At 46.0% G+C, this 67479-nt stretch overlaps 2 protein-coding genes across 2 annotated transcripts; one reads left to right on the top strand and one right to left on the bottom strand.

The window, feature by feature from the left end:
* Positions 1-20623: 20623 nt before the first annotated feature.
* LOC119397875 (uncharacterized) lies at positions 20624-22605 on the bottom strand. Its single transcript, XM_049416779.1, has 2 exons — positions 21792-22605; positions 20624-20736 (listed from the first exon to the last, which is right to left on the bottom strand). The coding sequence occupies exons 1-2, from the start codon at positions 22012-22014 to the stop codon at positions 20654-20656; spliced, it is 306 nt and encodes a 101-aa protein (XP_049272736.1). The 5' UTR covers positions 22015-22605; the 3' UTR covers positions 20624-20653.
* Positions 22606-34884: 12279 nt separating this feature from the next.
* On the top strand, positions 34885-37859 carry LOC119397291 (uncharacterized). Its single transcript, XM_037664720.2, has 2 exons — positions 34885-35866; positions 36861-37859. The coding sequence occupies exons 1-2, from the start codon at positions 35393-35395 to the stop codon at positions 37857-37859; spliced, it is 1473 nt and encodes a 490-aa protein (XP_037520648.2). The 5' UTR covers positions 34885-35392.
* Positions 37860-67479: the final 29620 nt, after the last annotated feature.

Raw genomic sequence — 67479 nt, forward strand, 5'->3', positions numbered from 1 at the left:
GCGTGATCCTGGAATAATTCCGACCCTCTAGGGTTCTATGACGTCCATGTAAACAGAAGCACATACTGGTTCTTTCCACTTTCACTCCCCTCAAAATGCGGCCGCTGCATTTGGATGGGAGCGAGAACCCGCGCCCTCGAGTTTAGCGACAGGACGCCATATGTCACCTCAGAAAGTGGGGGACATAAGTGCCGTCGAAAAGAGAGCTGATGAATACAAACGTACGGTAAGGTACACAACTTGGTGCTCCATGACAAAATGAAAATATGCATTGCATGAGAATGTGAAAAATTTAATATAAAATAGATAATGTACCAGAAGTTCAGAAAAAATGGCGAATGGCGCAGCTGTTGTCTTCAGATACGCAAACACATGTTGTGACAGACGCTCCAGCTTGCGTTGCGTGCCGCTAGCATTTAGCAAGTATGCGGTGCTTTGTGCAAATGTTCACAAGACGAAACTGCCCAAAAAGTATGTGGGGTTTCGCGCGTTCCATAGGCATAGCACGAGGGGGACAGGGGAGTGCCCCCCTTAATCACCAAAGGGGACCACCAAGTCTGCCCCACAACTTTACTTAGTCGGTGATGACCCGTCCATGCACACAACTTTTTGACGTTACTGGCGGCCGAGGACCACTAATACTGCTTTCAAAGAACTGCTTACTACTTCCCGCCTTCTGACACGGAAAGCCGGGTACCAAGACTAGGCCGTTTTCCAAGGCACGGCTTCGCTTGCTCTTTATTTTAACACGAAAGTGCTTTATGCCGGGGTCCACGAAGACTTCCCTGGCATCATTTCCGTCTCGGAAGTGACGTGGGTGAAGTGTACAAGGACAGATGACAGCGAAAAAGTAGAAGAAAAAAGTCGCAGTTTCGCCTCAAGGACGAAACAATGACTGCGATAGCAAGAAATTAGAATGTCACAGGAAGAAGATCAAGCAGCTAGAAACTCGATGCGCGCTATGCAAGCGCAAAGGACGCAGGAAACGAAAACAACAACTGTCACAGCTCGACACTTCCAGCGCACTGCTCAAACACAAAGAAGGAGACACGGAAAGAACGAACAGGTATACATAGGAGGAGCGCGAACTGTAACAGTTGTTACTTCAACTAACCCCTATCATGGCTCTTCGAACGGGTAGATCACTCCTTTCGCAAACGCGGCTGTTGCACCGAGCTAAGTGACCTTTGTGTAGTGTCTAGCTTCAACGCAGACTTTGCGCCGAAAGTACAATAATAATAATAATAATAATAATAATAATAATAATAATAATAATAATAATAATAATAATAATAATAATAATAATAATAATAATAATAATAATAATAATAATAGTTATTATTATTATTATTAGTAGTAGTAGTAGTAGTAGTAGTAGTATGGTATCATATCATGCCCTGTACTTCCCAATTGTGTTAATTTTCGAATTCCGCGTAAGTTAACCAGAGAGAACAGATCGTTTCATGTACCCGCCTGCTTCTTCCAACACTCTACGGTTCACAGAATACAAAGTCTGTATAATGTTTATTTTTTCGATGTTGACGTTTTTCATAGTCCACAGTGATTGTTTTTATTCGAGCTTTTCACTGTCTTGACATAGTATGGCACAATGTACAAAGTCTTCCCTTCTCCGTCTTTCCGCATAGTTGTATATATATGCAACATTATTTTTCATTCCCCTTCAATATTTCTCGTGTTGTCTTATTTTACTCCTCCCCTTTTGTGTTCATTTCTCTTTGTCTACGCGTTTTTCCTCTTGTTATTTCTGAAGACTGTCTGAATTGTATTGTTTATTTTCATTGTTTTATTTTTGCGTGCGCCTGCACAAGGACCTTACGGTTGTTCCTGGGCACGTTAAATAAATGATTGATTGATTGATTCTTCTCATAATTTATTAAAATTTGGCACAGTAACAATGTAACACAAAACTGGCCTGCCAAAGCCTCATTGGGCTTGAAAGGCCGCGCCGACAGACAGCAGACAACAGGAAATCATTTATCTAGGACCACTCAAATGCAGACACCTTTTTTTATCTTTTCGCGCATACATGCAAACAATATACGCGCGTGTACAGCAGTGCATGAAGAAATAAAACTGATGGTACTACATATATCGTCACCTAGCCTTACATGAGTTCACCATTCGTACATGCAATGGCAGAAATACAATATTAGAACACCATCAGTATTACAGTGAGGGTAAAAAAAAGAAAAAATGATACAAATTATTACAAAAATATTAATAAAGAACACATATGATAAAGCAATGTAACATCATTCTAACCTGTAGAGAGAAAAAAAAGTCACAGCATATCCACGTGGTGAATGATGATCAGTGGGGCCCCATCAATCATCATATAAAGAGTGATCAACACTGTGTGTATAATACAAACATCAAACTTTTATTTTTCTTATTTAGATGATGCTTGGCTTGCGTTGTCTCTTCATTATCACGGCTTTATGGTTCGTGAAATGAAGGGATAGCGGTTCCTGTACGGGTTGCAACTGGAAATTTGAAAATACCAGGTCTATACACATCCCTAGGATGGTCGTTGGTTTCATATGATCAAAGGACGCGCACTTGAGAGCATATTTGGCTTCCATATGTTGTATTAACCATTCATTGTTCTTTCAGTAATATCGACATTCATGTCATCAACTAACACAAATGGTCATTTCTTGTACTTGTCATAATTACACGATACCGTGTCAATATATGTCCTGATATTCCCACTTGACCAATTGTGTGCAAGGTACATGGTCATGATGATGCATCCATCAAAATCGATGGCAGCATATTCACCGTTGTGGCTCTGTGTCGTTGGTAGCAGTTTCAGGTCTTGTGCTTTTCTGTTTGTTTGACGTATACGGCCACACCACCTGCAGGGCGCTCTGCATCATCGATGCACACGGCTGGAACGTATCGTTTGATATACGGTCTTTTGGCGTTCCACGTCTCGGTTAGATAGAGAACGTCCACCGCAGTAAGTATGGGGTCCCGTTCCACATCGTCTACGTGGGCATGCAAAGTTCCCAGGAAAGCAGTTTGCTTTCAGCCATTTTATTTACATTCCTCCTGGCTTCTTCCACCTCTTCTTCTAGCCTCTTCTTTTCCGCCTTCTCCAACCAATTCCTTTGGTTCCTTTGGAATGGATGGATGGATGGATGCTATGAGCGTCCCCTTTATAACGGGGCGGTGACATGTCTGCCACCAGGCAGACATGTCACCGCCCCGTTATAGACACAGGCAGTGTGCCACCAGGCTCGACAAAAACAAAAAACCAATTTACTCTTGTTTTCTTAGTGTTGGCCTAATATCTTTACTTCAATTAAAACTACTTTACTCCAGAAAAAAAGTTTTCAGCTCCGTTCTCTGCCCTTTAAGGCAGAATTTTCATTTTTTTTTCAATATTTATTTTTGTCCTTTCTCTCTAATTTTCTGCCACGAATACTCTAACCGTCTCTTACATATTTCAATCGCGGGTGTGTTCAGCTTTCCATTGTCTCTAAAACCCAAGGCGTCATGTAGGCTCGTGCCCAAACATACACCTGGGTGGATATCTCTACATTCAATCAGAACATGCTCCGCCGTTTCCTTATCTTCCCCGCAGCTCGTGCATTGTTCTTCTTCTTTACTGAAACTCGCTTTATAACTACCCGTTCTAAGGCAACCCGATCTCGCTTCAAACAGTAAAGCGCTTCCCCTTGAATTATCGTAAAATGCCTCCCTCCTTATTTCATTTTTGCCCTTTCGGTAGTTACTCAAAGCCGGTTTTTTCTCTATAGCTGCCATCCAGTAAATCCTCTCCGCCTCTCTCACTTTTTGCTTAACGCTCTTTGTTGACATATTGCTTACACTACCAGCCGTATATTTACTAGTGAGCCTCCTGGTTCTTTTTCTCCACTGTGTGTCCACGCTCTTCCTACACAAGTAACGGAAAACCTTCTCTGCCCATCTACTCTCCTTCATATTCCTTAGCCTTTCTTCGAACCTTATTTTGCTCTGAGCCTCCCTCGCCTCAAAACCTGCCTATCCCATATCGCCCTTTATACCCTCATTTGTCGTCTTGCCGTCAGCACCCAACGCGAGGCGTCCCTCAGTCCTTTCATTTACATCAATTCCCGATTGCACCTCTGCCCTCATGCACAGCACTGAGTTCCCAAAAGTAAGCTCCGGAACCATTACACCTTTCCACAGACCTCGAAGCACCTCGTACCTATTGTATCCCCACAACACTATGTGCTTCATTATTGCAGCATTCCTCTTTCCTTTTGCTGCCGAGGCTTTTTCCTGTATCTCCATGTACCTGTCGCCCTCATTTATCCATACTCCGAGGTTCTTGTATTCGCTCACCCTCGGTATTTCTTGACCCTGTATTGACACCGCTAGATCACAAGGGTCATTGAGTACCATCCATCCACATTTTCTTACACTAAAGCCTTGTCCTACAGCTTCCCCTTCCCTTCCGCATATATCCGCCAGCTGCTGTATATCCTCTCGACTGTCAGCAAATAAGACAATATCGTCAGCATAAAATAATCCTGGAAGCTTCTGCTCAATCATCACGCCGCCCTGTTTGTGTGACAGATTAAAACAGATATGGAGCGAGCGCCACCAACGCCATCTAGTGAGCCCTTCACGAACTAGAGGTGGCTACTACAAACAAACAAACGGAGAATGGACACACCCACGGCATAAGGAGCTTCGCCCCTAAAAAACACAACACGTACAAAATGCCCTTTCAAGGGGTAACCGCGCGAGCACGGCCGACCACGCCCTGTGGTCATTCCAACTCCGGCAAAAACCTAGACAGTTTTAGAATTAGGAACCCAACAAATTTGCGAGCTTCCAGGACGCATGCACAAAACGCAAGCCACTCTCGCACACGCGCGCTCGCGTTGTCCCAAGACCCTTCAGCGTCTTCCTTTAGGCGGCAATCAAAGCCGCAGAGCGCGCGACCTCAAAGAAGAAAATAAAGAGGGCGCTTCACAGTGGCACGTGAAGCCACGCTCGCGTTCCCTGCGCGTGGCGATTCTGGTCACTAAAACTTCATTTGGCTCTAGTTGGTACATATTCCTGAGGCTAAAATTACAGCGCAAACGCACTTCTTTGTCCTGCTTACTTCTTGTTTACTTCTTTGTCCCTGCATCCATGTGAATATAATTTCATGTCTTCGCGTATCTAATACACTCTCATCCTTGTTGCACGTTCTGGTTTACAGCTATTGTGTGCGCATGTGCGGTAGTTTTCTTTGGGCTTATATATGCATTGGCGTATGAAAGAATAAAGCAGTTGTTAGTCAGCACTTGTGTCCTACGCTTTTTTTCTTCGTGGGTGTCTTGTACGTTCGCGCTGTAATTTTACCCTCAGGATTCTGGCCATGGTGTATCATTATACTTTGATTCTGGTTCAGCCGTCTCGTTTCTTCCCTCCTGTGGCATAAGTCTACAAGAGCCAAAGCGTTCCCACCAGCTCGCGCCACCACGAGCCACGGAACACTCTTCTTTTTCTCTGGCCGACTGGCCACAAGTGGCGTCGCGCTACAACCCCAAAATGGAAAACTAGCGTGGAGATCGCCAGCGATATGACGCAAACGCAGCGCGTGCAACGATGCAGCATGGCCCGCGTCTCGCATAATTTTAATTTCGCCGCGTGTGGCGTCCCGTGCGCTTTACTCAACGCCGCGTGCGCTTGTATTTATGAGAGTTGAAACGTGGGCTTTCGGTGTAGCCTTTCGCTTGGTGAGTTGTGTGTGAGCAAACCATCGATAACATTGTCAGCTAAGGAGTTGGGGTTCTTGCACAAGAGTTGATTTACAGCTTTATCCTGTTATGATTTGCTTAGGTGAAGTGGTTTTTTGCGCAATATCTGAGCACTCCCACGTGTTCAGCTGTCCGCTTTGTTTTGATGGTATATAAGCGGTCTGGTTCTTGAAAATAAACATGTCGTTGGTAGTAGCGCTGCGTGGTATTCCTATGTGCCTTCTCGTGACTGTGTGCCCTTTCGCGCTACACCAAAAGCCTTTCATATGTTTGTATTCTGCCGATTGTATCCTGGAGAACGAATGAGCCATGGCGTAAATGTCGAAGGCAGCGAGTTGCGGAGCGAGCGGCCGCAGGTTCGAAGCAGCGGTCGAGCGCTTCGAATTTTTTTTCTTCTGAACTATTTCTATTTGTGGCTTTTATTAGATGCGAAGTATCTTAAGGCGGAGCTCAATCCGGTGGTGGTGGTGTGCGGCGTGACCACCCTTACTGCGCATGCGCATACCCTCTCCACACACCTCCTCTCCACTTACCCTCTCCCCTCCCCCTCTCCACTTTCCCTCTCCCCTCCCCCTTCCCACTCTTCCTCGAAACGCGGGCTAGACATGCCGAAATTCTCTCCTGCGCAACACCGCGATGAGCTCGAGCGCATGCGCGTGTCCTCCGCTTCTCTCTCCTCTCCCACGCTGCCCCCCTCTCGCCCGCCTGTCGACCGCGTTCCCCGCTCGCCCTGTGAGAATTAACGGCCAGGCTAGATGGAAGATACGACGCGCGTAGCGTCCCTCTTCGCGTTCCACGACGCGAGGTCCGTAGCATGCCCAACGAACGCCAACGGAACGCGATCGTGCAAGTGCTCCGGCTTCGCATCGCCTCATGGTCCCCTTTAGCGGGAGATGGTGTAATTTTTTATATATACGTACATATACATTTCTGGGACATGACGGTGATGGCAGAATCCAACGAGAGTGTCCATATAATTGCTATCGCAATAAATTTTTCGTCGATTTGCATGACCTGAGAATATAACGCACGACCTCTCGGTCCGCAACGAAAGGTGCCCGGCGGCCTACCCACTGCGCCACCGACGCTCATACATGAGACTTTACAAGCGCGCCTTGTAAAATCTCATTTCTCATGCCTCCCTCTCACAGTGATTTCGTTGGCGGTGCGTCGGGGCCTAGATGCGGGGAAGTGAAGCACTACATCATGACACTAACCAGTGCTGAGTGAGAGCGCTGGAGTAGTTTCAGCGCAATGGCGGCTTTTAGTGCATTTTTCTAGGCAACTCTACGGTCGGTGCAATGCGTCGTACGCAATGATTCCGTTATGTGACGACACAGTACGTGCCTTGGCTTTCGCGTCGTGTTAGCCTGTGACGGCTAGTCGACAGAGTAGTGCAGCTTCCTCATGCACCAATAGCGTTTCTCCGCCGCCTATTAGTTCGAGTGCGATAGCACCGGCTAATAAAACTGCTACAATGAGCGGCACAGAAAGGCAATGACGTCCACGGAAAATGACGCGCAGTGAGTGACTTGGTGCAGCAAGAGAGACGCCAGCGGTGAACGCCTTCCAGCGTTCACGGCTCATGCTACCAGCTTTACCGCCGGCGTTCCTCAAGCGCCGTGGTATATAACACATGCATAGGTTACCCTGTTACGGGAACGCACGCCTTGACGTTTGTCTCGTAAGATGGCGACGCTTTGAATAAGTGCATATCGAGTACTAGCGCTCATTACGTGCTTGTTGATGTCATGTTTGCGCATAATTCACCCTGTGATGTATCCGGGTGTATGTTAACTACTGCAGCTACCCCAAGGTTCAAGTCAAGATCATGGACGTTACTAATCAGCATGAAGATGTGCCAGCAGGGGTCAACGTAAATGCATCCACGTCAATCGGTGCTAGAGCTGCCAAACACCAATAGACATTGTGCTCCTACTTCAATGTACAACAAAGAGTCATACCCCTGCGAAAACACGGTTCACTTTCGTGTTATACCGATTCTTATGATGAAGAGATGAACAATGTATTTTTTTCATTCCTAGCGAAGCTTATTTTCGTTCGGATTCGACCAACTGCAGGGGAAAAAATCTTGACCCCCACTCCCACCTAGTGGAGAACCCTCCGCACGCCTGTGGCGGGATGGAGTGAACTTGCAGCAATTTGTCCGGTGCAAGCACGGAATAAAACGCCACTCACGCGTATATATTCATTTTATGACGCACGCGAAGACTACATGTACCCCTAGTTACAAAAAAAATCACAGCATATCCACGGAGTGAATGATGATGAGTGGGCGAAGCTGCGGAGGTTCATCTGTAAACCGTGAATCTTCCGTGAATTCTGCCCAGTACAACATCACCGACGTGAGATCGGGCGCGTTTATACTAAAGGTTCGATGAGAGTTATGACGACTTGCAGCTCACTTTAATTTTACATGTACGCTGTGAATTTTCATTGTTTAGAAAACCATTGCTTTAGAAAACATCTGGCGTCTTTCGTTAAGCAGCTGGCGTCTTTTCGTTTTGCTTTTAGAAAACATCTGGCGTCTTTCGTTGGTTTATTTCATCAATGAACGGCGTTTTGAACAAAATTTTCATTGTTTAATCACGCACAGGAGAAATCTCACCAGGCACTACCTTGGAGGTAAACAATGGCTGCTAATGGGAATGAGAGACAGAAGAAGCCGGCTTTTAGCTAACACTTACACTTCTACTTCTACTAACGTTTCCTACTGGAACATGCCAATGGCTGCTAATGGGGAATGAGAGACAGAAGAATTCGGCTTTTAGTTAACGCGCACGCTGTGAATTTTTTGTTGTTCAACAACGCACAGGAGAAATCTCCCACCGGCACCACCTTGGAGGTCAAGATCTGGTACTAGCGTTAAGACTGGTTACGCACTACGAGGGACGAACGGGTGCCGCTTTAAGGAGCTTCGCCCCTAAAAATATGCAAAACATCTTACAAGTTACCACGTCTACAGCGCTTGCCTGCTCCATGGGCAAGCGACGTACGAGACTCCTAAAAAAAAGAGTCAAAGGAGGGTCAGCCACTCTGAGTCTCTTCGGTTATTCAAATGACCCCTTTTGGAAGGTAGAAGAGAAAATGAGAGTTAAGATTTCTGCTAGAGTCACTTGACCCTCGTGAAGCACGTTTCGATTGGCTTCCGGGCTGAAGACGCCACCGTATACGTCATATATATCACTTGGCTGGCGTTCTGCGCCGTTCGTGTACACAGTGTGTCCTTGCGCTGCGGGGCCGCGGCTCGCCGTCGGCGCGACGGTGGACGGTGGCTGGCGCCGATGGCGCCTCCTCCCTGTCTCATCTGTCTCTTCTAGTGCGTGGCGAGTCTTGCAGTTTTGTGTTCGAGAAAGCGTAGGCATCTTCGGTTGCGGTCTCACCATATTGTACGCGCTGGCTCCGTGCCCGCAGTGACGCTTGGACGACGCCATATTCATAGAGCTGAGGACTCGGACAGCGTGCGCCTGTCAACGGTGAGTCTACTGCTTTCGTAGGCACTAATTATACAGCTTCAGCTGGGCTCTTTGGAAGTAGGCCGCCAGCCATTTCCAACTGCAGCCTGCGTCCGCGGGGCTGCTGCAAATTCCCAACTAAAACTGTCGATTAACGAGTTGAGACTGTTGTGCGCGTCGTTGTACAAGCTCCCGTAATATGAGGTACGCAATCACTTATCAAGGGCAGATGCTTGCTGATTGTAGATCGTGTCTGCATTGATGAAGGGTACATGATGTCGTTTTGATGTGCCCTTTCGTGCAAGTCCTAATAACGTTTGCATCAATATTGAGTGGGCAGCGATCGTCCGTGCGTGGAAACGTGAAAAGAAAAAATGCGTGCAGAACGCTGAGACGGGCTAAACATAATGGCTTTTGTTTATTTAAGACCAAAGTTTGAGGTTCAGATATAGTACGATGCTTCAAGCACGTACACGGTATTGAGGTAAATTGGACTCGCCTCGTCAGGAAGGTGAACAGTTCTAGACTACACTATCGACGGCGCGCGTTGTTGGGGCCACCGCCATGCACTCTATTCCGCTCGTTTCTGTTTGCTGTTTTCGTGGTTTGCCTACACTGCGATGACGTTTGGCGTTATAACAGAATCGAGTGAGTGCACGTGACTGTGGGAGCTATGTGCGGTAATTCTAGCATACGACATGTCTGACCTCGACGTAAGCGGCGTCCGTGCGCGCTGGGTGTCGTTCGAGCGTTCGCACTCGCATGTGCTTATTTGAGTCTTTAGGGATGGGTTACGTTTGTAAAGCACGTGGTGAATAGCCGCTCACGGCGTGCCCCTGACTGCCGGAGGATGTGCTTCGGTGTCGGAACATGCCGGCGCAAAAGCCATGGCTTATTCCGGGAGCAAATATTGAAGACATTTCTCCGAAAGGAAGCGCTCTCATTCGTGCATTGCCTGTACCTATTGCAAAACGAGGTTCCCGCCTTAATTTACGTGAAAATTTGTTTTCCTTGAGACAATATATAAGGCGAAACACACCTGTCAGATGTGTGTACAGGGACGGTGTGTTGAACAAAGGGAGTTTCAAATACAAATAATCAGTGTGTGTGTGTGTGTGTGTGTGTGTGTGTGTGTGTGTGTGTGTGTGTGTGTGTGTGTGTTGGTTATTCCCAAAATCCAGGATCGCTTCTCCCTGCTCATCACTTCACTTTACAGCCACACTCGGGGAAACGAAAGTGTCGCTATGGTCTCGGGACTCACCACTCGTGGTCGGAAAATCAACAGCGGCGTTCACCCCGTCAACGAGGCAGTCGGCCCTGCATTTACTTTGGTTGGGCAAGAGCACGTAGAAAAAGAAAGATGAGCGGCACCCACGCAACCAGCCTAAACCAATTTCGTTTGTTGTTTAAAAGAGGCTCACATCATCTTGTGCTGCAAGTTTGTCGCCGTAGAAAAGCTACAATTTGCAACTTGTGTTTTACACGATAGCGGCAAAAAACTTATTTCCTTACCATATTGACGTGAACAGCGCGTGTAATACACAAGGACGAAGAAACGACGAGGACTAGCGCTGACTTCCAACTGAAATTTATTAACACAAACATAGAAAAACGAGAACAAGTAGGCACACGTGATCAACGCTCATTTGAATTGCGCATGACGGCAGGCATGGAGAGGGAACCAAGAGCCAAGAAGAATTATTAAGCAAAAACCACGAAACCGCGGAAAGACGTCAGGAGAAGCAACCAGAGTATGTCTAGGTTATCTGGCCGGATGAACTTAGGTAATCTATTTCTTTTTCAGTGAGGGCGATTGAAGGTTTGCTGATACAATATTCACGTCAATATGTTCACGTCAATATGGAATACCAACTAGCCCGGTCACACACCTTGCTTCCTTACCATGCCTGTTTGCAATCACTTATTGCGTGGGTTTTGCGAACTCTTGCTACAATTCCGTTTTCTCATCACAATATCACTTCAGATACCATTTTTCATGGCTGCTCACGCTGAACAGGAGCGACAGCAGAGCCAGTCCGATGTCTCCAGCCATCACTCCTTTTTGATTTATCTATACTCGTAAGATATAAATATCATAAGAGACGGTGCACTCAGCCTACGAAATAAAAAAAAACATAGGAAACAGTACAGTCAGGAAGCGCGAAGCTTGCTGCAGCACAAGTGGATAACGCAAAAACATTTCTTGTGCGTTGATGACAGCAGAGTAACTTAGAACACGCCGTTCAACAGAGATGTGAAGAGTCCCATTTTTCCGCTACGAGTGTGCATGCATATCTCTTTATTATTAGACGTTTTAGCAATAAAAACATCTAAAAGAAGGTCTTGATGCATGACAATTTTAAATCGTTTTTAAAGAAAAAACAATTTTACACCTCGTCGTGCAAATTATTCGAATAAAAAAATTTCAGTAATGATTGCTTCCTTCTTACCTAGTCGCGCTTCAATCGCAACTCGTGTTACTCCCCCTTGTTGACGCCACTCAAAATTTTCATTGCACCAAATTTGTCCCAAAGCTTCGTAGATATTCGCCTTGCACCCGCTACATGCCAAGATTTGAAAGCCACAATATCATCGTCAAGATCCTCCGGTTTTGGCTACATCGTTCCATCACTCGTTCCGCAACAGCAGCATTTCGTCGACGTCGTCGGTGTCTTTCTACACGTAAGCAAATACATTTCTTTAGTCTACTTATGGCTCATTCAGACTTGCGACTGGCATCGGTCGGGCGACAAAATTGGTCACAATGCGACCGGTCGCTAATGGCCGCGTTGGTCGAAAAGCCACTGCTTTAGCTCAGCCGCTCGCTGCTCTATTTTTCAGTCTCCCGATTGCAGTCGCAAGTTTCTTACCCAATCAGGTGCGCAGGAACACGATGACAGCTTATTTTACAAGGGAATGGTGTGGGAGCAGATGTGAATCTGCTGCCACACCACGCTCTGCCGAAGCGTCACGTCCCCGTGAAAACCCAGTGACGAAAGCATGAACGTTGTGATACGCATCTGCCAATTCTTGTGTCAAAATTCCGCAGTCTGTTTCGTAAGCAAGATCACTTGTGTCCTTATGTTTAATCATGTTCGGCAGACATAGTTCTCGGCACCGAAGCCTGGCTGTCACACGACATTTATGATCATGAATTGTCCCTGTCTCGTGAATTTTCGTCATTAAATGCGAAGCATTTCTTAGCGAACCTCAGGCACTTTGGGCGTTTCTATCTACGTATCTATCTATCTAGTCGCCTACGTCTGGGCGCTCTTCCGGTCGTCTTCATAGGTTGTAACATACCAAAATTTGCAAGGCATAGAATGAGCGTATGACGAACATGATTCACTGGTGATGACATCAATAACGCAAAATACCTGTCGACTACGTCATGAAACCGTTTCCCTCAGTCACGTGTGGCACGTACCCGCATAGCAGTGTTCATGTTTTGCGGGTATGTGCCACAGGTGATAACTGAGTCTCAATGAACGCAGTAACCCCGAACATACACACTGACTCGGAAGCAAAGTGATAGTAATAGTAATTGTTGGGGTTTTACGTCCCAAAACCACGATATCATTATGAGGGACGCCGTAGTGAAGGGCTCCGGAAATTCTGACCATCTGGTATTCTTTATCGTGCACTTACATTGCACAGTACACGAGCCCATGGCATTTCGTCTCCATCGAAATGCGACCGCCACAGCTGGGATCGAACCCGCGACCTTCGGGTCAACAGCCGAGCTCCGTAACCACTACACCACAGCGGCCGACGCAAAGAAACTTAGGGAGCTGACACCATGCTACCATTCCCTCCTCCACGTGGTCCGCAACGTCGACCACGTAGATTACGCAATCACCGCGGTGAATGCTTCTTACAATACCTTTTCCGAGAGGACCATGCCCCTCATGACTAGCGGTGACTTCAGCGTTGATTTATCAAAACCCAACAACGCCTGGTTCTTAGACGGCATGAAAGACGGCTTGGATGTGAACAGGGCATCACACGACAGGAGGCATCATAGATCATTTCTTCGTAAAAGCAATCCGCGGTTTCTACCAGCTATATTATACCTCGCACTTCACTACACTTAGACCGTTCGTAGCGGAGGTCACGAACGAATCCCATAACAAGTGCTGTACAGATGCTGGTGCTCACTGATCACTATGATGACCTTATTCAAGAACCGCCAAGAACCGTCATAACAGATAAGTATAAACATAACAACTGTAGCGCAACTCTGACAACTGCAACTCTAACTGTAACGCACGTGCAGTGCCCCGGCGCATGCCACTCGGCTGTGTACATATCTATGGGAACTTTTCTGAATAAAGCTTAGTTGCGAGTAACGCCTGTCCTGTGCATCTGTTTTCCTTCGTTGTCCTATTCGAATTCGCGCTTTCCAGTATGGAAGAATGTAAGCACTACATATCAGCTTACTGCGTCTGGTGTTGGTAACACCTATGTTGCTGTTGGTGTCGTTAGGCAATTGAAAAATTAACTCTAAACAACTGGTTATATAACACATGTGCGACTCTTCAAAATATGTGTGTGCGTATACCATTTGCACATTTCTCTTGCGTCATTCCGTAACGTTTCGCTCAATGTGAAAAATTACGACACACATCCCCTTGCTGTGCATGCTTCGCATAACATCGATGCCCAGGGAACGTAGGATCTGCCGAATTTTTCAGAAATATAGGGTTGAATCGAGAGGTGGCGGTGTGTAAGTTGCGATAAAAACTAGTTTGGAAACTTGCGTTATTGAAACTCCCTTATGCCTCGAAATCTTGTGGATCGCTCTTTCTCTGCCCATACGTACTACCTGTGTCATGGAAGTCTACTATCGCCCACCTGATCCATCTCACGAATTTCCTGATTACCTAAATGAGTCTAAGTTTTGTTCGAAAGAAGTACCCAACGTCGCGAATATTTCTTGCCCATGATTTCAACTATCCTAATATTGAATGGCAATCATGCAGACCCCTGGATGGCACAAGAAAACGTGAATGCCAACATTTTCTTGACGTGCTTTCGTCTTTTGATTTGCATCAAGTGGTCTCTGTTTCTACGCGGGGTGATTCGCTTTTAGACCTTATATTCCCTACGGAACGAAATAATGTTTCGGTAAATGTACTGGATGGCATCAGCGACCACAATATCTGGCATTGTGAGGTCGTATGCGCTCTGCAAAACCGTGAAAACAGAAAGAAGGTAATATTTGATTATACCCGGGCGAATGTAGACGGTCTTGTCTCTGACATTTCCGCCTTTTCTATTGATTTTTTACAATCATCGCATCAACGCGACGCCAATATAAACGGGGCACTCATTCGTGACAAGCTGATTACACTTAAAAAAGCATATCCCTAAAGCCAAAATAACCACATGCGCGCTATGCGTTTGGTTTGGGACGCATGTAAAACGCAAAAAAAAACGTTTATATTCCATAGCCAAACTAACAGCATCTGAGGAAGATTGGAGGCTTTATCGCAAGCACGTGCGCTTATGCAGAACCGAAATAACAACAGCCAAAAATAAATTTTTCAACCACGACCACTTCAAACATGCTTCGTAATGACACGAAAAAGTTTTCGCAAATTTTTAACCCTAACTACGCATCAAATTCGACGGTGTCGTTATCCAGGAATAGTAACATTCTTTCTCCGGCACGTGTCGCTGCAAACTTCAATGAGTTTCTTTCGTCTGTTTTCACGGATGAGACCCCTGTACCAAGCAACCTTTAGGTTCCTCTTTTATAGTCAAGTATGCTTGACAATAATACCACCCCGGAAAGAATACAGTCCTGCATCAATCGTATTCCGACTAATTCGGCTTCTGGTCCTGATGGTATCTGCCCTAAGCCACCTGAAACGTGAAAACCTGCAATACGTAACATTTTAACTGCACCTTTTGGTCGTTCTTGCGAAACGCAACTGTTCGAATACATTAATAACTTGCATAACTCTGCTCATTCTTTGCATGAAATTGATGCTATGTTTGTAGACTAAGCCTGTTGACAAGGCTCCTCACTTGCGGCTTATCCATAAACTGACATGTCCTAACATAAATACAAAAATTGATGGGTGGATTACCAACTTCTTAACGAACCGGTACCAATCCGTTTTTTTTATTGATCATTCATCTTCGTTAATTCACATCAAATCCGGAGTACCGCAGGCTTCCGTGCCGGGGCCTATCTTGTTTTTAGTTTATAATAACGATATTAGTAATGGTATGCATTCCACTTCCAGATTACTTGCGGACGACTGCGTAATCTACAGAAAAAGACACTAACCCTAAGGATACCTGCAACCTTCAGTCTGACCTAGAAAATCTCAGTAAATGGTGCAATGAGTGACAAATGCAAATTAACGTAAATAAAACAAAGGCTATCAGAAACGGGACTACAGTTAACTCCGTGGTATGCGATTACACATTGAACATGTCCATAGACTCTGCATCCACAGTAAAATACCTTGGTGTTTATTTGTCATGAGACCTGTCATGGAACGCTCATATAGACGCAATTGTTAGTAAAGCATCCAGATCGCTTGGCTTCATAAGGCGGAACTTGCATCCAGCTAACTCAGAGACAAAACTTCTTGCCTATAAGACTTTAGTACGCTCTAAAATTGAATACGCCTCCTTTATCTGGAATCCGCATCAGGCCTACCTCAAAAAGAAATTGGGATCGCTACAAAATAAGGCTGCTCGCTTCATCACAAAAAAATACTTATGAACATCAAGTGTAACTGAAAGCAAATCTTCACTTGCATTGGCTCCTCTAGAAAAGCGCAGGTCGCTGGTACTATTGTCCTTCATTCACAAGCTTCACTACAATCAGTCGTCCCACGATACCTTCAATATGACGCCAGCTCGCCATACATCTTCGCGACTCGATCACCAGCATAAAATTCAACCTATTTTCACCCGCACTAATCTATTATTTTACTTGCCACTTCTCCTCGCCATTCGTGAATGGAATATTCTCCTTGCTAACATCGCAGGCATCGTAAATCATGACTGATTTGTAAATAGTTTATATATAGTCATTTCTAAAACTCTGAGCTAATCTTTATCGGCAGCACGTCTTCCTCTTCCCTAACGAAAATAAGTGATAAACAAAATGGAAGCTAAAACATAAATTCTACACTAACATCACTGGTGTTCGCTTTTTACACTTGCATCTCTTGATGTACAGTCAAATCTGTAATTTTTTTATGCTTCGTAAAGTATGCTTATTATGTCTCTCTTGCCTTGTTCAAATGATTGCTGTTTTTTATCATTTCCATGTGATACTGCTGATGGTTATTGTTAACTGTTTCAAGCATATAATGAACTTCTACCTTGTGAGTGCTTTTTCTTGAGGCATTGTACTTGTATAATACCCTCATACGTGGCTCTTTTCGCACGATTTCTTGTTTACTTATTCTTGTTGTTCTAATTAATATTTCTTGTTTAGAATGTATGTTATCAATTTGCCCTATCCATTGTAATCAACCCCCCCCCCCCTATGTAATGCCTTCTGGGCCTTTAGGGTATCTGAATGAAACAAACATCGTACCGAAACAGCAGGACGGGCACTTAGGAGCTACGCTATAAAGCAATCGGCGCAGATAGAAAGAAGCCCACTCCAGAGAACACGAGACAGGTTGCCTGACTTGCTGTATTGACAAGTAGACTACCAGAAGTGGTTAAAAATAGCTGCTTGATGTCCGCTATTGTTTACATTATAGCTGTTACCCACTCGTATGGTTTAAATGAGGGTGAAGGTTCAGTGGTGTTTTCTGAATGGTGGCCATTGTTTGGTAGTGCTGCCGAAATCATAACAAAAGTCCCCTAATACTGTCTGCTATCGGTTGGTGCTCGCTAAATGTTGACTAATATCCGCTAATTATGTATGAATGATTGCTGGCGTTGGTTGGTATTGTTTGAAGTTTACTACATGATGGTTTCTAATGGCTGGTGTTGGCTAATATGTGCCAAAATGGTGCCTCAGATCACTTAAGGCTTCCGTATTTTGGCTAAATCGTTGAAATGAATGATGCTTAAGTGCTACATCATAATGCCCGGTACAAAGATTTTGTTTCTATTGTACAGCGAATCTGCCTGCGCCTCCTATAAACATCACTGATCGCGGTTGCGTAGGTGGGAACCGAGCAAGCACAGAATATATCATTCCTCTCGCGCAGGCTGCACCTGGTAACGGGCTGCGGCAGTGCTTCAGAGGAGCGCAATGGAAAACACTTTTACGGAAAGAGATCAAGCATCACTCGCTTCTTTCGCAGAGGAAAGCGGCGACCCCAGGGACATTGCTTATTGCGAAGGTGTGGAACATTGCCGACTAGTGTGTACGGCATGCGAAGATCAAGTATGCCAGATCATCCATTTTCTCCCCATGTGCAACAAACTGCTCTTTCACATCGGCATGCAACTCAGAGAAGAACGCAGTGCATCGTTGTCCTTGGTCAGTTTTCGTCCAATGGAAATCAACCTGATACCTCCTTCCAGCCCAGGTTCGTACCGGGCAAATACATTCCTCCGGTGGTTGCTGAGATCGCACATCTGCATCACCGGCCTCAAACTCAGGGACATGTTCCAAACGCCGCTCAACAAATTCGTCTTCAATGAACTGCCCGTTAACGCAAGAATCAAGAAGCTTAGATTGCATTTCACCATTGAACAGCCCTTGCAGACCCATATAATAAAACTTCTTCCCAGGCTTCTAAGTCTCGAAGAGCTTAGTTGCTGTACCGTGCTTGAGAGGCCAGATCCTCTTGTCGCCGCCATATCGGTACTTTTGAGAGCTACAACCTGTTTAACTTCCCTTGCCTTCGAAGGCTGTTTAGCGTACTACGAGCCGCCAAATGCATTTATCGACGCGCTGCTCGCGAACTCAACGTTGAAGTCGCTTGACCTGTCGGCGTCTTGGAAGTCTCTCACGGCGCACGGGCCCTTCGGCGAATATGTGAGAAGTAACCGAGTGCTCACAAGTCTGAAGGTTTTTGGCGACGATGTAGATCAGGAAGGGTTGTTTCTTGTAGATACGCTCGTTCGCAATGGCACGCTTACTGCGCTAGAGATTTCTAACGCGTGCGGCGGCGAATTAACCGTGCGTTCCTTGACGAGGATAATTGCAGAATCTACTGCCCTCAAGAAACTAACTATTTGCGAAGTGCGGTTCCAATACGCCAAAATATCCGAGGTCACTTCCAAGCGCTTCGCAGAGGCACTGGCAGAGAACGAAACGTTGAAAGAGCTCACGCTTCCATACGCCTTGTGGCACAGAAATAACTGGATTGCTTTCTTCTCTGTGTTGCCGAGAAACAGACATCTCAAGAAGCTAGAACTCTCGCATGCGGATACTGCAGATTATGCAACGTTGCCCGAAGTCCTCGAAGCACTGGCGCAGGAGAAATCGTCGGCACGTGTTTCTTTCACAAATTACATACAGACGTCTGGAATAAACCTCATGTCGTTCAGCGCTTTTTCAAGCATTGATATTTCAGGAGAACAAAGCGGGACAGTGGATGCTTTACAACGACTACCTGCGTTGGATCACTTCACTTGCGTATCGCTAGATATATGCGAGTCTGATGAGAGCGTCTTTTCTTGTCTCGCAAACTACATTCATTCAACGACAGCGCTTCGGGAGCTGCACCTGGGCGTGGCAAACCCGCTCTGCGTGAGAAGTGCCGCTGCTTCAGTGTGCTGGACGCATGTCTTCGGATCCGTCTCAGCAAACACCAGTATCGCGTATCTCGGCTTTACCAGCAGCGGCACTTTTCTGTACATGGACGTTCTCGCTCGCACAATCGGACTCAGCAGGACCATAACACGAGCGTGGTTCCAGCTGGGTAGAAGCTAAGCGGACGCCACTGGCTTCGTTGTGCCACTGTCGGAGACCGTCGGTGACAACTACAATCTCCTCCAAGTCTCCCCTTTTTTCCTCAATGTGGCCGCCGAAGCAACGTGGTGCTGGTTCACAATCACGGAAACGATGCGAAGGAACTCTGGCCTGGTGGAGCGCGCCGCTGCCTTCAAGGAGACTGCGCGTCTCGATTTGTACGGCTATATATCTTGGTTTCTTTGTCAACGAAAGTTAATAACGTGTATTTTTTAAATGGATGCTAGCAAGCCCAACCTAACCGATGCTTGAAACGAACCCACGCCAACCTAACTTGACTTTACGAGTTAGGTTGGCGGTATTAGACCGTCTTACGGTGTAGACAGTCCGATGTCACACTTGTGGCTGCAGTTCTTTTCTTCAAATATGTCAAAAATACACTTTAGCCATGTGACTTCAGGAGACACTTTATTACCCGTCATAGAGTTTCTTACTATAATACCAAGAGGGGCATCTGGCGCTATTTCTACGCGAATTCATTTAGCGGCGCTTGGGCCACCATGACAATGATGCCAAGTACAGGTTTCGGATCGCTTCGCATGGCTTTCGTTCTTCAGATTCGCGACTCTTGTTTGCCGAGTGTAAACCAAAGTTATATGAAGGTATTTCCAATGAAAACTTCCTTCATTCTTTTATCCGCAAAACTTATTGCAAAACGTTTGCGTGACCGTGAGATGGAAGTGAAACTTGGACAAACTCAACCACCAGGGTATGCATTGCTCTGAACTTGTGTGTCAGATCTGGCATCATGATATAATGAATTATTTTTTTACAACGCTTATAACAAACACGCGTGTCTTTCCCTCGAAAGTACGCGTTATCTATTTATGGAAGTATCAGTACTGTATAGAGTTAGAAACACTTAACATATCTTCTGCTGCGATGTCAGCCCTTACAAAAATTTTTGTTGAGTGTCTGCTGAATGCTTGTACACAATTCTCAACAGAACTACCAGAAATCCTGATTAAATTGTGATGAGTTCTTGTGATGAGTGCTTGATGAGTTTCTGCATGTATTTGGCCACCGCGTTTCTGATTACTTCTTGGTTACTGCATTTGTGGTGCGTTCTTGATTACTGTGCTTCTGGTGCATTCTTGATTACTGTGCTTCTGGTGCGTTCTTGGTAACTGCGCTTCTGGTGCATTCTTAATTACTGAGCCCCCCCTCTCGTGCATTCTTAATTACTCTATTTCTGATCAATTAATATTTGAAGTGTTTCATTAAGTCACAATTCTGCCAATATCATGTTGAATATGTGACAAATTCGTGTCAACTTGCTTCTTTGCAAAATTGTTCCTCAGATCAGAAATTTCACCCGAGATCATAACAGCTAGGACCGCAAGACGGTACAGTTAAAGTTGGCTGGTAGCCATGCCATCCACTGCCTCCGCTGTGTACCAACAAATGTATGTAGGACCAGCATTTGCATGGATCGCAGTAAGCAGGATGCAGTGTATTCAACAAATCGTCCTTTAATATTATAAATACTTCGTGTGCGCAGCACATCACCTGAGCTCTCGTGCCAACATCGACGACAAGCTATTCTTCAGCTGCAGTGTTGAAGTGGAAAACTTGCTGCATGTGTAGCCTGCAAAAAATGTGAAAAGGTTGACAGTTTTAAAAAAAAAACTTCACAGCAGTAAATATTTGACATTGATTATCTAACTGGCAAATACTGTGCAGAATGGACACTGGACCACTTTATGACTGTTCAAGCTGAACCAGTAGGCACTGCCCTACATGAATGGTGGCACATACATGCACCGTAAAACCTACAATAGTGTCAATCATGGTTAAAAGCAAAAATACAATTTGTTTTTAACCGTGATTTACAATATTGTAGGTCTTCATGGTTTTCATGGTTTAACCATGAAAAAAATTAATGTGCGTAAAAGCTATCTTTTCATAAAGAGACTTAAAATAATTTATACTTAATTACTGCCAGCATTGCAGGACACCGTTAATAAATGGAATACGTAGCCGCACATCTTAGCGATCATGAGCACGCACTGAACAAAGTGAAAAAAAAGGGAATGTTACAAGAGCCAATGCTTCGACAAATGGACTTGACTTGCCTTCCATCAGATCAACTTGTTGAAACACTACCTGTTCCCGATAGCATAATTTCAACACTTCGGACAATTCGTTAAGTGCAACAAATGATAACGTAACTAGTCATTTTTACTAACTAACTTATTTATTCACTACCATCTTGCAGCAGGTGACTTATCGAGGCTTGCCAGCCTGAAAGAGCCTTTTCCCCCAAACTCAAGAATAGCACCCTTTTTATTCCTAACAAGGGTGAGTTGGCGTTACTGATGATACAATGGCTGAAACAGCTGGTCAAATCTTGCATTTAGTAAGCACTTTCGTGACCCACAAAACTTTCAGCCTGGCATTTGCAATTTCGCCATCCTTTACTGGAGGTGTTATTATAACATGCCATCAGCAAAAATAATTCATACAGTGTATGTTATGCTAACAGAAGTCATGGCAATAGTGATTTGAACTAAGAAACAGATAAAAAATGGTAGAGCGACATTTTGCTTTCAGCCCCGCATACACACAACATCAAGACACAAATATGAAATCTGAAACAAGAATATGAGAAAAAAAATCTACATGGCATCATTAGTAACTCACCGATCACTGCGTTGACCCTGACTGGGTCCAGTGCCTCCTTAACTTCGGCATTCTTATTGGCATTGCTGCCCTTCCGGAAGAGCGATTTGCCACGCATCTCCTTCAGAGTAAAAACACTCCGGAGAAGATGCCTGGCGAACTTTGTAGGCCCACTGCAGTGAGAATGGAGGCGCTCCAGGAGCGTTTTCTCAACCAAAACGCCTCCGCCGATGTTAACCTGCATACCACAAAAGCATCCGTTGAGCAAAAGAGCAGTTCATTTCCACATAGCAAAGAACAACTATGATGTTTCAATTTTAACATCTGGGGTAAACAATTTTCGGCCACTGTTTCTTTTTTTTTCAGCTGCTGTTTGAAACCACCACCTCAATATCAAAACCGAAACTGTATTTTTTAAGGTGGCGGTATTAAAGATGCAGTGATGTATTTCTAGGCACCATGATACCCTTTCAGAGTTCTCGACAGAAGCGCTCTTATTTACAGCAATAATCCAATATATTTAAAATTCATGTCAGTACTCCTTTAACAGGCATATTACCAAATAGCTCAAGGAGTGATCGCGATCATTTTTTGAGACACAAAAACAGAAAGATGATCATCAATTTCTGTTTTTTGAACGAAAGGGGATAGTTCCAGACGTGTTTCGAGGCCTTTCATCATCATTTACAGCTTCAGTCGATTGCACAATGAAAAACACGGACAACAGAGAAGACATGACTATTTCCATGTTTTTCGTTGCGCTGTCACACTGAAGTTTTCAATTACCAACTTGGCCAAAATGCTGCTCGGATCATTTACAACCTTTCAGTTTATCCCTTTTGTTACTTTAACTCGAACTTGGTAGGCATCCCCATGATATTCAAATGAACTTCTTTCTACTGAATGTCTCCAATGATGACACTGCTCTGGCGCTGCGGCCGCACTGCAATGGAAGTCGCAAGACCTTTGCCAGTGTGACTGGTAACCGGTTCCCAAATGAAGAGTACTGAAGCTTCTGCACTGATATGACATTAAGTAAAAACAGCCACTGCAGCGCTATTACCGCAATGACAACAAGTCTGGATTGCAGCGTGCGCCACAGATCCGGTAGCCCGCACAATGAGTCCTTTAAATCAAGTAGCGCTCTTTCGTTTCTAAGAGCTGGAGCACACTCCTCTGCGCAGATTTACCTCATTTTGGAGCGATGTAGCAGAGTTCGTGTTTCAGCACAATCTGGCAAAAATTGCGCAGCGGTAAGCATCAATGCATTGAATGCAAAACTTTTTAATTGCATACCTCAAGTACGGTGCCAGTATATCACTCTTAATATCGCAGATTTAGCAGCATTTTATCACACTCTGGGTAGACAGAGCTCTCAAAAATGCATAGGCTGAGTCTTTCAAATAGTCGCAGCAACTATTTAGATCAACAATTAACAAAACAGAACCAACCCTACTCTATCAAAGTACATGTCGCACGAGCTCCATCTTTTATTTTCACTTTAAGTGCTCTAGTGGTCTAGCAGTTATGGAACCTGGCTGCTGACCTGCAGGTCGCAAGATGGAATTCCGGCTGCAATGGCAGCATTTCGATGGTGGCAAAATGCTAGAGGCCCGTGTGCTTAGATTTAGGTGCATATTAAAGAACCCCAGGTAAATGGAATTCGTGGAGCCCTCCACTACGGCGTCCCTCATAATCATATGGTGGTTCTGGGACCCAACATTTATTGTTATTGTTTTATTTTCACCTCCCATGCTTACCCCCCCTTTGCTTGATTAGGGCCAGCCTATTTCATTTTCTAGTTGCAGTTGGATGTGTAATTTACTATCATTCCATTTTCTGAACAAGTGCTCTTTAAAAACCTATACAGATATCCAGCTACTTCACAAAGGAAAGAAAAAAAATCATGGGAATTCCTTTTAAATTGCAGACACCATGATCGTGTATTGACAATAGCACACGCATGCACACAAACACCAAAAAAGGAAAGCTCTTTTCCGAATGTCTTATTTCGTCTAGCATCATTAAAGGGGTCATGAAACGTATTGCGAAAATTTTCAACTACATATGTATCCTGAATCCTGGCCATCCTTTCAATAATAAACATTGACTTGTTTCATCATACAAGTTCATTTAATGGTTATAAAACCACAATTTCGGTTTCCAAGCTCTCACATCATCCTAAGTCAGCCAATGAGAATTCTCCGTCGTCGACAAAACATGACGACGACTACGCCTGCTCAGCCATGGTTGACCGAGGTTTGCCGCATCATACCGCTTCCATTGCCGCGCCGCCGGCGCCCATGCGATCCTAACGTAGCAGTTAGTAGATCCACTCCGGGTGTTTGAAGCTTGTGAACGCGAACATCGTTTCTACTGCAATAACTTGTGCGACACTGTCTGACGATGCACACGGTTGGCACATCGAGGACTGAGCCAACCAACCAGTAAGAAAAAACTACACCGCTGCACCGAGAGAGCGAAGGCAACACGGAAAGCAAGATGGGCAAGATTAAACATGTAACGGAGCCGGGCAGGGCGGAGGCCCGGATGTGCTTGAAAGCGGAACCAAGGAGATCACTTGCTGTAGTTGCACAATATGCAACTCGGGGCGCAAACCAGTGGTGTTATTTCTTTCTTTTCTAAGTTTCCATAAATCTATCATTTTAGAGCAAAATAAAGCTAACGCTGTGTGTACAACTTGTATTAGGATGACGTCACACGTCAGTGCTTATGGCCCAAGACAACTGTGAGTTCAAACAGGCGTCATTAATTATAGACTGAATATTGCGCCGAAATATTTCGGAATCGGCAAAATGTTTCGGAATCGGCATGTCTAATCTGTATTGGAGCAGAAGAAATTACAACCGGGCAGCTTCATTTTCTTTTCACAACCCCTTTAACAATAGAAAACATGCACAAGTTGCACATGCACATATTGTGCAACTTCAACAGCAAGTGCTGCTGAAGTACCATGATCAGCAATGCTGCTATGTTCAGATGAAAAAAAAAGATACTGGGCAAAATAAATATCATTACAGGGTTTTATGTGGAAAAACCACGAAAACCGTGCACTGATCAAGATAGACTGGGGCAGCAACTCCTATTTCATTGGTAGCGCAACACACACAACATGTGAACAATCTAAGTTTAGGCCTCAGTAACAGCCCGTTGGGTACAGTTTCAATAGCCAGAGGTAACGTTTATGGCATCTTGAGATCAATTGTGCTGCACAAGATAGCTTGCCACAGAAGCAACAAAAAGAAAAAACAACAACAAATTTTCAAAATTAGGAATACTCGCCCTTTCGGCTTCAACAGCAGGAGATGGGTCTTTCTCCGTCTTCCTCAAGATTGTCCTCAACTTTTTTATCATGTCATAGGAGTCTAAGGGAGCACATGAATGCAATCACATTAATCAAAATGCGTGCACAAGTGGTAATTAAAGTAAGGTTTGATCTGCAGTAAATGAAATTGTGGAAGTAATCTTGAATGTTACCGAAGAATAGCAATGAAAATTCAGAATGCGTCACCTTTAGAGCACTTTGAACAGCACTTTGTTGCTCTGCTACAAGGATAACGATGTGGTTTGCAACAGTGACCTAAATAATGAACTTTTTGTGCTCCAGTTCTAATTCATCAAATTGACAAACACACTGAGATGGACAGTAACATGTCCTAGTGAGAATGTGCAAGAAAAAAAAGACGTTTGTGACATTTGTTAGGGTAATTACAGTAAGTGATGAACGATGAACTAAGGTGCTGCTGTCAGTATAAACAACAAGCCTATTGGTGCCATACCTTTGTGTCTTAGTTAGTGGAACGTCCCTTCATGCCTGCCTTACACAGCAGCTTTGAACAAAGGGTGTGGTGTTCTTGTGAACAAGAATGATATTAAGGTAACAAAATGATTAGAATGTAGAGGTGACATGCCTTATCAACAGCAGAGTCCAGCAACAAAACACAAGTCATGTTAAAGCATCTTTGTTCCTTTCATATGAACATTAGTTAGAATGTCATGAGTGCACACGCATGAGTAGGAGTTCTTTATCCAAATAGCAGCACATACCACAGTCCACAGTTGTTATCAAGGGAATATACCTACTAGTAATCACTGTACAACTTGATGCTCCTTAAATGGCGACCTTTTCACACCATAATGTAAAAACAGTGCGTACAAAATGTTGCTGTACAGAGCAAAGCGAAGTTTGATGTACCAATTGTAATGTCTAAGGTAAATAAATTTTAGTTTTGTTCTTTTTATTATGAGTTTCAGCATGACACAGCATGCCAGTTGCATTATAACTACCACTCAGTTTGCAAAGCCAAAGAAGTTCTTCATATGTCTGGTGTTTCTATACCTAGTCACCTCTATCCGACATGTAAGGTTGAGTCAGTTTATATATGTACCTTGTGGCGAAGCAGCTCCCAGAGTATTCATCCTACAGCAATATGCACAGCTCGCGTCGTCATTCAGGACGTTCTGTACGATGTCGAGTTCATTATAATTGCTGCATGCTCTCACGACGTCATCCTGGGATGGGATTTTCTCTCCCGCCACGACGCCGTAATTCATTGCGCACAAGCCGAAATCGAACTCTCCCCGTTCTCAGATCTGACGCCGGCAGACACTTCATCGGTATCGAGCAAGATCCTCGTCAAAGACGATACCAAAGTGCCTCCAAACTCGTCGACGGCTGTGTCAGTCGACTGTGCCGGTCTCTCCGACACCATTGCACTCATTTCGCCATCTGACCACGTTTGCACAAGGAGAGGCTTGCTGGTACCTTTCGCGACCGTCCAGGTCACTCAGGGCATTACCGCTATTTTTGTTCACAACCCATCTCCATACATTGTTACGCTGGTGCGAGAGGAATGTCTTGGCGGAGTGGAGCCCCTTGAAGACGCACAAATTATGGACGCACCCGATGACACGCACTGTCCCAGTTCCGGTACGCTCAGTGCTGTTTCCGCGTCCGATTCGTCACCTGCTGATGTATTTAGGTCCTCCATTGCTGACGACCTCACATCGGTCCAGCGTTCCCAACTTCTGTGCCTGCTGGAAGAATTTCGTTCTTCTTTCGATGTCGGGCAAACTTCTCTCGGCCGCACTTCCGCTGTTACGCATCGCATCGACACCGGCGCCCAACCACCACTGCGGCAACGTCCATATCGCGTGTCTCCCGCAGAACGGCGGGTCATTAATGAGCAAGTCGACGATATGCTTCGACGCGACGTTATTCGGCCCTCGGACAGCCCATGGGCGTCTCCCGTTGCTCTCGTTGCGAAGAAGGACGGTTCCGTGCGGTTCTGTGTGGACCACCGACGGCTCAACAAGATCACTCGCAAGGATGTTTATCCGCTGCCGCGAATCGACGACGCAATTGACAGCCTGCAAGGAGCCGAATTCTTTTCGTCTCTTGATTTGCGCTCGGGGTACTGGCAAGTACCCATTGCGGATGACGCTCGACCGAAGACAGCCTTTGTCACGCCCGACGGCTTGTACGAGTTCAACGTCATGCCGTTTGGTCTGTGTAATGCGCCCGCGACCTTCGAGCGCATGATGGACACCGTTCTGCGCAACTTGAAATGGCACACGTGCTTGTGTTACCTGGACGACGTCGTGGTTTTCGCTCCGGACTTCTCCACGCATCTCCAACGTCTGCGGCATGTTTTGACGCGTTTGCGCAACGCCGGCCTCCAACTGAATCTGAAGAAGTGCCGATTTGCAGCACGGCAGCTGACAATCCTCGGCTACGTCGTGTCCAACGACGGAATCCTTCCCGATCCGGCCAAGCTTCGGGCCGTGGCAGAATTTCCCAAACCTACGTCCGTAAAAGAACTGCGCAGTTTCGTAGGACTGTGTTCGTATTTTCGACGCTTCATACGAAACTTTGCCACCATCATATCGCCGCAGACGAAGCTCCTTAGAAGTAACGGACTCCTAAATTCGTGGTCGTCCGAGTGTGACGACGCGTTCGCAAAGCTCCGTCGTTTGTTGACGTCTCCTCCCATACTACGCCACTACGATCCTACAGCCCCAACGGAGGTACACACGGACGCCAGTGGTGTAGGCCTCGGCGCTGTCCTTGCGCAGCGCAAACCAGAGTTCCCCGAATATGTCGTGGCATACGCAAGCCGTACGCTGACCAGAGCCGAGACCAATTACTCAGTCACGGAAAAAGAGTGCCTGGCGATCATATGGGCCCTTACAAAGTTTCGACCTTATTTGTATGGTCGCCCATTTGATGTCGCCACCGACCATCATGCACTATGCTGGCTGTCGTCATTGAAGGATCCCTCAGGCCGTCTCGCCCGCTGGGCACTTCGCCTGCAGGACTACGACATCCGCGTGCTGTACCGCAACGGACGCCAGCATGCTGACGCCGACGCCCTCTCGCGCTCCCCCTTGCCTGACGACAATGCCCCCTGCTCAGTACCTCACATGGCCGTTGCTTCAATCAACGTTCACACCATCGCTACCGAACAGCGCAAGGATAAATGGATCACGTCGCTGATCGACTTGCTCACTGATCCGTCGGCAACACCATCCACTCGCGCGTTGCGTCGTCAAGCCCACCATTTCGCCGTTCGTGACGACCTCCTGCACCGACGCAATTACAACGCCGACGGCCGCGAGTGGCTACTAGTGGTACCCCGCAGTCTGCGTTCTGAAATATGCGAAGCCTTCCACTCTGACCCGCAATGCGCGCACTCTGGGGTATCCAAAACTTACCACCGCATTCGACAACGATACTTCTGGCGTGGGATGTACCGCTACGTGCAGAAGTTCGTTCGCTCCTGCCTCGATTGCCAACGCCGAAAACCTGCAACGCACGTGTCGCCTGCAGGTCTACAACCATTACCTTGCCCTAACCGTCCGTTTGGGCGCGTGGGCATCGATTTGTATGGGCCACTTCCTCTGACTTCGGCTGGTAACCGCTGGGCCATCGTCGCTGTTGACCATCTAACGCGATACGCCGAAACCGCCGCCCTCCCAGCGGCTACAGCGCGCGATGTTGCCTCCTTCCTACTACACAGATTCATACTGCGTCACGGTCCACCCCAAGAGCTTCTCAGCGATCGAGGCCGTGTCTTCTTATCAGAAGTCGTGGAAGCCATTCTGAAAGAGTGCCATGCTGTTCACCGCAAAACTACTGCTTACCACCCGCAGACGAATGGCCTAACCGAACGCTTTAACCGCACGCTCGGCGACATGCTGTCAATGTACGTCGCCGCCGATCACACCAATTGGGATGCCATTCTGCCCTTCGTCACCTACGCCTATAATACCGCCCCTCAGAGCACTACTGGTTTTTCACCCTTCTTCTTACTGTACGGAAGGCACCCGTCGCACACCATCGACACGATACTTCCATACAAGCCAGATCCATCCGAGTGTGCGCCTATTTCTGACACAGCCAGGCTTGCTGAAGAGTGTCGCGAGCTTGCCAAGACATTTACGACGCAGGAACAAGAGCTGCAGAAGAGCATTCGCGATGGCACCACCACTTCTGAGCCTACGTTCCTCCCTGGAGCGCTCGTATGGCTCTCGGTCCCTACCACTGCAAGTGGCCTCTCTTCAAAACTGCTGCCGAAATACGAAGGCCCATACCGGGTCGTCGAGCGCACATCCCCGGTCAACTACTTGATCGAACCCATCGAACCACCTTCGGACATGCGCCGTCGAGGGCGCGACATAGTCAACGTGGAGCGCCTCAAGGCCTACTATGACCCACTCATAGTGACGAGCTGTTAGGTCGCCGGACGGCTCCCTTTTGCAGCGAAAGCTGTTATGAGATCATTTCACCGGCCGTTTTTGGCGCCGTAGTTGTCCGCCGCCGCCGCCGCCGCCGGTGTCCGTAACCAGTATCACTCGAAATAAGAAAAAAAACGAAATAAGAAAAAAATTCCAGGATGGAATGAGGTTCGAACCTGGGCCCTCTGCGTGGGAGCCCAGTATTCAACCATGCCGGTGCTTGAAACTGCTTTGCAAAAAGGTCCTATACAGGCTTCATGTCGGGAAGGAACCACATTAGCATATGCAATATAGCGTGGTAGAAGAGTAAAATAAGCACCAAGCGTCGCACAACGCGAATTCTGTAACCAGGCGTCACACAATGCGAATTGCGCAACGAGTAGGTTGTTGAATGCTTCCAACCCATTACAAAGGACTCTGCCATAATTCTTCATCGTCATCAGGCACAGCATCAACAAAGTGCGCATAATGCCTTATATGCGTTTAGCAGGTACCAACGCTCTCCGTAGAATGACGAAAAATGGCACAGTGCCTGCTGCCCTACTTCTCAAAAATTACAATGATTTATAGCGTAGTGGGTTCCTCGGAAGTGCACTTGTATTGGTTGCTTGGTTGCCAAGGAAGCCCATAAGCGCATGATCCACTTCCTCGGGGTCTCAGTAAAATTACACTGATTTATAGCGTAGCGCGTTCCTCGGAAGTGCACTCGTATTGGTTGCCAAGGAAGCCCATAAGCGCATGATCCATTTCCTCGGGGTCTCAGTAATGTTCTTCGCCCCCCGTCTCTCTCCCACGTCAACGTATGTTATAGAGCATGACGGGAGAGGGAAATATCGACCGGGTGTCACCCAATGCAAATTACATAACTGGTGGGCCGTCTAAAGATTCCAACCCATTACGAAGGGCTGAGCCATAATTCTTCATCGTCATCAGTCGTCGCGTCAACAAAGTGCACATAATGCCTTACAGACGTGTAGCTGGTGCCTCGCTTCTCCGCAGAATGACGAATAATAACTTAGTAGGTGCTTCCCAACTTCACAAAAATTGTGATTTATGGCGTAGTGGTTACCTTTCTAGTGTACTTGTATTGTAGCCCCAAGAGAGCTTAACGGGCTGTAGAAACGCCGCTCTTCCAGCTTTCGCTGTGACTGTGCTGCGGTTTCAGCGCAGGCCTGGCGTTTTTTCGTACCCGGGGTAATTGTGGCGAAGCAATTGGTACTGTTTAACGGTAGCGTTCTCCAGCGGCTCCAAGTGGGTCGTCCTCTTAAAAAACGCCGCTCGCTCTCGGAGCTCGTGCTTTTGCCTTGACTGTCGCCATAGCGAATTGTCGCCGAGTCCCGTACAATAAACCGCTTAACAACCTGATTAAAACAGTTTCACTTAGCGATCTTGTACGCGTTACAAAATAAACACGGAGGCGTGGCATTACAAATCGCCGCACGTGACCGCACGGGACCGCACGCGATTGGTCAATGCAGAGCCGTGACGTCTGTCGTGGTTCAAATGGGCCATTCGCGTGCGGCTGGATGTAACGCCACGCCTCAGTGTTTATTTGGAATTCACCCATAAAAATATGCATAAGTTAAACGGCACAAAGTTTAATGTACAGTGTTTTTTCCAGCCTGTACTCATCACATGGCCATAGTAGGTGCTGAGAGTTTAAAATGGATAACCCCCCCCCCCCCCCAGTAGAGAACAGTGAAAATCCAACGGCAGGAAAGGTGGTGCACAAATATGTTTCACAACGAGTGAAATCTTCGAAGGGTTCCACATACCAAACCTAAGAGACGTGTCAGTGACACATCGTCGTGCTTCTCCAATAAATAGTGAACATTCCTTAGAGCCACAATATGCAAACAAACAATTACCAATAGTGCACTGGGGTTGAGGATTCGGCTAGTTGGTTCATGGTTGCAAAGAAGGGAAAAACGCAGCTAAATTTTTAACAGGACACAGCGAAGTCCTGATGGCCTTCCTTGCGTCCTGTCGCATATAGGCAAATAAAAATCAGTTCAACACTTTGGTCCCCCCCCCCCCCCATCTAAACTTCTTTAAGTCCTGTGAAAAATTCAGCGGTGTTTTCCCTTCTTAGCAACGGCTGTTTGCACATGTACCAGGTGGGTGCCAGAAGGTATGCATTGGTGTTTGATGTGTTCAGCGTTTCTAATTGTAAATGCGAGTTTGTCCCATTGTTGTCTTCTCGATGTTCATGTTTTCCGCAGGTGTTTACACATTTTACAATGTACCAACTGGTTCAGCTTACCACCTTGCTAGATGCAAGGTTAGGCACCTCTTGCATTTCCTCATGCAGTTCCATGAAGGAAAAGTTTATAAACAGTTTTGGCAACACTGTGCACTGCCTAAATACAGATGGCCAAGCTAGTTTACAAATTGCACCAGTTTCACCATCCAATAGCCATTCATGCTTGATCAACAAAAGAAGAAAAAAAGGGCTGAAGGCTGCTTACCAAGCATGTTTTCAGCAACTGCTAGCCGCTTGCGTAGCTCCCTGACCTCGTCTTCAAGCTCTTTGACCTACTGTGAGGCACTGCAGGCACACTGAGCACCAGCCTGAGTAGGGAACTTTCTTTGAGTACATGGCTTCCTCTACTGCCATAGCATCCACATGAAAAATTGACTAGCACACAATAAGCTGCTTCTCTACTTGCTCCTCTAGCTGAAACCTACATGTGCAATTGTGAAAGCCTTGCATGCACAATTACAACCACAGTGTAAACCTGCGACTAACAGCAGTAAAATATGTTGCATATACAGACATTCAGCATGCACGACAGCCAGAACAGCAGTGCTATAGGGACGAATGGGTATGACTGCTGGGAAACACGGAAGTGAATACGAATGTTTGAAGAGCGTATAACAAAGCAAAATGAACTCTCATCTCGCAAAGTTATCAGCTTTCAAAGCCACAATACCTTACAACTCATACAAAACTTACAGTCGCGATCATAAGCATAGAGGCCACGCGAACGTGTGGCAGTGTGCAAGTGCGCACCGTCTAACGGCTCGTCACCTGCTGTCGAGAGTATCACAGTGCGTGCGCACGGCCAATCTTTCCCGCTGGCCTGCTTGCTGCACTCCTTCGCGTGGGCTGATTATCGGAATGAGCGATTACTGCCACTAGTAATGCTGACGGCACAGCAGCCACGGTCCAAATCGACCCTTTCCCATTAAATGGAAATATCTCCTAGCAACGGGGCTCGAGATGTCTGCCGAGCATGCAACATTTTATCGTTCATGTTAAAGGGAGTGATTTATATATGTGGCTGTACGTGCTCTGCAAGATGTGCTTGTTGCTCTCCGAGGTCTGTTTAACAGATTCCAGATGTGGCGTTGCAGTAGGCCATGGACAAATAAATCTACTATTCGCTCTTTCCTTGACCAGCACTCGTGGCGGCATGCTTGCGGAAGATTAACCGGCAATACACAAAATCCACTGCATACCTTTCGCTGTGTAAGTTCAAAGATAGTGTTTGTGCGCTAACAGAAAGACGTCATGGTGCAGTTAAAATACATGAACATGATCAAGTGAACGGCTAGCACTTTTTCTTTCCATAGTGAAGTTATGCCAGCGATAGCGATCTGCAACGTTTCAATTTTATGTAGTTCGGAACCAGCTCAGAGATCGGACCAAGAAGTTTGAGGATGCTGCGCCACTGTTTCATCATGCAAGACTACCGGTGGCAAAATCCACAAATGCCCACATTCAGCCCACGTGCCAGCATGCAGCAAGCGAGCAAGCAGGAAAGCGAGATAGAAAGGCTGCGCATGCGCACTGTGAGACTCTCGACATCAGGCAACGAGCCGTTAGACGGCGCACGCATGCACACTGCCACATCATCTCGTGCTCTCCAAACTTATGATCGTGACTGTACATAAACTATATTATGGAATAGTACTGAAAGACGAGCTAGCCGGTACGCATACATCGTAATAACATTTTTTTAGCGCAAATTGACACACGGACGAAGAGAGGGGGGACGACACCAGCGCTAACTATCAACTGAAGGCTTTATTCAACAAGGAAAACACATATATATACCTCCCCCGTCACCCACTGCCCATGCGCACCGTCGTAGGTGCAATGTCCAGAGCTATCGCACCGTATCTGCTGGTACCCCTTTCTCTCAGAAGCAACACTTCTTTTTCGGAAATAGTTAATGACGGGTGGCTGATACAAGATGACTCCCTGATGTGGATGTGATATGCCTCTGCGAGCTCACGCGTGGTGCGATCACTGTGCTTAAACAGACTGGTTGTATCCGAGAAGCGTGCTTCACACCCACACTGCGCACAGTGTATCGCAAAATGCGTCAGCGGCCTTCCTTTCATAGACGAGTGGTGCTGCCTTAGGCGTATGTTTAGGCAGCGACCAGTCTGCCCCACATACTCTCGTCCACAGGTTAAAGGAATACAGTAGACTAGGTTAGATGAACATGCAACGAAACTAACCTTGTGCTTAACGTTGCATGTTCCGTGTGCTTTGTCCTCCTACAGAATCCAGCTTATTTCCAACCATGGAACACAGCTTGGCCAGTTTATTTTTGGCTGTAAAAACAACATTCAGCCCATACCTATGGGCGGTCTTTTTAATTCGGTGTGACAGCGCATGAACGTACGGTATCACCGCTACTCGGCCTCGTTCCCGCTGCTGCTGGCGGTGTTGGCTGCCTTTTATATGCTTAACTAGGCGCCTGAAAATTACCTGCAAAACAGACTCGGGGTCGCTGGCGTGTTTTAGCCTTAGCACCTGCTCCCTAAAGCTCTCCTGTGCCTAAAGCTCTCCTCCGCCATCACCAGGTCGTGTCATCATTTCTAGCAACTGCATTTTTCTGTACTGTTTGACGCAATGAGTGTACCATGGTATCGGCAAATGTTTCCTTGAAAGCGGCGAGATGCGGGTGCAGTGCATTCGGCACTAAACTCGATCAAAAGGCAAACAAGAAGCCGCAGATAGTGATGTGAGCCATTTCAACTAGCGCTGTGTACGCCTGTCTGCGGACATGACTGACAGACGGCGCAGTTCGCGCTGTATGTCGGGCACACACACACAACTCAACTCGATGCGCTGGTCGTGCTTGGCCTGCACGGCAATTAAAGTGTTAACACAGAACTCACCTCGTCCGGCGCATTCTCCTCTGAAGGCACCTCCTTGGCACTGTCCAAAGCCGTGCTCGCCAACCGCACCAGTTTTGTTCGCCGGCGCTCCATTGTCCTTTCTAACCCTACATTAAACAGTCTTCAGGCAACAGAAAATACTTTACAGCGAGAACTCATGAATAGTGGCGTTACTTACTGAAGTCCAGCAACTCGGCGTCTGCCGCCGGCTCGCCCTCCTTCCAATTTACGGCTACCACGGTGCCGCGCAAATTTACAATGGCATTTGCGTCCATCAGCAGTTGCAGGCTTACACTGGTGTCCACAATCGCTCGGACGTTGTACACATCCCACTGTGACGACGACACCCATTTAACTAATATATGGCTCATGTTGTGCTATCTCTAACTGAGGCTCACACCGAACGACCGAACTCGAAGCAATGCACAAGCGGTACCAGCAGAGACCATAACACGGCACAAGCACTCGTTCCAACGTGCGCCACACGTGCTCCTCCAAACAACAACTCCTACGTCATCGGAAAGGTTTGAGAGGCAGTTTCAAATCGTGGTGTCGCGCATACATTTTGCAAACGTATTTGTAATAAAATAATCATAAACATATTATTTGGTTATTTTTAACTTAGTATGGTAAATAGTAATTATATAAAAATATATAATACCGCACTCGTCTTTTATAATGGAGGTTACAGAATCACACTGCGCCAAGTCTAGCCAATCCATAGCTCTATGTTCAAAACGAGTGCAGTGCAAGAGAATAGCGTGACAACGTTGCGAGGAGACGATCGTATTGATAACTCTTCGGTCTTTAAGGTTTTCTGGTCTTCCATGGAACGGAAGCGAAAATACAACCTATATATTTTGGACCCAACGCACGAGATTCCTGTGCGTTCCAAGCACCGTTCGAGGAAGACAGCTTCATTGGACGCTTCGCCGCTACCCACACTACGAAATGGCAGTGCTCCATCGCCTGATTTAGTCAGTGTAGTTGCAAGCGATCAAACGCCCTGTGACCGCAGCCATCCTCCTGTGAACGATGACTCCGACTGTTCTGGCATGTCCGTGGAAAGTGCGTGTATCAAGTCACCCGACCCAACTGATGTCGACTCGCCGAACACGGATACAAGCAGCGAAAGTTCGGACGCGGAAACGAGTGGAGATGAAGCGCACGCATGTGAGCCATCAGACGGAAACGCCGATATGGTGAGGCTTATACCAGTGTCACACGGTCACTTTCGATCGCAATCGGGCCGGATCTGCAGATGAAATTTCTTGGTCCTGATCGGCTCGTTTGCGCAAGCTACCGAAGGAAAACTATCACAGTTGGCATACTTTTTCCCGATCGCGCCTAATCACGATCAGGAGTGCACCGTGTGACAGCGGTGTTTATTAGCATGTTTCTTCATTGTCGCCGTAGCTGCCAGTAGTCACTGAGCCGACTGGTAATGCGATTGTTATCTGCAGTGTAAGTGATGCCCGGCGGCGTTTGAATCATGCATGCGAACGCCGCCGAACGACCTGCACGCTCATAAAGACTTAAAGAGCAAGTAAGCCGAAAAGCACGCATATATCTATCTCTCGCTCCTCAGAGCGCTAACTCATACTTTGACAACCAGCGGTGGCTACGGTCTTTTGCTAATTTTGGCATAATTTTATTTTCACTTCTGTACAGTGCGAAATAAATTTTCCCAAACAAGCCCTTGCGTGTGCCTGCTGTAGTAGCACGCATAATCAGCTGTGCAAATGCTTAGCAAATTAAAACTGACATAGCTGTCCAACGCATCCTGTTAACAATGGATGGATTGATAATAACCCTTTAGCTCGGGCAGGAGGTCACGCCACTTCACCGTGGCTGGTAACATCTACTGTACTTAGTCGTAACGGAGGGTTAAATTTTACTCTGGTCTTGACTTTAGCCACCAATCAGATAGTCTCTGTTTGGTTGCTTTCACGCACTTAGTCTACTTTCCCTCCACTATCCCTAAACCCCAAAGCTGAAGCAAAACTGCAATTCGGCCTAGTTGGAACAAATTCATCTTCACTTATTCGTGCAAAACACACAGGGACGAGAAGAGACTTGTCATAGTTGTAATTAAGCTGACAAGACATGCATGCTTGTTATGGACTACCATATAAACGTGTAGTTCTTGTGTGCATGCCTGTGGTATAAACATTTTTGTTTCTTTGCATCTAACAGGACGAGGAGCTGTATCCAGGTTCGAAGATCACCAGGGCAGAGAGCATTTTGCTGATTATGGGCCACAGCCTCCGCCATGATGCGTCGAAAGAAGCCACAGAGAGCTTGCTTCACTTATTGCGTGCTCATCTGCCGGAAAAAACAGAGCTGCCTTGTTCAAAGTACAAATTTTTTAGACATTTCAGCTCTCCTGAGAGTGCAAAGAACAGACATTTATACTGTAGCAATTGTTACAGCTACATAGGGGCTGTTGAAACTGCATCTACTGTTTTTTGCGAGCACTGCAATGTGCATCATGACATCAGTGCACTGCTAAAAAGTTCATCATATTTTTTTTCTTTTAACATCGAATCACAAATCTGTGATATTTTGAAAACAGCTAAGGTTATGCCTGCTCAGTTGTCCCCCTCTTTCGATGTCACAGACATCACAACAGGCATTGGCTACCGAAGTATTCCCATAGGTCCTAATGATGTTTCCCTGACATTTAACACCGATGGTGTTCCACTTTTTGAAAGCAGCAAGTTTGGCTTCTGGCCTCTCCTTGCTCAAATTAATGAGCTGACGTATAAAGACAGGGTCCAGAGGCTCGTCCTTGCTGGCCTATGGTTTGGGCCCAAAAAGCCTGTAATGAACACATTCCTCCTGCCTTTTGTGAAGTCACTGAATGTGCTTTCTTCTACCGGCATGACATGGGAAGATTCATATGGGCAGAAAAAAAATATGAAGGTTTTCCCTGGCCTATGCACGGTGGACAGTGTCGCAAGATGTGAAGTCATGGGCATGACTCAGTTTAATGGGAAGTACGGTTGCGCATGGTGCGAGCATCCTGGAGAGGTCATTGCAAAGGGCAATGGGCATTGCCGTGTGTACCCGGTCTCCACTTCTGCTATAAAACTCCGTACTAGTGAGTCGTTTCAGCATCATGCCCAAGAAGCCAGAAGAAAGCAAGAGCAAGTGAGCCGTGGCATAAAGGTACAAGTGTCCTCACGCTGCTGAACCACTTCGACTTTCCTACTGGCTTTGTAGTCGACTACATGCACGCTGTGTGTGCAGGTTTTGTAAAAGCTACGACATTGCTGTGGCTAAACTCGAAGAGGTGTCGTAGTTTTAAGCTTCGCCTTCACTTGAGTGAATTGAATGAGAAGCTGCTCAGTCTGCAACCAATCTGGGAAATATCAAGGCTTCCAAGATCTCTCAATGACCTGAAACACTGGAAATGTGCTGACTGGCGGAATTGGTTGTTGTTTTATTCGCCAATTGTGTTGTCTGGCTATGTTCCAGAAAAGAATTACCGCCACTGGGTCTCATTCGTTGACATGATGCACTTCTTGTTGAGCGATTGCGTAGCCCTTGACAGGCTCAACATTATAAAAAATGAAATGGTAAAGTTCATCAAGGAGTACCAGGAGTTATATGGCATAACAAACATGACATACAATGCGCACCTGCTATTTCACCTTGTTGACACAGTGAAGCAGTGGGGTCCACTGTGGGCACATTCAATGTTCGGAGTTGAATCTATGAATGGAAAGCTTGTGAAAATGGTCAAAGGGACCAGGTACCCCGAAAAACAGATTATTGACAAGTTCTTCCTCATGCAAGCCTTGCCTACGCTTTGGATTAATGTTGCAAGAGAAGATGCACACACTCAGAACTTCTTCAAGGCACAAATGAAGGGCTATGAATTAAGAAAACGATCTGTGCAGAATGGGACCACTACATTCTATGGGAAAGCAGTGCGAAGTGCGGATGGCACTCATTTTCGAAAGATGAGCATCGGAAACGTTGCATTTGGACTGCGGATCTGGACAGATCGCGAAGGGTAAATTCATTCGTCATGGTCAATGGGTTGTTTGGCCGCCTTAGGGACATTAGTGTGTTCTGCTCACAGGGGCATGAACAGTGTGCATGCCTAAAGGAGACGGTGCTTTCTGTTCAGGTGTGCATTGTGAAGCACAACATGCTTGAAGCGTTCTGCAAGGATGAACCCTACCACTTTGTTAAAGTTGAATGTTCTGCTGAAATCAAGCGTGTGCCACTTGTTTCAGTGGAAAAATGTCTTGCGCTGGCTTCCGATGGGGATTTGTTCATTTGCAGAGTGAATGAAAAGTTCCTTGCTGAGGCCACGTAGAGGCTGTGTGACATGGAGTGTAAAAATCGGAAGTACGAGAACCACAAGGGTTCCTTTACCACCTGGCAAGAATTTAGCCGACAACTTTGTGATGCGTACTGCAAAGCTGAAAAGGCCGTACAATCTTTGCAGATTGCACCTAAATAAAATTGATTGGCAAATACATGTTGTTTGTTGTGGGCATAAACCTCTCGTGCCAGCCTGAGAGCATCTCACACAGCAAGCCAGTGTCACGTAGAAGCAAACTCCGGGGAGAGGGGATGTCACGGGAGGCCAGCAGGGACAGGCAAAGCGCAGTGACGTGTGCTAGCGTGCGCATGTGACCTGCCTGAGGGTAAGCGAGCGCTTCGCTTGGACATGTCCGAACACACGGTTCCGCTCTGACAAGGTGGCGTGCAGCTTCCACCAGACAAAAGGCCTAGCGGTGAAGCCACAGCAGCCATATTGCCAATTAACGGCGGGCCACCGCACTTGGGGCCCCGCGGTTCTGCCACACGTGCTAGCTGGGTAAAGAGGCGCCAGGGTGGAGGTTGCTCTCGATTCCCACATTGTAAAATGTGAAGATTGCTTCACCCTTTAACAAAACTTTGTTTTTCGTTACTAGTGTTTGTTCTCTCCTCACATAGTTGTGCTTCAGTCGCAGTACCCATACTCCCCTTGTTGATGCCACTGGCATGAGGTTCTGAAGTGCTTTTCGCCTGAAGCTTTGTGACCTATTTGAATCGAGCATCGAGGTGGTCGACTCAAGTATCGTGTATTACACAGCTAAGAAGCTTAGTTCAAAATGTGCTTAGAAATTTATTTGTTTTGGTATTTATGTAGTACTTCAAAAAAGTATCACAAGCACGTCACTTTTGTGTTACATATGGCTGTTTAATATTATGTCAACATGAAGCCTCTTATGTTTTTATTGTTTGCCATAATTCATTGATAAGCAGTCTACAGCTGAAGTCACTGCTCTAAAGTAATTTTGTGTTTCACACAAACATGCAAAGTGCTCTGCATCTGTATAGTTTCGACTTTGTTTTACTCTCTTGGATGTGGTTTATTATGGCTGTGGGGATTATCTGTTCCTTAAGTATAGTAAAATTGTGGGTATTGTATGTCGAAATTGCTTAAGATATCAATCACACATGTGCTTTTCTGCATAAACTTGTTGAAAAGAAATGTTTTTTCTATTCTGTTTCTTTTAGGTTTGTTGAGAACTCAACATGCGAGATTCTATAATTGGTCATTGTTAAGAAAATGTGAACTTCAGTAGAATTTACAGCAAAATCAATCACATTTACTTTTCAAGGGCAACTCGCAGCAAATTTTTCTCCCTTGTCAGGGTGACAGTTGTTAGCTGTTTGCTTTGCACGGTGCACCTTTAACAAATAGTATGCCAATTGGTTAAAAACTGTTGAGGTATGTGAAGCCTTAAACACTTAGTCAAAACCATCCATCCCGAGAAGCACCTTGTTCTTATGTCCACACTTGCTTCCTCTTAATCTAACTAATGTCTCTTACTCTCTTCGCTCCTGCCCTCATATTGGTCCAACTGCTGCTTCGACATTTCTCTGTACGTATATTACAATTAATAAGGTTAATTTCCACCACATGACATAATTGTATATATATGTATGCATATATATGCGCTCTGCATCCATGGCATGGAGTAAAAGAAATGCAAATTTCAATATGAATCAATATCGATCTCGATTTGTTTCCCTACATATCTCAGCAAAGGAATCTTATTTGACAATTCATTATCAGGAAAAGTAAGGAAGGCTCATCTTCGCACTGTTCGGCATGCATGTTTGGGGTGCGATGTTCTAACACTCAACAAAAAATTAATTTGTGGTCTGCATGCCAAGAAAAAAACAAAACGTGGCAATAATAGCACCTGAATTGAATATCTGAATTTCATCAAGCTAATTATGAAAAATTCTTGTAATTTATATTTGTATATATTAGTGTGAGTTTACATCTGCACTGTGTTTATACACATCAGTGAATGCTTTAGGAAGCTTTAATATGTATCGTTATCAAGTGACCTTCCAAAAGAGGAGCCGAAATGATGAAAAGATTGAAAAAGAATTGATATCTCGTGAACACAATGACTAATCATGGAATGTGATATACCAAAGAATGTCCAAGTTGAAGACGGACATGACTAAAGCTAGGTTAACATAGTCACGCTCGTAGCATGACAATGCAAGTGAGTGGATAGTCAAAAAATAAGAAAGTGATCAGAATTGCATATTAGTGTCAGTGACACAAGCAGGGTTACAATAGCGATGATGAGAGCTATGATGATGAACCTAGCATGATTAAGGCATGACGTGATTCAGCAGAGCATGAAAATGACGCCTGGTAAAAAGGGAAGTTTAAACAACTGCGAAGCTGGTTGTGATGTTTGTATAGAAAGGTACAGGTCAAATAATGGGATAAGAGTTATAGCTATGTTCACTAGATGACCGTGACTCAGCAAAAATGGTTGCAACTTCAAAAGTGGAGCAATGGGTTTGGACATTGATACTAAGTCAAAGAGATGCTGAAGAAGTATGACAGAATCACAGTCGTGATTAGTAGCGTAGCCAGAAATTTTTTAGGGCGGCCGGGGATTGACGATAATTTGTGTATGTTTGTGCTTGCGTTTGTATGTGTGCGTGCATATATTCTCATGCAAAATTGAAAATTTGAGGGGTGGTTGACTCCCCCATACCCCCTGGCTGTGCCCCCAGTCATGATTATGACACAGGAAAACGTAGTTAGCACTCGGAACGAGGTGAAATGCGTTCCAGAGATGTGCACAGAGAGTTGTCCTTCGAGGGGGGGGGGTGTAGGATATAAGTATTGCTATACAGTGCCCCCCCCCCGCTCAACCTCCTCCCACTGCCACTGAGGCCATTTCTGTCAAAACGCCGTGCTGTGTAAAAATTTGCAGCAAAATTTGGCGCCCCATCAATGTCTGAACTATAGGGGCGTATCCAAGGGTTGGCGCAGCGGGCCCGTGCCCCCCCCCCCGTACTTTTTTTTCCATGTGATACAGAGCGCAAAATGACACTCGACCACACCTTCCTGTCCGGATCCCGTGTTGGATCAAAGAGGCATGATAAACCACATAGTTCAAATCATGAGAGCTAAAAATTACTCAAAACGTTGGGCGAAATTATATATCTCCTCGAAGTGATGTACTCAAACCCCAAGGGGTTCAAACCCCGAACCTCTGCATCCAGAGGTTCGGGGTTTGAACCCCTTGGTCCATGTTTGACTATGAAAAGTCTATAGGCTTCAACCTTCGTGTACATCTCGTAAGCGATATAGCTAACTTCTACTAGGAAATTTTTTTGCACAAAAATTAGAATCGTATACTGAGTATTCTCTGCTAAGTGACTGCTGTGAACTTAATGTTAAATGTCTTTAGTGTTTATACATCAGGCATACATGCTGAAAATCTGCGTAGTTTTTTCTGCATAATTTGTGAAGTGTATTCTCTGTTAAGTGCCTGCTGCCATCTTGATGATAAAAGTCACTAGCTCTCGAGTTTATGATTACATTCTGATGCGTCATCAAAAACATATCAAGATGTAATCAGAAATTCAAGAACCATTTTTATAAGGGAGGTGTGTCTGTCCAAGGGGTCTACCCCCAACGCATCTGTCTTTTTCGTTATGAAGTCAAGTCAGAGGAACGTGATGGTGCGTCAACTTAGCGTCGCCGTCGCTTTGCAGCCGATTTGAACGAGTTTTGGCCAGACGCGCTTAAGTAAAAAACGTGAACTCTATGCGATTTCCTGCACTGGCATGGGACGCGTCACCTATGCGCTGCGGCAAGTGCACGACACTTTGCTAAAACTGTCAAATTCAACCTGGGTGTGTCCAGATAAGATCAAACACGAGGTCCCTGTCACCATTCCCGATTTTGATGAAATTTACTGTAGGCCTAGGCATTACACCCAGAGCAATGGTTTCGCAGTTAGTTTTGCGAAAAAAAAAATTGTTCGCCTGAAAAAAAATATACAAATTTCGGCCTCAAAAAATATACACTTTTCCGCCAATATCGCGATTTCAGAATTTTGAGCGCACCTAGCGAAAAAAGCGGTGCACTTCTTCGTCACAATATTTATTTTCCTTAACGAACAAGAGAAATACAATCTTATGAGTCCATTATTTTACTTGCTTGTCGAAGTACTTTTGAAGGAAAAAATCCCAAACTTGGCAAATCGCACAAAATGCCTGTATTTCAGGAATTTATTACTGCAAGCAAGCTAAAGTGAGGATAATAAAAATCGGTATATATGAACTTCGATACCTTCAATCTCTTCTAAAATAATTTGCGTTGTTTTATCGCGCTCCGTTTTACTCGCTATTTGGACTGAAACGTAAGCGATTTACCAAAAACGCCGAAGTTTGAAAATGATTTTCTCAAAAAGGCCATTTTTTATTTTGTTTAATCCCTTTGATTGTAGTCAAGAACGTCGTCTACCATTCCGCAGAAAAAAACGTTGCATTATTTTGGTTGCTAACAAGTTATAATGCGTCAAATGTGACCGTGCCAGCCTAGCGGCCGCGTCGTTCGTTATGTGCTGAAACTCGGATATAAGTTCTTAAAAATACTTGTACGTGACATAATCACAAATCAGCAGCTCCACACCAATAAATGCACAGCCAGGTGTGATGGTTCCGCAAGCTTTGTCTTGCGATCAGCCGCTTGACAAACCCGCAGCAGCGGCCGCTTGATGCTGCGGACACTCACATTACATGAGTGCCGCTTCGAATGCGGATCAGCGTTGCTTGCGCGCCAAAGTACGCTCAGAGGACAAACGAGAGAAGGAATGCATCACTGTGAAAGTTAAAGGCTGTTAAGTGCCAACAAATGTCATAATATGCAACGAAAACTCTGCCGGAAATTTCCCAGTGAGCGCCTCCAGTAGTGCGCTCATGTGTTGCTTTCTCTCTTCTGATGGCCTCAAGATAATTAGGTTCATTCTCTGAGCAACATATGACACAAAATAAAGCCATTGACATTTAAAAAAAGCTGTCAAACGTGCTTCCGATGGTCGAACAACTCAAACTGATGTTGTTCTTCACCTCGTGCCAAAACACTTGTGTCAGCCGGCTGTGAAAAGAAGTGTGTCCAAGTCCTTTGCTTCATTAAAGAACCGCTTTTACAATACTGTATTGTTGTGCGTCCGCAGATAGAATATTCAACGCAAGTCGAGCGTTTATCACGATATTTTGCGGCTTTGGGGATAGCAGCAGGGAAAAAAATACATGCGTGCTGTATTGAAGGCGCTCACTGGGAAATTGCCGGCAGAGTTTTCGTTGCATATTATGACATTTGCTGGCACTGAGCAGCCGTTAACTTTCACAGTGATGCGTTCCTTCTCTCGTTTTTCCTCTGAGCGTAGTTTGGCGCGCAAGCAGCGCTCCTCCGCAGTCGAAGCGGCACTCATGTAACGTGAGTGCCCGCAGCATCGAGCGGCCGCTGCTGCGGGTTTGTCAAACGGCTGATCGCAAGACAAAGCTTGCTGAACCATCACACCTGGCTGTGCATTTATTGGTGTGGAGCTGCTGATTTGTGATTATGCCAGGTAAGAGTATTTTTAAGAACTTATATCCGAGTTGCAGCACATAACGAACGACGCGGCCGCTAGGCTGGCATGGTCACATTTGACGCACTATAACTTGTTAGCAACCAAAATAATGCAACGTTTTTTTTTTCTGCGGAATGGTAGACGACGTCCTTGACTTAAATGAGAGGAATTTTTAAAAAAATTAAAAATGGCTTCTTTGAGAAAATCATACTCAAAGTTCGGCGTTTTTCGTAAATCACTTACGTTTCAGCCCACTTATCAAGTAGAACGGAGTGCCATAAAACCTCGCAAATTATTTCAGAAGAGAGCGATTGAATCAAAGCTAATATGTACCGATTTTTATTATCCTCACTTTAACTTGCTTGCAGCAATAAATTCCTGAAATACAGGTATTTTGTGCGATTTGCTAAGTTTGTGATTTTTTTCTTCGAAAGCGCTTCGACAAGCAAGTAAAATAAGAGTCTCATAAGGTTGTATTTCACTTGTTCTTTAAGGGGAATAAATGAATCTCTTAGTGGAAATGTGCAGGCACACACTCTCGCCCGAGATCTCAACTGCCGGACGGAGTTCCTTACGCCTCACGCTTCCCATTTTTCGCCCTCCCAGGCCTGCGAAAAACAAACTCCTTTGGTCACTTACACAGACATTTTACAGCACTACAGACTAGGCCGTCTCCACTACCCTCCAGCTCATAAAGACCTCCCCCGACGTGATGCCGTCCTGTGGCGCAAGCTTCAGACGGGTGTCTTTCCCAACCCCTGGCTTTATAGCAAGGTATACCCACACCTCATGACACTACACTGCAGATACTGCTCACAGTCAGCCACCCTCATACACATGGCGTGGACGTGCCCACAGCACGCTGACTCTTCACACACAGAAGATACGTGGGAGTCCCTTCTGCGTACCACCGACTCGGCACAGCAACGCCGGGTAATCTCATGCGCATTGGAGGCCGCGGCATCCCAAGGCATTCCCGCTGACCTCCTCTAAGCAGCGTAACCGATCTCTGGGTCGGTCCCCTCTTTTGGGAGAAATAAAGTTTTGATCATCATCGCTTGTGAGCGAAAAATCGTCCGTGACCGAAAAATCAGAAAAGATGCAAATAAAATAAACAATAAAAATCATCGGTCTCATTGAGGATCGAACCCGGGCCGTTTGCGTGGCAAGCAGGTGTCCTACCACAAAGCCGCGATGTTACATGCAACTGCATCGAGAAAGAACACTACATAAGTGCCATGTAGCGGAAGGAGTCTCCTTAACGCATTTTGTTCGACAGGTGTCACGACGAAAATGAGCTCACTCGGCGATTTGTGGGCGCATTGGTGAGGCCATCAAACTACGTTTTTTGTGTGACACCATGTTTCGAAAAAGCCGGTATAGTGCAGCCATCCGCCGCTAAAAACACCACTTACAAACAGCTCCAAGAATGGACAACTATGTCCATCTAGCGAAAAACGTATAAAAAAATCGCACCATCTCCCGCTAAAGAGGACCATGAGGCGATTCGAAGCAGTGTTTCGGCGTGTAGAGCCGGCGTTTCAGAGGGGAGTGGTGAGGGGAGAAATGGGAGAGGGGAGGGGAGAGGGAAAGGGAAGGGAGAGGGGAAGTGGAGAGGGGGATGGGTAAAGGGGAGGAGAGAGGGTTTGCGCATGCGCAGTAAGGGTGGTCACGTCGCACACCACCACCGGATTGAACTCCGCTATAAGATGCTTCACATCTAAAACAGCAAACATTAGATAATGTGCTGCCATCTGTGAGACATTGTGACATTGTCTCGACCATGGCCTCCGACATGGCAAGCGCGTGAAGAGCCGCACGCCCGCTATCTCGGAGGCCATGTCTCGACTACAGCAGAGCCTGTATGGTTCCACCGTTCTAGCACAGGGATGTGGCCACACTGCACAGTTTGCTCATCTATGAGTGCCGGCGGCAATACCCGGAAACACTGCCGCTCCAGCGTCCCAAAGAATTACGTCATGATGACGTCACCGACACCATCTTGAATAATTTGCTAGTTCGGCGGCCTTTTAAAAGGGGCCGTAACTGAAGGTGAAATTGGCGCTAGTGTTCATGGAGATTCAAAATTAAAGCAGCCAATGGCAGCCTGCCGCCGTGCCGGCAAAGCTGTGCACCCCGCGCCGGCCGCGGAGGCCGCGCGCGCGCCGCGACGCTAGTTTTGAATTCCTCGAAAGTTCCGTTGTAGCATGAAGCGAATGCTGAGAGCGGGCACCAGGCTGGCCGTGCAGGGAGGCTATGCTTGGCGGACACCTGCAAGTCTCCCGTTGTGGTTAGCGGGTCATTGTTCGCTCTTGAGACTTATCGGAGTGGTCGTTGTGTCAGCCGTGCTCCGTCGCCGCCATACTAGTCCTAGTCGCCGGCCTTGATATGAAGTTTCGTGATGTTCCGTTACATGAAGCGAGCTTTGGCCGGCGTGTGGAGTTTTCGTGGTGTTTGCGTGTTGTGCGCTCTTGCCGCCGTGGTGGTTAACGGCACGCACCATTTGTACATCATGGAACGGTGCACGGATACTTCAAGACCGACCGAGTTCCGCAAGATTCTTCGAGGTTCCGAAAAACTAAAGGTGAGCATGCGGCTTGCGTTCGCAGCCGCACATTTACGAATTGCAGTTGGACAACACAGTTATTGTTTTTTTAATTACGGCTGAATCGTGAAAAGCACGATGTTGCAGTTAATATCGCTGTTCCTAGAAGGAATGAAGTTAAAGAACTTGAGGCTCATAGTTTAACTTTTGCGTCTATGACAGAACTGCGTGATGGAAGTGCGTTTTGCTTTTTTTGCCTGTTTATCACTCGCCATCGTTTAAATACGCGTTCCTGAGACTCAATAGGCAGTTTTAGAATAGCGTACGAAAAGCTTTGCGTTGGCTTTTCGCGCAACTGTCATGCGTCGTACGCTCACCGCTTGCGGGCTCCCGTAGTGACGGAAAGAGCGAGCCGCAAACGCTAACTTAGTGTACGCTATTCTAAAACTGCCTAATGTATCGCAGCTTGCACTGAGCCGAGACGACGAGACTACGTTTGCCTCATGCGACTGCGTAATTTGTATCGTTGGAATTAATAGTTTTCAATTGCTTTATTTCAGGACGGAAACGTTTTCGGAGTATTCGAGAAAGCAAGAACTGATGCGTTTGCCCAAGGAGGGGTTAACAGCTGTAGAATCAGCGCTCTGCGAAGTCTCGATCCGCAACTCAAGTGGACCAGCTTTCTACACTGCTCCCAGTGCTTCTTCTCGGTGCGTGAATATGCTATGTACTGTCGGCCGCAAAAGTTTGCGGGATCTGCAGCGCGTGGCGGAGCGACGGAAAACTGCATTGCTGCGTCACCTACCGGAACGCGGCGGGTGTTGAGGCTATCGGCCTCGGCGATTAGCGACTGCGCGTTTAGACAACGTGCCATTGCCGGATCTAATCGCGGAGGCCGCGGCCGATAGCCTCAACACCCGCCGTGTCACGGTAGGTGACGCAGCAATGCAATTTTCCGTCGCTCCGCCACGCGCTGCAGATCCCGCAAACTTTTGCGGCCGACAGTACTTACGGCTGAAGAAGTAGTTTGTGTGTTTATATATTGTCTCTGTTATTGCCTATGGAAAAACCGCACTAAGGATTCATGTGTAGGCATGAGACATGTCCTGTATGCAGAATTTTACTGTTTGTGTTTATCACAATGAAGTGCTCAGTGTACCCAACATGACGTCCTCCCTTCAGTGGCGTTATATTCAGCTAGGCATTGTATTCGCGGTGAAAGAAAAGCTGCGTATAGGCTTATTTCACCTGGTCGTTGAGTAATACGCTTTTCTTCGAATGTCATGTGCTGCTGCATAAACTGACCATGGCCTGCATCCCGTTGCCACCAACTAACTTTCAAGTAGTGTTCAAGTACCATATATTGTGTCTTGCTCTTTTTAGCGCAATGTACTACTTACTGTGCTAAATCTTATCTTTTTCATTTTGTTTATCTGGTGAAGGTGTCCAGCATTTCATGTATATTTGTGCAAAATCTGAGCAAATATGTAAGTGGTTGTTTTGTGTTTCGTATCATTTCAATGGTTAATAAGTAAATCATTGCAATATTATTTCATATTTACATATTTTGCGCTTCGTTATGTTTTTGTCATGCACTGACATTTCTTTAAACTACATGATTACCTCTCATCAGAGGCTCCTCTGCACTTTGCTCGGTATTGCACCAAATGAAAATCGTGTTTCTTATTTGTGTGTACGTCAAAGGGCCTACACTTTCCAATGTGTTCGATTTTTTAATTTCTAAATTTTACAATGAACTTTTGTGTTTAGTCATGCACACACTGTGAATTCTTCCCTTCTGTTCTTCTCCTGAACTTGTATCGTGCCCCATTACATGCAAATCTTGAGTTTGGGAAACAGAACAAAATTGGGGGACGCTTAAGCTTCGCCTTTAAGAGTTGAACGCGATAGCGATATCCTGCCACTAGTGCGCACTTCGAACACTACGAGTGTTTAACAGAATGCGCGCACTAAGGTGTGCGCCTTATGTAATGGGTAGCATGCTTTAAACCAGGAGCAATTATGCACGAGAAGCTTTTTCGAAGTTGCGATGCACCCACTACGTGGTCTTAAGAGAATACGCGCAGAAATGTGTGTGCCTCTTGTAATGGGTGGCTGTCTTTAAACCACCAAGTCGTTATGATGTTGACATGGTGTGACGCCCGATGGCAATGTACGCTTGTACCACGCAATATTACTGCGATATTACATCTCATACTGTCACACCCGTATAGAGGACGCGTATTTTTGGGAAGCATCAACGTTACTTACAGTGCAGCTCCAGGCAGAGGCGTGGCTGTGTGGTAGAACACCTGCTTGCCACGCAGACGGCCTGGGTTCGATTCTCACTCGGACCCAACATTTTTATTATTTATTTTATTTGCAGCTTTTTCGATTTTTCGGTCACGGACAAGATGATGATTTTTCGCTCACAACCAACGGTGCCGACGCCGACGGCGGAATTTCTGCGATACGAGCTCTTTAACGCTATCGCGTTAATAAAAAGAGGTAACAGAAATGTTGTAGGTGGATTCATCCTTTATGCTCTAGCACATGCTGGCTGCGGGCAAACGCGAATGCGCGGCCTAGCACAGCACTTTTTTTGTTCGCGTGCGCGAGCGCACGCGAACAAAAAAAAAAAAATCCCGGCGCGGGGCATAGGAGAGGAGAAAAAGCAAGCGTACAAAATAAAAAACGGTGCGCGGCATGGGAGAGGAGGCAAAGCAAGCGCACAAAAAAAATAGAAAGAAAACGGCGCGCGGAGAGGGAGGAAGAGGGGGTGGAGGCGAGCGGCTGTTGTTACTGTTGCCCAGACGACGTAAGCAACGTAATCGCTACGTCATCGCCCTTTGAGCTTGGCGGCCTTCTGCAAGGAGCGTAACTCAATAGCGCTCTCGGCGCTGTCGGCGCTTGCGTCGGCGGAGCGTTTGAATTTCGCGTCCTATGGGAGGTATACGAAGAAACCGACCCTTGCCGGCGGGACATTCATGTCAAGTAGTCGCTCTCATGTCAGGGTTGTCTTGGCGACGCTGACCCTTGGCCTCCGCTTCTCGAGCTCGATGTTCTGCGTCATTTTGGCGTCGTTGACGCCTGTGATCGGCTTCCCGCGCTCGTAGTTTGGCATTCCATATCACGGCGACGATGCTTCATTTAAGCTTCCCTGGCTCTCAGCAAGGCATCTTCATGGCGTTGTTAGCGTTTGACCTCCGCTTTCCTGGCCTGACCACGTCGCGCGTGCGCGCGTGTGTGTGTCTGTGTGCGCGTGCGTGTGTGTGTAACAACGCACATTAATAATCATGCACTTAGTGGTTCAAGTGCGCCCTCTGGGCTTGATTTCGCTATCGCGTTCAACTCAAAGGCGAAGCTCAACGGTATCCCAATTTTTAATTCACGTAGTGATATCCACAAGTATGAAGGCATTGGCTTAACAGCCCAAAGTGGTGTTGTTCATATGTCTTACGTAAACTCGTCTGTATAAAGGCGTCAGGTCGGGTGCGGAATTCCGTTAACATATGTAATATCACGTGCCAGAAGAGTGAAATCACACCCGCCGTCACACCTTGTAAAGTGCGTAACGAGTGGGCGGTTTAAAGCTTCCAACAAACTGCAGGAGGCTGAGCCATAAATCGTCATCATCATCAGCCACGGTGTCAACAAAGCTTGCAAATACTCAGACATGCACATTATATGCCTTACAGACGCGCAGTCGGTACCTCGCTACTTCGCAAAGTGATAAATTATGGCGTAGTGGATACACTCATACTTCGTGAAATGAGGACAATCCTAGGCATAAGCGGTACCTCGCAACTGCACGTGCATTAATCGCCCTAAGAAATTCAACAACGGGCCCCTGGAAGGCCGCTCCTATAGCTTACGCTGTGACTGTGCTGCGAGGTCCGTGCAAGCTTCGCGTTTTTTTTAATACAGTGCATTCTTTGGCTTCCTCTACACCCCACTTGAAGTATCCTCCACTTCACCTTGTTTGTAATACCTACGGCAACGGCCCACCTGAATTTTGGTACTTTTCCTGGGCACGTTGCCAGAAGCCATATTTTTCTTTTACTCATATGAGCCATATTAGGCAATAAGAGCATTTAGTAGTCGCAAATGAACTGTGGCCTCAGTCGCTCAGGCCAACATGGTAGTCTTATGTATCCCAGCATTCTCTTCACTTGATGCTCCAGAAACGGCGACCACAGTTTTTTTTAACATTCGTGGGGAAGTAGCCCTCTCCTCTGAGTGGCCGGGAACCTGATTATGTACCGTGAGACTTGTTTGAAAAGGTGGAGTTGGCCGGGCGCTCCACAAAGGTGTGTTAATTTGATGGATATGCCCCGCACGGATTAGAAGTGGGTGGCCCGTATCCCCGTAATTGTAAACCATATAGTGTGATGTGTTTGTGCATTACGTACATGCGATTCAGGCGCCACCTCTTGGATGCGTGTTGGTGCGCTGTCGTGAAAAGTGTTGGTGCTTCCCTGAGTGCCATCGGTGTATATAATCGTTTGTTTCACTGTATCTCCGCTCTTTTCTGTCGTTCTATCTTCGACAGGCGACGGAATTCTAGGTCGCTAATTTTCTACGCCCGAAAACGGGTGTTCTATAAAATTTCCTCCTAACCCTTGACGACCTGGAAGCCGTTGTATAACGCACATGAAGAGGGCGAGCATGCCTGTACATGCGTAGCCTCATGAGCTTGTGTAAAAGAAAGTCATCATAAAGTAAAACACCGAATTCTCAAAGCAATTTAATGCTTCGAATTTGATTGATCACTGGGGCAAACTAACTTGCAATTCTTTAAAGGCGAACAAATGCTTCTAGACTAAATCTCATTTATCTCTTTCACTTCGAAATACCGCGATCTCCTTATGAACATCATCCGTATAAACTTCCATCGAAACCCAGTCATTGCAGAGCAAGTATTCAACGCGTAGACAGCGTTACTGCTCACAAGTATTTCCACTTCCGGCCTGCCATCTCTCATTGAATGATATCGTGACAAACGTTGCTCTGAATGGTGATACTGTTGACTCCTTTGTAAACAACATCTTAATGTATTGAATTCCGAGTGCGAATATTCAAACCGTTAGTAACGGTTACCAACTACCGCACATTGTTAGTACGGTAGATGGCGTGTTACTTTAATACTATTCTAGTACGCGCTGCAGCAGAAGCCATGATATAAGCTTGGAATAAGTAAAAAAAATATGAGTTAACCCCCGTAGAAGTGCAACCTACTGCAGGGCCTCAATAATTCGCACTGCTTCAGGTACCACGTTTACTAGCATAACACCAGCACTCGTTAGCCCTAGCTACTGTTGGTTGGTGTTTTATATTTCTATAGGGTGTTTTATATAACAGCGAAGCATATTATACATCATCGTTGCCTTTGTTCAATCACGATCTAGTGACATATTTGTAGCTTACTTATTTGGACCTTAATTTTAAGTATGTAACTAGCTGCTTTAAGCCTATGTCTAGTTTACGAGCAGCTTTGTCGCAATCACGCCTATTGGCATAAAACAGAAAACTGAGTGACCGTTCAACATACATTCATCTGTGAACATTATCACATCAAATACAGGACGTTTTATTGAGCTATCTGCACCTATATGTTTATAGCAGTTGTCCAATTTCTGCGCAGCAATGTTCATAGGTGTATACATCATGCTTAAATGCAAATAATAGATCACACCAGCAGTTGAATGCTGTTTTTTTTTCTTTATTCGAGTAGCAATTGTCACCGGTGCACGCGTTATCTGAAACTAATTATTATTTGTATCACCTGCATCCTCGCAAACAGCTACACCGCAACTGCTTTGGAGAAAGTTTCACGGCACCCAGCGCTATTAAAAGAACTTGCCGAGAAGGAAGGCATGGCAGCATGCGAAGTGGCCAGGATGGTCCGAAGTCGGCTTAGAAGCGTCGAAGGGCTCCACGACTTCATGCGACTCACCGGCGTCGTCAAAGAATGTGTGACGTGTGCTCCGCCTGTCGAGGTATGCAGCAAACAACTGGACGACCTGAACACCGACTGCTGGCTCCTCTTGAGGCAATACCTAAGCTTCGACGATGTGAAACGCTCCACCAACAGCAAGCCGGACAAATCGACACCTAGCTGAACAACACGAAGTGAAGAACGAGGCAAAGGCAATGAAACATTTATTAGTTCTGCACTATTGGTTGTGCATACTAGGAGTAATCAGAGCCCAGTTCCTTTAGGTGGCAGCCTTGAACGCATAGATTAACTTGAAATATTAAATCTACATTGCTCCTTACGAAGTCATCCCGTGGACTGGTTTCTTTATTAACCTAACTGGCTCTCTTCGAATAAAACATTGGACATATCCACTTAGCATTGTGCCAATACTAAACACTAGCCTATAGGAAACAAGGGAAAATGTGATACAAGGAGCACAAGATCGGTAGATTCACCTAGATTTATGTTGTACTTTCAAGTGTACACCTGCCGTCCCTATTCATCACCCTCTGCGATCGTACATAGTCGCCACACCGCCATAGCCATAAAAACGCACAAAACAATATAAACACAGAATGAAGTGCTGTGTCCAAGTCGCTGGAAGGTGGCTAACGAAGTGGTATGCATCATATATAAATAAAACAAGTACACCGACCACAAACGAAAAAGGAAGAATAGAAAGACAATGACTAAGAGGTCGGCGCCTCTTACTTTTAATCATGATTCCATACGGCCAGACGGGCTTCCGTCAAAAGCGCCACTTCAGTGCTATGCACTTGATAATAACACTTTTATTGACGTGTCCAATAAAGGCAATCATAAAGCTACATACTCGTACATAGGCAAAAGCCACTGGAAGCAACTATCTTCACAGCGCGGCCCCCAAATATCTGCGCCCACTTTGAAGACCAGTCGTTTGTGATATCGGTATGCACAGTGCTCAGGTAAACTGTCCTTTGCACTTTAATGTCGCACTGGATGAGTTTTAAATAACGTGTTCAAGAGTACATCTCGCCTATACGCAGAACGTGAAGAATTACGCGTGACTCCCCATGTGAGACCGCACCCTATTACGCGTGACCCTATTCCTCCATGTGAGACCGCACCCTATTTCTCCATGGTTCGCATAGAGCAATAGGGTGCGGCGAGGAACTATAGCATATATCGCGCGTTGCACTTATAACGATAGGGTGCATTGTGGCTCCGTTTCTATTCCGGACTAACCTCACCCTTTGCGTCGGTGACGAAACGTGCGTAATGGTTTAGGAACAGTCTATTTCTTCAATACAGACAAATAAATCGAACAGACAATAAAGCCAGGGAAATAATAGGGGCCATAACCGATTGTCCTTAACTGTAGTGTATCGTTAACGACGTAAATTGAAATCAATAAAAGTGCAAAAAACGCGTTTTTTTGTTGTTGTCGGCGGGATACAACTGACGGAAAGGGTTTTCTTTTTCTTCTGCAAGCTGGATTTCAAGGGAACGTAAGCTTCCCAGCAGGCCGCAGAAAGTTAGGGGGGTAGTTGAGTTAAGGAGTTTGCAAGGCTAACGTAGCCGCAGCTAGCGCAGAACCGTGGTAATTGGCAGGATTGCCATGTATAAAAAACAAAAAATAGCCAGGAAGTTGGAAATACCGGCCAAAAAGCAGCGAACGTGGGCCAAAATCAGTAAAAGTAGCCAAAAGTGGTCATGCATGCGTGGAAAGAACTGTGGCGTTTTCGCTTAAACTGCTTAATGTAACAGCCTTTTGGTGTAAATGTAAGTACAGAAAGAACCAGCTGCGTATCCAAAAGTGTTTCCTTTTATGTAATACAAGAGACAAATTCAATTTTAACGCATGAGCGTTGAAGAGCTCATTTCGCAGAAATTTTGGTGTCGGCGTCGGTGTGAGCGTCGATGCCTGTGTCGCAAACTCAAGTCGCAAACTCAAGCGCTGCATGCCTACGAAATTATAAATACGTTTCGTAGCCCTGCGTGGTGTTTCATACCTCAGTTATTGCAAGAATATTTAGATGAAATAAACCGCTTTGTGCGTACACAGCTTCAAATATTATTGAAAGATGTTTGCTAATATATTTGCAGTCTCTATTATTATGGTTCATTAGAATTTGGGACATATGGTTGTAATTAAGAATACGCACGTGCACACACGCACAAGGAAACGCGGATGGACGTACTCAGGATGGACGGATGGACGTTCGCGTTAACGGAAATATTCTAGCTTTTTTTTGTGATATCGAATCGCGGAGATCCAGCACACGAAGGCGCAAAGCTACTACAGACAGTTGACGTCGACTCCTATAGTGCTGAACAAGCACGCACAATTGTGTGCCGAAGCAGCATTTGTTCTCTTCGTGCGGCTTTCTCGTTCATTGAACAGTTGCGAATAGACATACAACTTAGTTGTCAGCTCTTAGCCAGTGGCGTATGCTGGAGCTATTTTTGCAATTATAGCCTATGTTCTAATTGGAACAAGGCTGTTGAAGAGTACCTTGATATCAGTTTCGTAAGTTAGACCTGGTGTTCATCATTTCTTTTCCTATTGCGACACCTTTTCTCCCCTGTTATTGAACGTCACAATCTCGCACTGCAACAAAACATTAGGCGAGACAACTCGATTAGCCAAATTGAATCATGCATTTTTTTACAGCAAAGGCTGGTATGACATCATTTCAACGGCCGTTTTTGGCGCCGTAGTTGTCCGCCGCCGCCGCCGCCGGTGTCCGTAACCACTATCGCACGAAATAAAAAAAAGAAGGAAATAAGAAAAAATTTCCAGGATGAAACGAGGTTTGAACCTGGACCCTCTGCGTGGGAGCCCAATGTTCTACCTCAGGGCCACGCTGATGCTTGAAACTGCGTTGCAAAAAGACCCTATACAGGCTTCATGTCGGGAAGGAACCGCATTAACGTATGTAATGTAGTGTGGTAGAAGAGTAAAATAACAACCAGGCGTCACAGAAACGCGAATTCTGTAACCGGGCGTCACACAATGCGAATTGCGCAACGAGTGGGTTGTTGAATGCTTCCAACTCATTACAAAGGCCTCTGCGACAATTCTTCATCGTCATCAACCACAGCATCAACAAAGTGCACATAATGCCTTACAGGTGTTTAGCGAGTACCACGGTTCTCCGCAGAATGACGAAAAATTGCGTAGTGGCTGCTTCCCTACTCCACAAAAAGTATGATGATTTATAGCGTAGTGGGTTCCTCGCAAGTGCACTTCTATTGGTTGCCAAGGAAGCCCATAAGGCTCTGATGATCCATTTCCTCAGGCTCTCAATAAAGTTAATTCCCTCTCTCTCTCGCTCTTCGCTTTTCCGGTTAACGTATGTTATAAAGCGTGGTGGGACAGTTAAATAACGACCGGGCGTCACACAATATGAATTACGTAACTAGTGGGCTGTTTAAAGCTTCCAAACCATTACAAAGGGCTCAGCCATAATTCTTCATCGTCATCAACCGTCGCATCAACAAAATGCACATAATGCCTTACAGATGGTACCCCGCTTCTCCGCATAATAACAAATAATGTCGTGGTGGGCGCTTCCCAACTTCCCAAAAATTATGATTTGTGGCGTAGCGGGTAGGTTGCTAATGTACTTATATTAGTAGCCACAAGAGAGTACACAGCGGGCTCTAGAGTTGGCGCTCTTCCAGCTTTCGCTGTGACTATGCTGCGCTTTCCACGCAGGCCTGGCGTTTTTTCAAGAGACAAGTTGCGTAACGAACTTGTCCCTCCTTAGGAAGGCATTAGGAGGCTCTCTTGCCAAGCATGTTACATTGCCTACTGGTCTTGCTCCTGAATAGGGCACTTTTTGCTTGCTGCAGGCTGCTGTTGTAGAAACTCTAGTCACTAGGTATTCTCTACGGGTTACGTTCCCCAACACGACATTCAGTCTCTGTGCAGCTGGCACAGGCGTGAGCCCAACTCTGACCGAAAACCTACAATTGGCGTGTCAAAGGCAGCACAGCGAAAGCTTTTAGCTGTTTCACCCAGTTAAGTTGGACGACAGCTCATCTCAGTATTGTAAATTACTACACCATTTAAAAGGAGGAGAAATACAGCGCATTAAGCACATCTTACAGACGTGTACAAGATCAGGTAGAGGTGATGCGGAAGCACGCCCGTATTCCAACTGCGAGGGTGCGCTGTAATGCTTAATTAAGCACGGGGCTGCGAAAAACAAACATGCACGAGTACAACACAAGGACGGGCGCAGACTTATGACAGGGTTTTCTTTGGATGAAGGCGTATATTTATACCTTGCAGTTCACAAAATCATCCTCTGCACGTCTGCTAGAAACTTGTTTTCATTCTGATAAAGTCTGAGCCCTCGACTGATGCAATCTCTCTTGTTCGTTTAAAAAAAAAAGCCTCAGCAAGCTAACGTGTCAGCTGGTGACGACCATTTCTCAAAATGTTTCTTCTTGGCAGTTAAGGGGTGCCATTCTGGACATTCTGAAAGTCCGCCATCTTGTGAAATTCCACCATTGGTCAGCCATGATTGGCCCAGAGGGCTGCTACGACCTCTCTGGTTGGCTTAAAACGACACCATTACGAAATTTGACAATATGTCGGAATTTGACAGCGTTCAGATTAGCACTGGAGGCCCGAGCGGATTACCACAAGTAGCCGACGGGCATGCGCTGTAGTGTAGGGGCAGATTAGCAGATGATTAATGCTGCACAATCGCCTCGCCCAACAACACGCATTATTGTGCATGCTTCACTAGCATTGCTTTGTTCACGGAAGTCCACCAACCTCTAAGTTTCCAAGAAAAGCCATCCACCATAACTTGTTCACTGACTCTGGTCTGCATCCATCAATACTAATACTTTTTTGCGATGTACTGGCTGCACCACTCGAGCCACTCCGACAGCACACTGTGTATAAGGTACTCTTTTTTTTTAATGCGACGAATTTCTTAGAGACCCAAATGCACTCTGATCATTGCTACCAATCTGTCTATCTATCATTCCAGCCGTCGACGTCTTGGCGTGATACGATTAAGAGGCATGCCGTGGTGCGTTACAAAGGACTAATATCGACAACCTAGGATTCTTTAACCCGGTTGTAAATATAACCACACGGGTGTTTTGTGCATTTTCACTCCCATCGAATTGCGGCCGCTGGGGTCGGGTCGAACCCCCGCCCTCACGTTTATCAACGCGACACCATATGTACTAAGCTAGCACGGCAGGTGGTCAAGAGATACAAATACGCTACACATGCGACAAGTGATTCTCGAAGCAGCTGCTAACACCTCGAAAAGGGGGGAGATAGGCATCGTTGCAAAGACAGCTGATGCACACAAACGCACGGTAAAGTACATAACTAAGGGCTTTGCGAAAAAATGAAAATATACAGTGCACGAAAAATGAATTTTTTTCTCCAACGAACGGCGTCGCCGTTTTTATGAGACATGACTACCTATGTTGTGAAAGACGCTCCAGCTTTCGTTGAATGTCGCTAGAATGTTCATTCGCAAATCCCCGCGCAAGTGCTAAGTTCTGTAGCGACAGCTGCAGACTCGTACCTATCCTACCCTTTACCTCCTGCACCGCATTCATCCCTCCAGTTACCCTTCTTGTTCTTGTAGATTCTGCACCTCTTCCACAGCAGACTTAAACGCATCATGTGGCGCTGGCCTAAGCACTCTCTTCCCCCTTTCCTGCAACGCTTAATTCCTAGTGACGAGCAGTGGAGGCTGCCTTGCGCAGCTCGATGCCCGGCATTCAGGAAGCCATCCTGGAGTGGGCTGAGAGGGAGGAGGAGGCCTACTTCAAGTGGTTCCTCCCCCCCCCCACCCTCTGTCCCTTTGCCCGCTTCCCTTTAAACAATACACCCAAATAAAGTTTTTCATTCATTCTTCAACGAACGGCCCAGTCGTTATTGACAGACACGCAATCGTATTTTGCGACAGATGCTGCAGCTTGCGTTGAGTGTCGGTAGCATTAGGCAAGGAATGCCGTGATTTGCCTAAATGTTCACCAGACGAAACAGCTCGAAATGTATATCAGGTGTCGTAGGTTAAGTGAATTAGCCGCAATTTGTCCGGTGGAAACACGCAAGAACCACGCAACTCATGCACTAGATTGTATTTCAAATGTTCATATTTCTGGCATTTTTTACAAAGTATGCAGTTTGTCTGAATATTTTTTTAAATAAAACTACCAAAAAAATAAAAACTATTCTGCATGCATACACCATTCCAGTTCGCTAGCTTCGTATTCATGTTTCGCTTATTGAGTTTAAAAATCATCATTTTGCTTTTTAGGTTGTTTTGATGATGGGCCATGTGTAACCAAAATTTTGACTTTGAGATATTGTGAGTTAAAGAGGAAAATTCAGTTCATTTCATCTTTTGTTCAAAAAGAAGATGTACTGAACAATTTGATAATAGCAACGCATCATATAGTCATCACAGGAATCACCTCCGCGCTTCTTTTAAAATGCGAAGCATTTCTTAGCTAACTTCTGCGACTTTGAGCGTATCTATCTATCTATCTATCTATCTATCTATCTATCTATCTATCTATCTATCTATCTATCTATCTATCTATCTATCTATCTATCTAGCTGCCTACGACTTTGTGCTCTCCTGGCCGTTTCGTTAATCGGATGTATACCAAAATTGGTGTGGCGTAACATGACCTTATTACGAACATAAATGACAGGTCATAACATGAAAATCATGACATGCATGTCATGAACAGCATGACTTACATTCCACGGCCTGGGGGCTCTTGCTGCCGTTCCGTTAGTTTCATACATACCAAAATTGGTATGGCGTGACAAGAGTTCATGACGAACATAATGACAGGTCCTAACGTGCAAATCATGACACGCATGTCATGTGCAGCATGATTTGCATGACATGGTTTCTGGGCGCTCGCGGCCGTTTAAAGGGGTCATGAAGCACCCCTTGGGCTGATTGAAAAAACACATCCTGCGGAAAGCTGACACGGCTATGAACTGCTCTGCCAAATATTACAGTCGTGCGCGCCGCGTAATGGCCACAAGCGGAGCGCGAAGTTGCCGTTTCCCCAGGCACCCTCTTTTCAAACAGAGGCCGGTTCTCACTCTCGTCGGTGGGCGGGGCGTCTGTCCGCTGTACATCGCAAGAGACATAGCATGCTTATTGGCCGATAGCCGACGTAAATCGAGAGCGGCGTTCGGATCAGATGCGCTTCTTGCCGCGGGGTGCCGCCATTTGCCGGCGCCGCACTCCTCAGTACACGGTAGCCGCACTCGCGCAAGCGAATCACAGCGGGAGAGCGATCGCGTTTCATGACGCGCGCTGGCGTAACTTCTTTCCCCCACGCCATCCCTCCCTGTCTAGCTTCCAGTGCGCTCGTCGGCACGAGAAAAGAGAGAAAGCGCTGGGAGCGTGCGCCAAACCCCCGTAACTCCGCTGATTCTTGACGGATTCGAGAAATTTTTGCGGCAATCGATTCGGGAGGCAGTACACTCCGATACTGAGGCCATTAGATCATTACTTGGAAAAGTGGTTCATGACCCCTTTAAATGAATGGATATATACCAAAACAGGTATGACGAGACATTTCTGTATGAGGAACATAACTGACACGTGGTAACATGAAAATCATGACATTCATGTCATCTACGGCATGGTTTACATGCCACGCTCATGGCACACTCGCGGCCGTTTAGCTCAATTGATATACACCAAGATTGGTATTGTGCGATGTGACTGTATGAAGAACTTGAATAACAAGTGGTAACATGAAAACCATGATATGCATGTCATGATTTACATGACACACTTATGGTGCATTCGCTGCCGTTTCGCTTGCCTGATATGCACCAGAATTGGTATTGCGCGACACGACTGTATGACGAACGAAATTGAGAGATGGTAACATGAAAATCACGACATGCAAGTTATGTACGACATGATTTACATGCCACGCTCATGGTGCGCTCGCGGCCGTCTCGCTATGTTTATATACACCAGAACTGGTATTGCGCGATGTGACTGTATGAAGAACATGAATAACAGTTGGCAACATGAAAACTATGACATGTATATCATGATTTCCATGCCACGCTCATGATGCGTTCGCGGCCACTTCGCTAGCTTGATATACACCAAAATTGGTATTGCGCGACACGACTGTATGACGAACGTAAATGAGATGTGGTAACATGCAAGTCATGACATGCATGACATGTACGACATGATTTACACGCCATGCTCATGGCGCACTCGTGGCCGTTTCGCTAGATTGATATACACCAAAATTGGTATTGCGCAGCGCGACTGTATGACGAACGTAAATGAGAGGTGGTAACATGAAAATCATGACATGAAAGTCATGTACGACATGATTTACATGCCACGCTCATGGTGCATTCGCGGCCATTTCGCTCGTTTGATATACACTGGTATTGCGCGACGCGACTGTATGAGGAACGTAAATGAGAGGTGGTAACATGAAAATCATGACACACAAGTCATGTACGCCATGATTTACATGACACGCTCATGATGCATTCGCGGCCGTTTCGCTTGCTTGTTATACACCAAAATTGGTATTGCGCGATGTGACTGTATGACGAACATAAGTGACAGGTGGTAACATGAAAACCATGATATGCATGTCATGTACGGTATGATTTACATGACACTGTCATGGTGCGCTTCCGGCCTTTTTGTTAACTGGATATATACCAAAATTGGTACGGCATCACACGAGTGCGTGATGAACATAAATGACAGGTCATGCGTTGTATGTACCAGATTACACGTTTCATTGGCATGGTATATACCAGATTATGCATGCATTCGTGCATGGCAAACATGCTATATAGGGTGAACTTGATGCCATGGCATCAATGATTTCATTTGGCTCAAAGGCAAACAAGGCGGTGTATGCAGCTCTTTGCTGGCTGCTTCGCATTACATCGATTCCCACTGTCCGTGGGATTTGCCAATTTTTTTTTTCGTTTTCCTCGTTTCCTGGCTTGTTTTGTCATATCCTCTATGGCTCTATTAGCAAAATACTGTCCATGGTGGTCGATCTCAGCCAACCATATTGCAGTGTTGCGCCTCGGTGATATGTCAAACGGCGTTGAGAAAGTTTACTCGTTCCATGGATGCCTTTTTGAAAGTTGGAACGGTTTCAAATGTGGAAGTTCTGAGGGTTTCCATTCCAAGGAACACGATCCACTGTGTCCTCTACGAGTGCCACGGTTTCTCTGCGTACTGTGCAGACACAGTTACTCGTAATCACGGTTTGTAGAAGTGCCCAGGAAATGAAAGCGTAGCCATTGTTCCTACTGGTAACATTTTGTCCTTGTGGCGACGCGTAATGAGGAGAAAGCTTTCTTGCTGAATCGCTCGCACGAGGGCTCCCGGTCTCGTTTTTGTTAGTAGCAGAAGAGTGTCGATTTCCTATGATATTGCGCTTTCTAAAGAGATTGCTTGATTGGGACGCTTAAGCTTCGCCTTTAAGAGTTGAACGCGATAGCGATATCCTGCCCCTAGTGCGCACTTCGAACACTACGAGTGTTTAACAGAATGCGCGCACTAAGGTGTGTGCCTTATGTAATGGGTAGCATGCTTTAAACGAGGAGCGATGCACCCACTACGTGGTCTTAAGGGAATACGCGCAGTAATGTGTGCGCCTTTTGTAATGGGTGGCTGTCTTTAAACCACCAAGTCGTTATGATATTGACATGGTGTGACGCCCGATGGCAATGTACGCTTGTACCACGCAATATTACTGCGATATTACATCTCGTACTGTGACACCAGTATACAGGACGCGTATTTTTGGGAAGCATGAAAGTTACTTTCAGTGCAGCTCCAAGCAGAGGCGTGGCTGTGTGGTAGAACACCTGCTTGCCACGCAGGCGGCCTGGGTTCGATTCTCAATCGGACTTAACATTTTTGTTATTTTATTTGCAGCTTTGTCGATTTTTCGGTCACGGACAAGATGATGATTTTTCGCTCACAACCAACGGCACCGACACCGACGGCGGAATTTCTGCGATACGAGCTCTTTAACGCTATCGCGTTAAAACGAAAATATATTTTGCCGCCTCAACAAAATCAAGAAAGGCACAACTAAACTAAAAATACAAGCACAGAACCTCGTCTCCATGCGGGTCTCACACACACAAGGCAAGTGGACTCGGTAAATGCCACGTGTGTTCGGAAACAGCACCATGTGCCCTTAAGTAGCCGGAATACTTTTTTATAAACCTGCTAAGCTCACAGAAACTACCAGTTTCGATTTTTGAAAAGTTGACTTGACGATGAAAGCTCAGGTTGTGCATGGTCTGAAAAAAGGGGCCTTGGCTGTTCGTCAGTTGATCTCGAAAACCTGATCCTTTTGGCTCAATCGAAACGCTGACAAATGTTTGGGACGTTGGATATTATTCAGGAAGTTCTCATCATTCCAAAGAAGCAAAAGACCTAATTTCAATCTTCTTTTTAGTTTTTACCCTACCCTATGCCCTTAAGACAGAAGCCTTAGATGCCTCATCCAACGCGAATATTGACCGGAGTCCCACTTCGGCGCCTCCAGTCGGCGGCGTCAACACGAGTGATGCAAAAAAGAATCATCATTACGCGATGACACCACCATATAATGTCATCACGACGTCACATGCCGCCAAAATTTTGTGACATCATTATGGTGTGATCGTGACGTCACAGTGACGTCGCGTAACGTAACATCATGACGTCATCACATATCATCGTAGCTCGGTCAAAGGTGGGCCGATGAGGGAGGCAGTGGGAAACCACGTTCGGTGCAAAAAGCTTTCGGAGGGTTGCGGGGCAGGATTCCAGTCGTCTTAGGTAACTGCGTAAGGGACCCTGTGAGTTTTCTTTCTCTTTTTCTTTCTTCATATCTCTCTATCTTTATGTCGTTTTCGTCTATGTTTATTTCTACTTCTTTCCTGTTCTCTCTCCATATTTCTTTTTCTTGCTCGCTCTTTGTATGTTCCTTTCTATTTCTTCCCTTTCTTTTTCACTCACCCTCCATTTCTCGCTTCCTCTTTCTTTTTATCTTATTCCCTTTCCGCCTATACATTCTTGTCTCTCTCTCTCTCTCTGTTTCTGTCCTTCTTTCCTTTCTTTCTCTCTATTTCTCTTTCTTGATATGCTATGCTTTACTCTCACCCGTTCTCCTCACCCTCATATCTCTCCTCTTCACCCTCGTTTTTCTTTCTAACCTCCTTGTTTATTCATCCATCCATCCATCCATCCTTGCTATAGTACACTATACCGGGCTATGGTATGCCCTGCTAGCGTGCCTTGATAGCCGAATCGTTATAATGCTCGCCTTCGGATAGCGGGTAAGCGGGTTCAAATGCCGCCTAACCAAGAAAATGTTTCGCCAAGGATTTCCTTCTTTCTATTTCTTCCTATCTCTTATTTTCTATTTCCTTGTTTTTTCTATCTCTCTGTAGTAGTTCTCTCATCCATCAAATTTACCGCATCCCTCACCAGACACATCGGCGCACGTGTTATGGGGGCGAAGCAGAAGGTGAAGAAGAGGACAAAGAGGAAGAAGAGGACGAAAATAGCGTGTTCCGGTTGGTTTTCTGTTGACGCGAAACGGCATAACGGAAAGCTTAATAGTTCTGTTTTAAAACATAAACGATGCTTGGCGCCACGTACACTCAATGTTTCTGCTCTTCCCGACACTCGGCCGGATGTGTCGACGAACACATCCGGTCGAGTGTCGCATGCCTTGAATTGTTTCGTTGCCTCTGAGGTGCGTGGGGCCCATATACGGCGTTGTATATTTTTGCTTACCACGTTAGTGACCATTCGTCGTAAACCTTTGGTGGATAGTCCTCATCGGTCAAATAATACGCAAAGGAATTGTTGCGTACTTGCACATCGCATTGCTGTTTCGGCTACTCACCAAAGCGTTCACTGTCCGTGGGTGGCCACGTCCTCTATCGTCCTCTATAACGAGGTTGGCCGTCCCTTAGTTCACCGTAGCCGCAGAAGTGCCACTCAAGAAGTGCTTATTCGTTTCTAACTCGCTTCAGATTTCAATGAACACATTCACACATGATGTGGCACACGTAGGTAACAGTGCACTCAGCGAGATCGAAATTTTTTGCACCGGAATTCGGTTAACCCGACAAGGAACACATCGCAAAAACATTTCGAATGTGCGTATTTTTGTTAAAACACGTTTTGACAACAACAAAATGTTAAAGGAAGGCTTTTCTTCGCGCATTACAGCCTCTTAAATCTAACGAGGAATGACCTTCTGCCTCAAGAAATTATAGTAAATCTTGTCGTGCTATTTAATTCAATAAAAAAATAAGTGTTTGCCTTTTCCTTACCCAGACACGCTTCAATCGCAATTTACATCACTCCCACTTGTCGATGCAATCCATAATTTATCTTATGCGACTCTTTCTCCAAAGCTTAGAAGAGAAGAGATCCTGGGACCTTGGCCTACGGTCTCGCATATGCGCAAGGCCAGGAAAGCCCTCTTGTGCTTCTTGAGGACCAACTGACTTCATGCGCGACTGTGAACTAACAGGGCGAGTTCGTGTTGTGTAGTTTCAAGCTAACTGTTCATCCATCTCTTTCTTACTCTTCTTCTTTCTTCTCTTTCCTTTCTATTATTCCCCCTTCCCCCCCCCCCCCCAGTGCAGGGTAGATAACCGAGCCACAGCTTGTTTAACCTCCCTGCCTTTACTCTCCGTTTCTCTCTCTCTCTCTCTCTCTCAAAAGAGATTCGTCTTGCACCACCAGCGTGCCTAGATTTCAAACCGGCACTATCATCGTCAAGATCATACTGTTTTGGCGACATCGTTCCATAACGCGTCGCGTCACCTTAGTTTTCGACGACGACGTCGGCGTCCCTCTACACGTAAGCAAATGTGTTTCTTCGGTTTACTTAAGGCTCATTGAGACTTGCGACTGGCGCCGGTCTCGCGATGAAATTGGTCGCTCTAGTGCAGGACACAGGAACGGGATGTCAGCTTATTTAACGAGGCAATGGCGGTGCGAGCAGATGTGAATTCGATGCTGCGACGGGCAGATCGCGCTAGCCCGGGTGAACATCGGTCGTGCTGAGTCGTTTCTTCGTCGCCATTCGCAAATAGTCGCGCGAGCGGAGCTAGTCGCAAGTGCGATTGAGGCTTTAGGTTGACGTGCTGCGTAACCTTCAAAGAGAGAGTCACCTCGTGTGAATATATCAACCACGAGAAAACAAACGAATGGTCTTTAGCTACAGATTAACTGGCTTCTATTTGACAACTGGATCAGCTGGTCAAGGTTCATGACGACCCATGCTTCTATGAGAATGCGAAGTGAAAGCATATCACAGCGTCTTCTCTTCATTCTTTCCCTCACAACTTTGCTTTATCCTGCAAAAATTCTAATAAGTGAGTATTCTTTGCCACATTCAGATACAATCTAATAGAAAATTGTGAGCTCTGCCCACAACCATCCCTGCCTCACCGAAAGACAATTCACCCTCCGCTGCCATCCGCGTTTGCTCTCGTTAGTCCTCAACTCCATGCCGATAGATCGTTGGCTCTTTCACACCGGCATTGTCATAGCCGAGAAACAGCCAGAGCGGGCGTTTACCAGCTACGCTTTAAAGCAGCGGCCACAGAAAGACACAGCCTTTCTCACTCGTCACAGCCTTTCTCACTTGTCATCTTTACAAGGATACCTCCAGACGCGGTGGCAAATAGTTCATTTCTGTTATTGGTGACAACGTTAAGGTTAATATGCACTGGTGTTCGTTAATAACGGCGAATGTCCAGAAGTATGGCTTGAACAAAGGCACATGGCGCCTAATACTGTCTAATATTGCTTCGTTCTCGCTGAATGATGAGTTACCTCAACTCATTACGCTTAAATAGTTTCTATTCTTGGATAGTGTTGTCTAGAAATCGCCACTTAATGGCTTACATTGCTGGTGACCGCTAATGTCGACAAAGTGGTGGCTGATGTCCCCAAATGCTGCCGTTTATTGGTTATATGGCCCAACTTAAGTTTTGCCTAACCGTTGCATGACATTACCAAACGCAGTGATTCTGCTTCAGTTTTTCAGCGGATCTGCATTCGCTTCCTGTAAAGACCTCTGATCACAGTTGCGTAGACGGGAACACGAGCAGGCACCGAATATACGCTTATTTCCATTGTGCAGGCTGAGGCTGATAACGGGCTTGGGTGGTCCTTCAGAGGAACGCAATGGAGAACATTTCTGCGGAAAGAGAGCAACCGTCGCTCGCTGCCATCCCCGGCGACACCACTTGCATTGCTCATCAGGGAGACGTGGAACGCTGCCTACCAGTGTGCACGGCATCCGAAGCTCAAGTATGCCAGATCACCCATTTCCTCTCCATGTGCA

The sequence above is a fragment of the Rhipicephalus sanguineus genome, chromosome 6 (genome assembly GCF_013339695.2).
Source record: "Rhipicephalus sanguineus isolate Rsan-2018 chromosome 6, BIME_Rsan_1.4, whole genome shotgun sequence".
NCBI classification, from domain to species: Eukaryota; Metazoa; Arthropoda; class Arachnida; order Ixodida; family Ixodidae; genus Rhipicephalus; species Rhipicephalus sanguineus.

Excerpts from the sequence above, each read along its gene's own strand:
- LOC119397875 (XM_049416779.1), bottom strand. The coding sequence starts at position 22,014 with ATGCAGGTTAACATCGGCGGAGGCGTTTTGGTTGAGAAAACGCTCCTG. Across the intron at positions 20,737-21,791 it reads CAGGGTCAACGCAGTGATCG|GCTACACATGCAGCAAGTTT; the intron begins GTGAGTTACTAA and ends CATTTTTTGCAG.
- LOC119397291 (XM_037664720.2), top strand. The coding sequence starts at position 35,393 with ATGTTCAAAACGAGTGCAGTGCAAGAGAATAGCGTGACAACGTTGCGA. Across the intron at positions 35,867-36,860 it reads CAGACGGAAACGCCGATATG|GACGAGGAGCTGTATCCAGG; the intron begins GTGAGGCTTATA and ends TGCATCTAACAG.